Consider the following 60,948-nt stretch of genomic DNA (forward strand, 5'->3'; position numbering starts at 1 on the left):
GCAGTGGCCAATTAACAATAAAAAGGCCTGGTCTTTAGGGGGGGTTTAACACTGCAGTCCTCAAGTGGTTAAAATAAATGGCTGAAATTTGATTGGCTGTTTTATGCGCCGCCCACTTTTCCTGAATTTGTAACCTCTGTCACCAAGTGACCAACTGTGCTAAGTTTGGGGACTCTGTCTCTGGCTTGATTGCTGTGGGAATATGTGAAACTGTGAAATTAGGATTCCTGATTTTGGTTAAACATGAAATTAATTACAATCTTGTGAGAGAACGCGGAAAAGCCACCGCGTGTACTGACAGCAAGGTGGCTGATTCCGCGTCCAACAGGGCAGTCTGCACGCTGAAGCGTGCGTCTGGTAACTTGGCAGAACGCGGCTGGTTCCGCGTCCAGCGCGGCGGTTTGCATGCGGCAGCGTGCATCTGGTCTGGCTGAGTCTGTTAGTTCACATAGGCTTAGAAATACGCGCGTGCGCGCTGATAGGCAGAACTTTTATGATGGCCAAGGAAGGGTCAGCTGACCAGGCTGATCAGCTGACCTCAGAGCTGGTAACCATTGGTTGATCACTTCAGGGTGGCACCAGAGAGCACTGCTCTATATATGGTTACTGCTGGCCACTCTCAAACTGTCTGCCGTTGCGAACACTACGTGGAAGCGCTCAGACCTTAGTCAGATCCAACAGTGTGTTTGAACCAGGAGGACCTGGGAATTCACACTGAGCCAGAACTTGTGTTATCATTCTGGTATACTTCAGACTAGTTCCAGGGTGTAGAGACCACGGACCTCACACCCAAGACTAGGGAACTTGTGTTATCATTCTGTTATACTTCAGACTAGTTCCAGGGTGTAGAGACCACGGACCTCACACCCAAGACTAGGGACCTTGTGTTATCACTCTGTTATACTTTAGACTAGTTCCAGGGTGTAGAGACCACGGACCTCACACCCAAGACTAGGGAACTTGTGTTATTATTCTGTTATACGTCAGACTAGGTCCAGGGTGTAGAGACCACGGACCTCACACCCAAGACTAGGCATTGTTTGATATTTGTTATGACCTGTTGCTTTCCTGACTATCCCTCAGCTCTCTGATTCGGTACCACGCATATCTGATACTCTGTTGCCAAACCCTGCCTGCTTTGGATACCGAATCAGCCTTCTGTCTTTGTACCTTGTCTGTCCGTGTGTTGCCGACCTGACTTGCCCGACCTCGAGAGCTATCTCTCTCCACTTAAGAGATAGTCTCCAGATCAGTCAGTGACATCCACCTTCAAGCGTCACTCACTCTCTGGCCCTTCCTACCTTCAGCCTGACTCCACCCCTTGGAGAGTCTCAGGCTGCTGGAGGGTGTCTGTACTCTCTATAGCAGTACCTCCTGTACTGCTAAAGGCCACCTGCTCATCAGGTGGATTACTCAAAGTCATACTGTTACACCAAACACTCAATACATATACTCAGAGGTGTCCAGAGGTTAGTACTATATCTGTATTATTGGTGATTCTGCAGATCACCAATAATCAGATTCTCTCTGTGTGCTGACACCGATCGTTACAAATCTTATCCAAAATTTTGCATTAAAATTTTGCATTGTAATTGTGAATTTCAATGCAAAATTACAATTATGCAAAATTTTCTTCCTTTACTAATATGATTTTGTGTAGACGTTTTCTCCAGTGTTTTGCAGAGTATGTACAACAATTCATGCCACTTAGTGTGCCTTTAGAGGGGCTCCCAATCAAATATCTTTACAACCCCCATAAATCCCATTTATACCAGATGGCCAATTATTTTTTACTAGCTGATGGCTCGGCATTGCCCGGGTATGTATTTGGCTGGTGTTGGCTCTGCCCACTTTTCTAACCCTAACACACAATTACTCAATCACTCAATGACCTAGTTTGACAGTGCAAGAATGACAGCAATGAAATGTTCCCCTTGAAAAGCAATAGGTGAATTTTAACAATTTAAGCCCACAGGGATTTTTCCCCTTATGCATCAGAGCAATTTTCACCTCCCATTCATTCGCTAATAACTTTATCGCTACTTATCACAATTTATTGATCTATATCTTGTTTTTTCCGCCACTAATTAGGCTTTCTTTGGGTGGTACATTTTGCTAAGAATTATTTGTTTTATAAATGCATTTTAACAGGAATATTAAGAAAAAATTGAAAAAAAAAAACATTTATTTCTCAGTTTTTGGCCATCATAGCTTTAAAATAATACATGATATCATAATTAAAACCTATGTATTTTATTGGCGCCAATATTTTATTAAAATTTTTTTCGTAGTATACCCCCTTCACATGCATATTTAAAAAGTTCAGACCCTTAGGTAACTATTTATGTTTTTTTTTTTTCCATTATAATTTTTTTTTTCATTAAAACATTTATTTGGGTAATTTTTTTGGTGTTGGGAAATAAACAGTTAATTTTTAATGTTATAATATGTGTAAATTGGCATGAAAAACGTATGTAGATGTAGTTTTACTATTTAGCCACAAAATGGCCACCTTGAGTTTTTCCTTTCTCCTTGTGCTTCTCGCTTACCGGAAGCACATGGAGGACGGGGGTATTTTTTTTTTAGAAAAACTGTGTTCTCTCATAAGAAACCATGTTTTTTTCTGCTGGCAACTTAGATCGGTGAGGGAACTATGTTCCCGTTCACTGATCCCAGGGCTACCGGGGGACAGCACGGGGACACGAAGCGCGGCTCTGCAGCAGAGCAATTGCCTGGACGTGAGAATCACATCCGGACGGCTGAAATGGTTAATTAGCTTTTGTAGGTGTGATAATGTAGCAGCCAATTTTGAACGTGTATATCGTGGAAGCAATATTTTCACATTTTATGTTTGCTGTGCACTATCGCATATGTTTATGTCTATTAAAAGCCAATCTGGCTTTGGAAATAATTGGCACCTGGACACTGGGTAAATTAGGAAGCAATCTTGAAAGGGGAAATCTGCATTGAATAGACCAGTTAAGTTGAATAGCCCACCTGGGCATTGTGTGATATTTAGTAAGTCTCTAGCAAGGAAATGCTTAATTAGACAATTACCCAATCAGTTGGGCTAGAGGTGTTTGCATTGCATTGAAGTCTATACATGGAAACAGCCACCTGTTGTTCAAATATACAATTGGACTGTCTAGTCTAGGATATTACAAGAGATCTGTGCAAACCTTCTGAGGAAATTTAATTATATCTGGACTTGTACCCCTGGGATACGCTGCTTGCTACAAACAATCAGCTTGGAAGATTCAGAGTTGTACTTCTCAGGAGCGAGCAACACGCTAGAGGTGCCCCGGCTACTGGTCAGAACGGCTCCCGCAAACGCTCTGATCTGTATGCTGGTAACGTTTGATTCCCGTTTTTATTTTGTTTATGAGCAAACTGTCTTGTTGTGTGTCTTTGTAATTTTTACTTTGTTTTTGTAAATCTTTTGTATATATTTCTTTCTGCATTGTTCCACTTTTTGGAATATTTAATCTTTATTTAATAAGCCTGACTTTTGATGTACTAGCAGAGCTCGCATTCCTAGAGAGAGACTGCAGTGTAAGTGTGTTACAAGTTCAGTGCCTGATTGTACTGCTGGGACTGTGCCTTACTACCATGTGATTGCATTGTGTGTGTTGCATTCCCGTAATTTGGCCTAAGCACAAAGCTGACCCAAATATGAAAATGCTGGACTCAGCACAGGCCACGCAACAGCAGAGTGGGAATTGTTGAAGTGTCTAGCAGCAGCTAGTGGTGGCAGAGGGAAGTGTTGTTGAGAGAGACAGCCTTGTGTTAGCTTGAATAAGGCTGCTTTCCCTCTCGATCTGGTCAAACCCCAGTCAGGAACAGTCTCTGCAGGCTTGCTGTGGGGCCGGTTTCTGACAGTAGGCTCCACCCATTTTTATGAATATTAATCCCAGTCACCCAGTGGCCAATTGTGCAAAGTTTGAGAACCCTAGCGTTAACAGTGTAAGAATGACTGCAGTTTACATTTTCCCAGTGAAATTTGTATTTGTCTCTTTTTGGTTATGGGGATAAAAAGTATCCTATATGTTTTTCCAGTTAATGTACTATGTGTGTGCCACATTTCATGCAAATCCATTCAGAATTAGCCATTGTTGCGTGATCGAGTAACAAAAATCCAAACGTTAACATTTATAATATTAGTAAGATAAGATTTTTTGGAGGGGAACATTAACACAAGTTGAACCCTAAACGTTAAAAAGAAGAGCAAGAATCAGTATCCATGCCATCAGATGCCATTCTGTGATTTCACGTGGCCTTAGGCAGGCGCATCATTACGGCTAACCCTGATTCTCCTTGCACTGTGCCCCAGTTGTCAGGGCACTGAAGTGGAAAGGAGCCTAAACCCCTTCGCTGGACAGAGGGAGCGATCTTGACAATAATGTGCAAGTCTGTGCAGTTGTCGTCAGATGGTGCTGCTCTCTTGGGTGCCACTCTAGGTGGTATACAATCTGCAGTAGACAGTTTGATGCGGGGATGGGTGAAAAATCAAGGGGTGGGGGGAGAGCACACTCAGGTTTCATCCATTAAAAATGTCCAGCCGGCCGAGGAATATTCTCATCTGTCCCATACGGGTTGGCCGTCAGAAAGGCTTTGTCCCACTTGCACCAGAGACCAAGTCTTGGCAGAAGTCCTCCTCCACAAGGCGTGCAGACGATAGCCTCCTTCAGAGCTGTACTGGCAGGTTGCTACTCTGGTATATTTTCCACCTAGTCGGAGTGCTGTGATGCCGCTATAGGCGGCTGCACTGCCAGGCAATTGTGGGTGGGAAAAGTGTGTGTAATGGCTGACGCTGCTATTGGCTCCACAACGCTCTGCCGAGGTGTGATAATCAGATCGCAGGCGGCTGGAACAGGAGCTAAGATGCTCCTTGGTGATATAACTATCAGAGGAGGCTGTGCACTAGTCTGTGGAACCTAAACAAGTGGGTCACATCATGATGCCCTGAATCTCCAGCAGCGCTGGTGTACATCATTACTATGGAACTGGTGCCCCTCTCTCCTGACCCTTGTTTCCCTGTGCTCTTTTTTAAGCACAGAAGGGTGCAGACATTAATGTCAGAATCTCACCTTCGACAGGCTCCACCCATGTGTCCTTCTATTCTTAGCAGCAGCCAAAAGCTCACTACTTCCTGGTTGTTCTGCACCTCACATGTTTACACTTGAGGTGCAGGAGATTGAGTGGGCAGGGAGCAGCTGGATGCTTCAGAGGATGAAAGGACTTATTGGTGGAGCCTGTTCCAGGTGAGACTCTGAAGCATGTGGATGGGGGCCATTAGACTACCAGGGAAGTATTATGGGGATGGGAGACCACTAGACTACCAGGGAAGCTAAATGGGGGTGGATGGACTACTAGAGAACCAAGGAACCTGTATAAAAATAAAAGGGGGCCAGTAGACTACTGGGGAAGCTAAATGGGTATGAAGCACCACTAGGCCACCAGGGAAACTATATGGGAATTGGGTGACCATTATACTACAAGGGAAGAAATATGGGGATGTGGGGACCCCTAGACCACCAGGTAATACTTTAAAGGGTACTGGGATCACTAGTTCCCCAGGGTATAATGTAAAGGAGAGGTGGTCCACTAGACCAAAAGAGAATACTGTGAGGGATATGGGGGTCAAGGATCACTAGACCATCAGGGAATACTTTAAAGGGGTCAAGGGCAACTGGACCACCAGGTAAAACTAGAAGAGAGGGACTGCTAGAAAACTAGAACATACTATAATGAGGAGCATGGCCAGTAGACCACTAGGGAATACTAGAAGTGGAGGGGGACCACTAGAGCACCATTGAAAACTTCTAGAGCACCAGGACCTCAATGCCTCGGAAGAAGCGCCACCAGTGTAAAACACTGTCAGGCTACACTCCTCCCCTGCACCCACCACCCATCGTTGACTCACCCATGTCGGTATGTGCCTATCTGCATGAAATGCATATACAGCAAGAGCATTTTTTCCATGATAAGAAGGACTTAGCAGTTGATTCTACTTTGTTATGCTACCACTAACAGTTGAATGTTGAATATACAGTACCAACCAATGACATTTCACAAAGGGAATTTATTACCTTCAATTATCTCAAGTAACACCATTATTGTAATAACTTTATGTGGAGTGATAGTAAATTACTGGTATATTACAGTGGGAAAAGGCTTTTACATATTAGGGGTTAAGATATTTTTAGGGATGGTCAGAATTAGTTCCCAATCAAACAAACAAAATGTATTAATCATTTCTAATTATGTGTATTTCTTGTTCACATTAGAAATAAATGTATAGTTTTATTCAACCAAATGTATTTAATATAAAACCATAGTGGGTTATATACAGTATAATACTAGTGCAATAGGAAAAAAAAAAATCAAAATTCACACTATAAGGCAAAAAAAATCTACAATGGAGGAATTACACAGATTTCCACAGAAATCCAGCAAATATATATGTATTTATATACACACAGTGTTAGACCAAGCCCTCCAATGGAGATAGGAGTGTGCTAAAGCTGATATGACCCTGAGCCGATTGAAGAAACCAAGATCAGCAGCACCACTCTTGAAGAGATAGCTCTTTATTCAGAAACGTAATCAAAATCAACAACAACAAAAGTTTGCTTTCTTAATACAGAAAGAATTTGCGATAATTCAGGTTGGAGTGAGCTTAAAATGTCTCCCAGTGCATCACTGTTGAATATACACAATTTAACCATTGTTACCCTTAAAAGCTAAACACACCTCCAAAACTGCTGGAATGAAATGATGTGTCAGTTTGTTAATTTGTACAGAGCCATAATAATCCAACATGCATACAGACTGTTTTGGATTGTTTGATCCTAATCAGTGCATGGCATGGATTAATTTGGCTCTATGCAGTAGGGCTGTAACACCGAGAGGTACAGACTAACCAGCAAGCTCATGGTGACCCAGAACTCATTGGAGTGTGTAAGGGACTACAATGGTCCTAAAAGCCCCCTTACTAAGATGTTAAGAAAAACAAAAGTTTGCTTTCTTAAAACAGAAAGAATTTGCGATAATTCAGGTTGGAGTGAGCTTGAGATGTCTCCCAGTGCATCACTGCTGAATATATGCAAATTAACCATTGTACCCCTAGAAGCTAAACACATCTCCAGAACCGCTGGAATGCAATAATGTGTCATCTTGTTAATTTGTACAGAGCCATAATAATCCAACATACATACATGCATATATTCAGCAGTGATGCACTGGGAGACATCTCAAGCTCACTCCAACCTGAATTATCGGAAATTCTTTCTGTTTTAAGAAAGCAAACTTTTGTTTTTCTTAGCATTTTAGTAAGGGGGCTTTTAGGACCATTGTAGTCCCTTACACACTCCAATGAGTTCTGGGTCGCCATGAGCTTGCTGGTTAGTCTGTACCTCTCGGTGTTACAAGCCCTACTCCCTAGAGCCAAATTAATCCATGCCATGCACTGATGAGGATCAAACAATCTGAAACAGTCTGTATGCATGTTGGATTATTATGGTTCTGTACAAATTAAAAAGCTGACACATCATTGCATTCCAGCGGATCTGGAGGTGTCTTTAGCTTCTAAGGGTAACAATGGTTAATTTGCATATATTCAGCAGTGATGCACTGGGAGACATCTCAATTCTCTTTTTTTTGCAGTTTATATATTCACATCTCAAGCTCACTCATCGCAAATTCTTTCTGTTTTAAGAAAGCAAACTTTTGTTTTCCATAGCATTTTAGTAAGGGGGCTTTTAGGACCATTGTAGCCCCTCACACACTTTAATGAGTTCTGGTTCACCATGAGCTTTCTGGTTAGTCTGTAATAAAATCACATGCCCAAAAAATGGGCTTAGACGCAGCTACAGCCCGCTGTTTTGAATGCCTCTTTGTCAAGCTGCAAGCTCATTATGAGCTTGCAGCTTGACAAAGAAGCATTCAAAAACAGCGGGCTGTAGCTGCGTCTAAGCCCATTTTTTGGGCATGTGATTTTAATTACGTGTCTGAATAAAGAGCTATTTCTTCTAGAGTGGTGCTGCTGATCTTGGTTTCTTTATATGTATTTATATAGTCATTAACAAAATTGTTGGCACCCCAGAAATGTTTCCAGAAAATCAAGTATTTCTGATGGGAAAGTATTGCAGTAACACAAGTTTTGCTATACATGTGTGTATTCCCTTTGTGTGTATTGGAGAAAAACAAAAAGAGGAAGGAAAAAAAGCTAATTGGACAAGTGATTCTCCTTTAAACTCATCTAGGGCAAGTAATAGGTGTGAGCAATTTAAAGAGGAACTGTCGCAAAAATCTTAAAACTTAACACACATACAAATAAGAAGTACATTTCTCCCAGAGTAAAATGAGCCATAAATAACTTTTCTCCTATGTTCCTGTCACTTACAATAAGAAGTAGAAATCTGTTATTACTGACAGATTTTGGACTAGCCCATCTTCTCATAGGGGGGTTCTCAGAGTTTTCTTTATTTTTAAAAGCAATGGGTGAATGGCAGTTGCGCTGTCCAACTGCCAAAATAGTGTGCAGTGAGCAGGGAGACTGGCCAGCATCTTTGTATAAATCTTTTTCATGGAATCCTACTAATATAATAAATGGGAAAGTTCGGATGTTTGGATGTTTGGATGTTTGGATGTTTGTTACTCAATCACGCAAAAACGGCTGAACGGATTTGAATGAAATTTGGCACACACATAGAACATTACCTGGAATAAAGTATAGGATACTTTTTATTCCCATAACCAAAAAGAGACAAATACAAATTTAACTGGAAAATGTATACTGCAGCCACTCTTACACTGTTACACTGGAGGTGTGTTTAGCTTCTAAGGGTAGAATGGTTAATTTGCATATATTCAGCAGTGATGCACTGGGAGACATCTCAAGCTCACTCCAACCTGAATTATCGCAAATTCTTTCTGTTTTAAGAAAGCAAACTTTTGTTTTTCTTAACATCTTAGTAAGGGGGCTTTTAGGATCATTGTAGTCCCTTACACACTCCAATGAGTTCTGGGTCACCATGAGTTTGCTGGTTAGTCTGTACCTCTCGGTGTTACAAGCCCTACTACGTAGAGCCAAATTAATCCATGCCATGCACTGATGAGGTTCAAATAATCCAAAACAGTCTGTATGCATGTTGGATTATTATGGCTCTGTACAAATTAACAAACTGACACATCATTTCATTCCAGCAGTTCTGGAGGTGTGTTTAGCTTTTAAGGGTAACAATGGTTAATTTGCATATATTCAACAGTGATGCACTGGGAGACATTTTAAGCTCACTCCAACCTGAATTATTGCAAATTCTTTCTGTGTTAAGAAAGCAAACTTTTGTTTTTCTAACTCTGTCAATGGCAGGTTTCTTAAACTTTGCATAATTGGTCACTGGGTGACTGGGATTAATATTCAGAAAAGTGGGTGGAGCCTACAAAAGCTAATCAAAATTCACCTATTGATTTTCAAAGGAGTGGAGCCACAGCCAATTAGATTTATTTCATTTCAATGCCAATTATTGATGCCAAAGACCGCAAAGCTCACAAACTAGGTCATCCTTGAATAATTGTGTGTTAGGATTAGAAAAAGTGGGCAGAGGTAACACTAGCCAATTACATACCCGGGCAACGCCGGGCAACCAGCTAGTATCTTTATAAAGAATAAAGGCCTTGCTGAGAATCCCCTATGGAGAGATGGACTAGCCCAAAACCTGTCAGTAATGTTAGATTTCTACTACCTACTGTAAGTGACAGCAACATAGGAGAAAGTAATTTATGACTCATTTTACTCTGAGAGAAATGTACTTCTTATTTGTATGTGTTTTAAATCTTAAGATTTTCATAACCATTTCTCTTTAAAAATCACACCTAAAAACAGATAAAAAGGAGAAAGTTCACTTAGGCCCCATTGCCACTTGTGATTGGGAGCCGATGCGCTACGCATCACTTCCGCTCCCATTTGCATCACTTCCACATCTCCCGATATTGAAGTGTATTGCGGGAGTGTATTTCTGCAGATTCTCAGATTGCTTCGCAAAATCAGCACGCAACTGTTCCATTGCCATGCATTGATTAAAGTACACCCGCGGTGCGATGCATCTATGTAGCAGCATCGCACCGCATGTAATGAAAACGAACCCTGAGTCTTTGGCGTGTCTGTGTGTGCCACACTAATTTGAATGGCAAGAAGATCAGCACATTTAATGGTATAATGCAAAACTTCAAGCTCTTTTATTACAAAATGTTTCCATAAATACACTTCGTGATTAACCAAGAACCAGCAACTCGCAGTGGATAGGCGCCAAAGACACTGGAAGTCCATCAAATGCCTGCTGGCCAACTTGTGTAAAAAGTCTGTGAGGGAATGTGTCCAAGATCCACACTTCCCAGAAAAAATGTGTCTCAAATCCTGGCTAAGTGTGCTGATCTTTTCGCCATACAAATTGTTGATTGCCACCCGGTGCTCTGGATCGTTGCACCGTAAGTACGATTAGGGGAGTGTGGCCGTGTACTACTTCTTTGCTGTGTGTGCCACACTAAGCATAGGCAACAGGAGAGGACAACAATCTCACGGTTAAAAGTCCATCTCCAGAGATCTAGATTTGGGTTAATCCACAGTGCGCATCATTAACCACTTGAGGACCTAGGGCTTTACCCCCCTTAAGGACCGGCCACTTTTTTTCCATTCAGACCACTGCAGCTTTCACGGTTTATTGCTCGCTCATACAACCTACCACCTAAATGAATTTTGGCTCCTTTTCTTGGCACTAATAAAGCTTTCTTTTGATGCTATTTGATTGCTCCTGCGATTTTTACTTTTTATTATATTCATCAAAAAAGACATGAATTTTGGCAAAAAAATGATTTTTTTAACTTTCTGTGCTGACAGTTTTCAAATAAAGTAAAATTTCTGTATACATGCAGCGCGAAAAATGTGGACAAACATGTTTTTGATAAAAAAAAAACCATTCAGTGTATATTTATTGGTTTGGGTAAAAGTTATAGCGTTTACAAACTATGGTGCCAAAAGTGAATTTTCCCATTTTCAAGCATCTCTGACTTTTCTGACCCCCTGTCATGTTTCATGAGGGGCTAGAATTCCAGGATAGTATAAATACCCCCCAAATGACCCCATTTTGGAAAGAAGACATCCCAAAGTATTCACTGAGAGGCATAGTGAGTTCATAGAAGATATTATTTTTTGTCACAAGTAAGCGGAAAATGACACTTTGTGAGGAAAAAAAAAAAAAAAAAAAGTTTCCATTTCTTCTAACTTGCGACAAAAAAAAAATGAAATCTGCCACGGACTCACCATGCCCCTCTCTGAATACCTTGAAGGGTCTACTTTCCAAAATGGGATCATTTGTGGGGTGTGTTTACTGTCCTGACATTTTGGGGGGTGCTAAATTGTAAGCACCCCTGTAAAGCCTAAAGGTGCTCATTGGACTTTGGACCCCTTAGCGCAGTTAGGCTGCAAAAAAGTGCCACACATGTGGTATTGCCGTACTCAGGAGAAGTAGTATAATGTGTTTTGGGGTGTATTTTTACACATACCCATGCTGGGTGGGAGAAATATCTCTGTAAATGACAATTTGTTAATTTTTTTTACACACAATTGTCCATTTACAGAGATATTTCTCCCACTCAGCATGGGTATGTGTAAAAATACACCACAAAACACATTATACTACTTCTCCTGAGTACGGCGATACCACATGTGTGGCACTTTTTTGCACCCTAACTGCGCTAAAGGGCCCAAAGTCCAATGAGTACCTTTAGGATTTCACAGGTCATTTTGAGAAATTTCGTTTCAAGACTACTCCTCACGGTTTAGGGCCCCTAAAATGCCAGGGCAGTATAGGAACCCCACAAATGACCCCATTTTAGAAAGAAGACACCCCAAGGTATTCCGTTAGTAGTATGGCGAGTTCATAGAAGATTTTATTTTTTGTCACAAGTTAGCGGAAAATGACACTTTGTGAAAAAACACAATTAAAATCAATTTCCGCTAACTTTTGACAAAAAATAAAATCTTCTATGAACTCACCATACTCCTAACGGAATACCTTGGGGTGTCTTCTTTCTAAAATGGGGTCATTTGTGGGGTTCCTATACTGCCCTGGCATTTTAGGGGCCCTAAACCGTGAGGAGTAGTCTTGAAACCAAATGTCGCAAAATGACCTGTGAAATCCTAAAGGTACTCATTGGACTTTGGGCCCTTTAGCGCAGTTAGGGTGCAAAAAAGTGCCACACATGTGGTATCGCCATACTCGGGAGAAGTAGTACAATGTGTTTTGGGGTGTATTTTTACACATACCCATGCTGGGTGGGAGAAATACCTCTGTAAATGGACAATTGTGTGTAAAAAAAATCAAAAGATTGTCATTTACAGAGGTATTTCTCCCACCCAGCATGGGTATGTGTAAAAATACACCCCAAAACACATTGTACTACTTCTCCCGAGTACGGCGATACCACATGTGTGGCACTTTTTTGCACCCTAACTGCACTAAGGGGCCCAAAGTCCAATGAGTACCTTTAGGATTTCACAGGTCATTTTTGTTTCAAGACTACTCCTCACGGTTTAGGGCCCCTAAAATGCCAGGGCAGTATAGGAACCCCACTAATGACCCCATTTTAGAAAGAAGACACCCCAAGGTATTCCGTTAGGAGTATGGTGAGTTCATAGAAGTTTTTATTTTTTTGTCACAAGTTAGCGGAAATTGATTTTAATAGTTTTTTTTCACAAAGTGTCATTTTCCGCTAACTTGTGACAAAAAATAAAATCTTCTATGAACTCACCATACTCCGTACGGAATACCTTTGGGTGTCTTCTTTCTAGAATGGGGTCATTTGTGGGGTTCCTATACTGCCCTGGCATTTTAGGGGCCCTAAACCGTGAGGAGTAGTCTTGAAACCAAATGTCGCAAAATGACCTGTGAAATCCTAAAGGTACTCATTGGACTTTGGGCCCCTTAGCGTACTTAGGGTGTAAAAAAGTGCCACACATGTGGTACCGCTGTACTCAGGAGAAGTAGTATAATGCGTTTTGGGGTGTATTTTTACACATACCCATGCTAAGTGGGAGAAATATCTCTGTAAATGACAATTGTTTGATTTTTTTACACACAATTGTCCATTTACATAGAAATTTCTCCCACCCAGCATGGGTATGTGTAAAAATACACCCCAAAACACATTATACTACTTTTCCTGAGTACGGCGGTACCACATGTGTGACACTTTTTTGCAGCCTAGGTGCGCTAAGGGGCCCAACGTCCTATTCACAGGTCATTTTGAAGCATTTGTTTTCTAGACTACTCCTCGCGGTTTAGGGCCCCTAAAATGCCAGGGCAGTATAGGAACCCCACAAGTGACCCCATTTTAGAAAGAAGACACCCCAAGGTATTCCGTTAGGTGTATGGCGAGTTCATAGAAGATTTTATTTTTTGTCACAAGTTAGTGAAAAATGACACTTTGTGAAAAAAAACCAATAAAAATTAATTTCCGCTAACTTTTGACAAAAAATTAAATCTTCTATGAACTCGTCATACACCTAACATAATACCTTGGGGTGTCTTTTTTTTCTAAAATGGGGTCACTTGTGGGGTTCCTATACCGCCCTGGCATTTTACAGGCCCAAAACCGTGAGTAGTCTGGAAACCAAATGTCTCAAAATGACTGTTCAGGGGTATAAGCATCTGCAAATTTTGATGACAGGTGGTCTATGAGGGGGCGAATTTTGTGGAACCGGTCATAAGCAGGGTGGCCTTTTAGATGACAGGTTGTATTAGGCCTGATCTGATGGATAGGAGTGCTAGGGGGGTGACAGGAGGTGATTGATGGGTGTCTCAGGGGGTGGTTAGAGGGGAAAATAGATGCAATCCATGCACTGGGGAGGTGATCGGAAGGGGGTCTGAGGGTTTGGCCGAGTGATCAGGAGCCCACACGGGGCAAATTGGGGCCTGATCTGATGGGTAGGTGTGCTAGGGGGTGACAGGAGGTGATTGATGGGTGTCTCAAGGTGTGATTAGAGGGGGGAATGGATGCAAGCAATGCACTGGCGAGGTGATCAGGGCTGGGGTCTGAGGGCATTCTGAGGGTGTGGGCGGGTGATTGAGTGCCCTAGGGGCAGATAGGGGTCTAATCTGATAGGTAGCAGTGACAGGGGGTGATTGATGGGTAATTAGTGGGTGTTTAGGGTAGAGAATAGATGGAAACACTGCGCTTGGGTGGTGATCTGATGTCGGATCTGCGGGCGATCTATTGGTGTGGGTGGGTGATCAGTTTGCCCGCAAGGGGCAGGTTAGGGGCTGATTGATGGGTGGCAGTGACAGGGGGTGATTGATGGGTGGCAGTGACAGGGGGTGATTGATGGGTGGCAGTGACAGGGGGTGATTGATGGGTGATTGATAGGTGATTGACAGGTAATCAGTGGGTTATTACAGGGGAGAACAGATGTAAATATTGCACTGGCGAATTGATAAGGGGGGGTCTGAGGGCAATCTGAGCGTGTAGGCGGGCGATTGGGTGCCCGCAAGGGGCAGATTAGGGTCTGATCTGATAGGTAACAGTGACAGGTGGTGATAGGGAGTGATTGATGGGTAATTAGTGGGTGTTTAGAGGAGAGAATAGATGGAAACACTGCGCTTGGGTGGTGATCTGATGTCGGATCTGCGGGCGATCTATTGGTGTGGGTGGGTGATCAGATTGCCCGCAAGGGGCAGGTTAGGGGCTGATTGTTGGGTGGCAGTGACAGGGGGTGATTGATGGGTGATAGGTGATTGGCAGGTGATTGACAGGTGATCAGTGGGTTATTACAGGGAAGGACAGATGTAATTAATGCACTGGCGAATTGATAAGTGGGGGGGGGGTCTGAGGGCAATCTGAGCGTGTGGGCGGGTGATTGGGTGCCCGCAAGGGGCAGATTAGGGTCTGATCTGATAGGTAACAGTGACAGGTGGTGATAGGGGGTGATTGATGGGTAATTAGTGGGTGTTTAGAGAAGATAACAGATGTAAACGATACATTTGGGAGGTAATCTGACGGCGGGTTTGCGGGCGATCTAATGGTGTGGGTGGGTGATCAGATTGCCCGCAAGGGGCAGGTTAGGGGCTGATTGATGGGTGGCAGTGACAGGGGGTGATTGATGGGTGATAGGTGATTGGCAGGTGATTGACAGGTGATCAGTGGGTTATTACAGGGAAGAACAGATGTAATTAATGCACTGGTGAATTGATAAGGGGGGGTCAGAGGGCAATCTGAGCGTGTGGGCGGGTGATTGGGTGCCCGCAAGGGGCAGATTAGGGTCTGATCTGATAGGTAAAAGTGACAAGTGGTGATAGGGGGTGATTGATGGGTGATTGATGGGTAATTAGTGGGTGTTTAGAGGAGAGAATAGATGTAAACAATGGATTTGGGAGGTGATCTGATGTCGGATCTGTGGGCGATCTATTGGTGTGGGGGGGTGATCAGATTGCCCGCAAGGGGCAGGTTAGGGGCTGATTGATGGGTGGCAGTGACAGGGGGTGATTGATGGGTGATTGATGGGTGATTGACGGGTGATTGACAGGTGATTGACAGGTGATTGACAGGTGATCAGGGGGATAGATGCATACAGTAAACAGGGGGGGGTGGTCTGGGGGGGGGGGTCTGGGGAGAATCTGAGGGGTGGGGGGTGATCAGGAGGGGGCAGGGAGCAGGGGGGGGGGATAAAAAAAAAATAGCGTTGACAGATAGTGACAGGGAGTGATTGATGGGTGATTAGGGGGGTGATTGGGTGCAAACAGGGGTCTGGGGGGTGGGCAGGGGGGGGGTCTGATGGGTGCTGTGGGCGATCTGGGGCAGGGGGGGGAGAAATCAGTGTGCTTGGGTGCAGACTAGGGTGGCTGCAGCCTGCCCTGGTGGTCCCTCGGACACTGGGACCACCAGGGCAGGAGGCAGCATGTATAATACACTTTGTAAACATTACAAAGTGTATTATACACTTTGTATGCGGCGATCGCGGGGTTAACATCCCGCCGGCGCTTCCGTATAGCCGGCGGGATGTTGCGGCGAGCGAACGGTGACAGGCGCCGGCGGAGGATCGCGTCACGGATGACGCGATCGCTCCGCCCATGCCCTTAAATGGACCGCCGCCTCTGTGGGTGAGGCCGTCCTGCAGGGCTCCACTTCCCCGCCGCCCCTGTGTAGTGGGCGGTCGGGAAGTGGTTAACAAGACATTTGCAACCCATGGAACTGTAGCTAATCTCCCTGGGAGTGAAGAGAAAAATTAAAAATCATTAAAATGAAATGAAACGCTATAACAGGATACCCAGGAGGACCCCACTGCTGACACAGAGACATAAAAATGCAAGACTACAGTTTGCCAAAATGTACATGAGTGAACCAAAATCAAAACCAAAAAACCAAAAGCATCTTGTGGACAGATGAGACCAAGATAGAGCTTTTTGGTAAAGCACATAATTCTACTGTTTACCAAAAACAAAATGAGGCCTACAAAGAAAAGAACACAGGACCTACAGTGAAATACGGTGCAGGTTCAATTATGTTTTAGGGTTGTTTTACTGCCACTGGCGCTGGGTGCCATGAATCTGTGTTCGGCATCATGTAAACTGTGATTTATCAAAGGATTTTAGGTCACTGTAGAGCCCAGTGTCAGAAAGCTAGGTTTGCGTCCGAGATCTTGGGTCTTCCAGCAGGACTATAACCCCAAACATACATCCAAAAGTGCCCAGAAATGGAAGGTAACAAAGCACTTTTGAAGAGGCCAGCAGTGAGTCCAGATCTATATCCCATTGAACACCTGTGGATAGATTAAATTAAAAATTGCTGTTGGGAAAAGGCGCCCTTTCAATAAGAGAGACCTAGAGCAGTTTGCAAATGAAGAGTGGTCCACATTTCTAGGTGAGAAGTCTAAGAAGCTTATTGATGGTTATAGGAAGTGACTGTTTTCAGTATTTTTTTCCAAAGGGTCTGCAACCAAATTTTAAGTTAAGGGTGCCAATAATTTTGTCCAGCCCATTTGTGGAGTTTTGTGTGACATTATGTCCGAATTCTTAACAAGTGTTATTGCAATACTTTTCTGTGAAAAATACTTGATTTTGTGGAAACATTTCTGGGGTGCCGACAATTTCGGCCATGATTGTATAAAATATGGACAATTTAGTTCACAAGTAAGTATTAACTGCTGAATTCTGCAACTACGAGGTGGAATTCGGAATTCTGTCAGATTTGGAATTTGGCAATTCTGGCTATGCCTTAATGCCAGCCCTTTGGCGGTGTCCCCGGGCAGTGAGAGTTCCTGGGGCACCGCCCACGCCACACCCCTTCCTCTTTATATGGCCTGCTGCTCCCAAGTTAACGTTGCTAGCATGTTCCCATAATGTTGGGTGATTTTAAACTTAGATAGGGTGGGGACCCCGAGAGAAGGCTGCACGAGCCGTCCCTGCTAACATGCTCTGCAGCGTGGAACAGATGTCTCTTTCAATAAGAGAAGGGTAAGGTCCCTGGATAATGTGTAACGCATGGATTTGCTTCCATTGTTTGTATTGTGAGATGCATTAGTTCTTAATGCACCTGTTTCACTGCAATGAATGCAGTGTGCTACGTGTGCCTTTGAGAGGCTTTTTAGCCCTATGCAGTGAGTATCTATCTGGTGCATCTTGGTTAGATGCGCGACCATTTCATTTTCTCCCCATTGCACCAGCCCTAGTGCCAACCCTAGCAGCATCCTCACCATGTGCACCCGCAATATCCCAGCATTTTTTCTAGCATTTTCCAAGGATCCATCCAAAGTACTTTCCCTAGCACCAGAAACATAGTCATCCCCATTGCAGTACATGCCCCAGAATGTGCTGAAGTACCAGGTCCAGTACTTGCACCAACCCCAGCATCAAGCCCACTACCTGGTCCAGCACCAGTTACAGTATCTGTTACAGAACCAGCCCTAGAACTTGACCAAGCCCCAGAATAATCCTGAGCATTTGACCCAGCATCAATTCTAGCACCATCCACAGTAATTGCCCCAGCCTCCAGACCATCCATAGTGATTGGCCCATCACCAGTTCCAGCACTGTTCCTAATAGTTTCCCCAGCCCCAGTACAACCTCCAGGACAGACCTTAGAGTTTGGCTCAGCATTAGTTCTAACACTATCCTCAGTACTTGCCCCAGCCCCAATACCAACCTTTGCAGTGTGCCCAGCACCATCCCCAGTACTTGCCACAGGATTATTCTTAGTGCTTTGCCCACCACCATTCCCAGTATTTGCCCTAACCCCAGTAACATTCTTAGAGTTTGGTCTAGTATTTTCCACATCATTAGTGCCAGCTTGTACAACACAAACAGGTATCTTTCTAAGTAGGTTCTTTTTGGTTTTCTGCAGTTTTCTCTTTGAAGTTTATTATGTTGTTAGAAAAATATTTCTTCTGCTTGGAGTCCACCAAGATGTTTTCCAGCTCTTCACAACTTTGGGCAATATCATCAATATTTCCTTCTGTCACTTTTCTAGGACAAGTTGGTAAAAGAAAAAGAAAAAAAAGTCACCAGAAACCTCAGGTATCTGTAGAAAGTAAAAACGACACTTAAAGAGCTACGTTTGAGCACAGATTTGCACCAGAAATGTATTTGCATTCATAATTTCCTTGTTGCAGTCTAGGGAAAATGCCTTTGACAGTCTCGCAAAAAATCAGGTGACATCACACATTTTTGTGTGTTCAATTAAAGTCAATGTGTCGACTTTAAAGGTTAATAGCAAAGCCCCTGTTAGAACCACCAAATAAGCTGGAAGACTGAGAGGCAGGAAGGGGGAGGCTGTGGACCCTGAGATGGAGTGTTGACTGCATTGGTAACTGGCATGAGAGCTTGGTGTAGTGCATCATCAATGCTACCCAGAAGTGTACAGATAAATATTAATATTAGCGTAAAAGTAGGAAGGACATACTAAGATGGTGTGTGCTAGCACTGCCACTGTGATCTGTGCTCCAGGAAGTGGTGGGAAGATAGACGACATTGCCAGTTTGTATCATGAACTGGATGATATGGGTGCCACCCATTCATCTTACAAAACCCAGTGTACAAATTAGGCAAAGGCAATGGTACCTATCAGTGATGCTGGGAGTTTTCATCTGCAGTTGACCAGCCTCCCAGAAGTAGCAGAGATAAAGTAGATTGCTAGCTGGCAGCATGGCAAGCCTGACATTGGGGGTGAATGCCACCCCTCTACATTGCGATAAGTAGCTGAAAAATTCAAGGCAGGCACAGCTGACAGGGTTTTTGGTGGTAGCCACAGACTCAGCACAGGAGCAGTGTGGGTTTACAGAGGCATCTTAGTTGACCAGTGAGTTCTCATATCGGTTTTCTATCAGTACTTCATTAGGACCAGCAGTGAAGGTTCTTTTGTACAAAACACTGAATGGCGGGCAGAAAAGAAGCTTGATGGCATACTGTGCATACACCGCATGATACAACGATCTCTAGTGTTAGTTAAATCGCTCTGTGCATCTGCACAGCCCTTCGGACACCAAACACAACCAATGGTCTCTCGCCCTTTCCCTTGCGGTCCAAATCAAGGCCCATACACACGACATATATTTGTCTGTAGTTGTGAGGCAATGACAAAAAGACAAGAGACAACAGCATATTTATGGCATCGACAATTCGAATTCGTGACAGTTGTGCACACGTTACAACAGAAAGAGTGAAGAAACGATGGAAGCTGTCTGTCACAGACTATGTATAATAGTAGTACTATGGTAGCAACTCTGCTGTCTGTAGAAGACTTTCGTACAAACGACAAGACACCAACAGACTAAGCGACGGTTTGTGAAATAAAAGTCACAAGAGATTCACCAGTTGAATCGCTCAAACATGGCTGTGTCTGCAGACAGTCTGTTGACACTGTTTGTCTTTTGCAGCGTACAAACGAACAAACTATCCCACCAGTGGCGTACCTAGGGCATTTGGCACCCGGTGCTGGGTATTAAAAGACCACCCCCCCAAAAAAAACGGGCGTGGTCACAAAATGGGCGTGGTCGTGACCAGATGAGGGCGGAGCTAACTAATTTAAAGTATTAGCTCGTATAGTTGCCCCAGTATAGCTAGTATAGTTGCCCCCAGTATAGCTAGTACAGTTGCCCCCAGTGAAACTAGTTGCCCCCAATGAAGTTAGTATAGTTGCCCCCAGTATAGCTAGTATAGTTGCCCCCAGTATAGCTAGCTAGTTTAGTTGCCCCCAGTATAGCTAGTATAGTTGCCCCCAGTATAGTTGCCCCCAGTATAGCTAGTATAGTTGCCCCCAGTATAGCTAGTATAGTTGCCCCCAGCCAGTATAGCTAGTATAGTTGCCCCCAGTATAGCTAGTATAGTTGCCCCTAGTATAGCTAGTTTAGTTGCCCCCAGTATAGTTGCCCCCAGCATAGCTGGTATAGTTGCCCCCAGTATAGCTGGTTTAGTTGCCCCCAGTATAGCTAGTTTAGTTGCCCCCAGTATAGCTAGTTTAGTTGCCCCCAGTTGTTATAGAAAAAGAGTGATTATTATATTATTGTTATAATTCTATTTTGTAATTCGACAGAATTTTGTAATTATTTTGTAAATTGTAATTTTGTAATGTATTTTGTAATTCTTCAGAAGCAAGAGATTCAAGTTTGGATGTTGTATCGCTTGGAGAAAAAAGTTTGGTCCGGTTCGCTTGCTTTGCCATGGGAAATAAAAGTTCCTCAATGAGTTCCCGAATTCAAGGGGAGTGAGTGGCAGGGAGCCATTTTGCTCGCACATTGTACATTTTGTGTCCCAAACCTGGGGTGCTTTGTCTGGTAACAGTAAAAAAGGGCGCAGGAGGCTAGTGGACAAATCGGGCGACGCCATTCACTCCCATAATAAATATCGTTTAATGGACGCCCGATAGGAAAAAAGGGCGCCGGAGAAAAATAACGTTTTAAAAGCGGCGCCCGGAGACTTAATGTTTTATTACTGCTTCTCATGATTACACATTATTTAATGATTTATAATTTTTTTAATATTATTTTTAAACGAAAAACAGTACAATATTTTTTTTAAACATTATTTTTAAACCAAAAACAGTACACATTTTTTTTTTTACATTATTTTTAAACGAAAAAAACGCACAATATGTTTTTGAAACGTTATTAATGATTATCACAGGGGGGTCTTAGGTTTAGGCACCACCAGGGGGGTCTTAGGTTTAGGCACCAACAGGGGGGTCTTAGGTTTAGGCACCAACAGGGGGGTCTTAGGTTTAGGCACCAACAGGGGGTCTTAGGTTTAGGCACCAACAGGGGGGTCTTAGGTTTAGGCACCAACAGGGGGTCTTAGGTTTAGGCACCAACAGGGGGGTCTTAGGTTTAGGCATCAACAGGGGGGTCTAGGGGTTAGGGGTAGGTACAGGGAGGGTTACATAGTAATTTTTTTTTTAAACGTTATTATACGTTTCACTATTTAAACGAAAGATTAACGTTTTTACAATTGCCGATTTAATGCACATTATTTAATGATTTATAACTTTATAAAACATTAATTTTAAACGAAATACAGTACAATACATTTTTAAACGTTATCCATGCTTATCGTTTAAAACCCCGCGCCCTTTTTTCCCAGCGCCCCTTTTTAAAGTGAACCAGAGACGAAGCACCCTCATGTATTTTACCATAGAAATCAGTGGGAACATTAGAGAAAACACCTACCCTGCCCTCTGTTTCATCCTCACTGCTAAAAGTGTCTGTTATCTAGCTGAGATAAGAATCCCGGACTGTGCATTGAGTCTGGCTTTGCTATAATGACTCAGCTATAATGATTTCTGAGCAAAGCCAGCAGGGGGCAGGCTTGGACTTGAAAAGACACAAAAGAACACAGTCTAAGCTATAATCTTTCTGTAGCAAAGCCAGCCGACTGCTTAGTCGGGATTCTTATCTTAGAGGTGATAACAGGCAAATTAAACAGAGAACAATGTAACAAAGAGCAGATTAGGTGTTTACTGTCATGTTCCCACTGATTTATAAGGTACAATACATGAGGGTGCTTCATCTCTGGTTCTCTTTAACGTACACGCTTTGTCTAGCTAAAAGTCTGCATTTACCTTCTGGCTCATGGGCCCATATGCAATTAACTTTTTTTGCCTGAGTTTGCTCCTAGGTGATATTTTTACACTTGTCAATAAAATGCCTTTTAACCACTTGAGGACCACAGTCTTTCTACCCCTTAAGGACCGGCCACTTTTTTTCCATTCAGACCACTGCAGCTTTCACGGTTTATTGCTCGCTCATACAACCTACCACCTAAATGAATTTTGGCTCCTTTTCTTGTCACTAATAAAGCTTTCTTTTGGTGCTATTTGATTGCTCCTGCGATTTTTACTTTTTATTATATTCATCAAAAAAGACATGAATTTTGGCAAAAAAATGATTTTTTTAACTTTCTGTGCTGACAATTTTCAAATAAAGTAAAATTTCTGTATACATGCAGCGCGAAAAATGTGGACAAACATGTTTTTGATAAAAAAAAAACCATTCAGTGTATATTTATTGGTTTGGGTAAAAGTTATAGCGTTTACAAACTATGGTGCAAAAAGTGAATTTTGCCATTTTCAAGCATCTATGACTTTTCTGACCCCCTGTCATGTTTCATGAGGGGCTAGAATTCCAGGATAGTATAAATACCCCCCAAATGACCCCATTTTGGAAAGAAGACATCCCAAAGTATTCACTGAGAGGCATAGTGAGTTCATAGAAGATATTATTTTTTGTCACAAGTAAGCGGAAAATGACACTTTGTGACAAAAAAAAAGAAAAAAAAAAGAATCCATTTCTTCTAACTTGCGACAAAAAAAAATGAAATCTGCCACGGACTCACCATGCCCCTCTCTGAATACCTTGAAGTGTCTACTTTCCAAAATGGGGTCATTTGTGGGGTGTGTTTACTGTCCTCGCATTTTGGGGGGTGCTAATTTGTAAGCACCCCTGTAAAGCCTAAAGGTGCTCATTGGACTTTGGGCCCCTTAGCGCAGTTAGGCTGCAAAAAAGTGCCACACATGTGGTATTGCCGTACTCAAGAGAAGTAGTATAATGTGTTTTGGGGTGTATTTTTACACATACCCATGCTGGGTGGGAGAAATATCTCTGTAAATGACAATTTTTTCATTTGTTTTACACACAATTGTCCATTTACAGAGTTATTTCTCCCACCCAGCATGGGTATGTGTAAAAATACACCCCAAAACACATTGTACTACTTCTCCCGAGTACGGCGATACCACATGTGTGGCACTTTTTTGCACCCTAACTGCGCTAAAGGGCCCAAAGTCCAATGAGTACCTTTAGGATTTCACAAGTCATTTTGCGGAATTTGATTTCCAGACTACTCCTCACGGTTTAGGGCCCCTAAAATGCCAGGGCAGTATAGGAACCCCACAAATGACCCCATTTTAGAAAGAAGACACCCCAAGGTATTCCGTTAGGAGTATGGTGAGTGTCATTTTCCACTAACTTGTGACAAAAAATAAAATCTTCTATGAACTCACCATACTCCTAACGGAATACCTTGAGGTGTCTTCTTTCTAAAATGGGGTCATTTGTGGGGTTCCTATACTGCCCTGGCATTTTAGGGGCCCTAAACCGTGAGGAGTAGTCTGGAAATCAAATTCCGCAAAATGACCTGTGAAATCCTAAAGGTACTCATTGGACTTTGGGCCCTTTAGCGCAGTTAGGGTGCAAAAAAGTGCCACACATGTGGTATCGCCGTACTCGGGAGAAGTAGTACAATGTGTTTTGGGGTGTATTTTTACACATACCCATGCTGGGTGGGAGAAATAACTCTGTAAATGGACAATTGTGTGTAAAAAAAATCAAAAGATTGTCATTTACAGAGGTATTTCTCCCACCCAGCATGGGTATGTGTAAAAATACACCCCAAAACACATTGTACTACTTCTCCCGAGTATGGCAATACCACATGTGTGGCACTTTTTTGCACCCTAACTGCGCTAAAGGGCCCAAAGTCCAATGAGTACCTTTAGGATTTCACAGGTCATTTTGCGAAATTTGATTTCCAGACTACTCCTCACGGTTTAGGGCCCCTAAAATGCCAGTTCAGTATAGGAACCCCACAAATGACCCCATTTTAGAAAGAAGACACCCCAAGGTATTCCGTTAGGAGTATGGTGAGTTCATAGAGGATTTTATTTTTTGTCACAAGTTAGTGGAAAATGACACTTTGTGAAAAAAACAATAAAAATCAATTTTCCGCTAACTTTTGACAAAAAATAAAATCTTCTATGAACTCACCATACTCCTAACGGAATACCTTTGGGTGTCTTCTTTCTAGAATGGGGTCATTTGTGAGGTTACTATACTGCCCTGGCATTTTAGGGGCCCTAAACCGTGAGGAGTAGTCTTGAAACCAAATGTCGCAAAATGACCTGTGAAATCCTAAAGGTACTCATTGGACTTTGGGCCCCTTAGCGTACTTAGGGTGTAAAAAAGTGCCACACATGTGGTACCGCCGTACTCAGGAGAAGTAGTATAATGTGTTTTGGGGTGTATTTTTACACATACCCATGCTAAGTGGGAGAAATATCTCTGTAAATGACAATTGTTTGATTTGTTTTACACACAATTGACCATTTACATAGAAATTTCTCCCACCCAGCATGGGTATGTGTAAAAATACACCCCAAAACACATTATACTACTTTTCCTGAGTACGGCGGTACCACATGTGTGACACTTTTTTGCAGCCTAGGTGCGCTAAGGGGCCCAACGTCCTATTCACGGGTCATTTTGAGGCATTTGTTTTCTAGACTACTCCTCGCGGTTTAGGGCCCCTAAAATGCCAGGGCAGTATAGGAACCCCACAAGTGACCCCATTTTAGAAAGAAGACACCCCAAGGTATTCCGTTAGGTGTATGGCGAGTTCATAGAAGATTTTATTTTTTGTCACAAGTTAGTGAAAAATGACACTTTGTGAAAAAAAACCCAATAAAAATCAATTTCCGCTAACTTTTGACAAAAAATAAAATCTTCTATGAACTCGTCATACACCTAACAGAATACCTTGGGGTGTCTTTTTTTCTAAAATGGGGTCACTTGTGGGGTTCCTATACCGCCCTGGCATTTTACGGGCCCAAAACCGTGAGTAGTCTGGAAACCAAATGTCTCAAAATGACTGTTCAGGGGTATAAGCTTCTGCAAATTTTGATGACAGGTGGTCTATGAGGGGGCGAAATTTGTGGAACCGGTCATAAGCAGGGTGGCCTTTTAGATGACAGGTTGTATTGGGCCTGATCTGATGGATAGGAGTGCTAGGGGGGTGACAGGAGGTGATTGATGGGTGTCTCAGGGGGTGGTTAGAGGGGAAAATAGATGCAATCAATGCACTGGGGAGTGATCGGAAAGGGGTCTGAGGGGGATCTGAGGGTTTGGCCGAGTGATCAAGAGCCCACACGGGGCAAATTAGGGCCTGATCTGATGGGTAGGTGTGCTAGGGGGTGACAGGAGGTGATTGATGGGTGTCTCAAGGTGTGATTAGAGGGGGGAATAGATGCAAGCAATGCACTGGCGAGGTGATCAGGGCTGGGGTCTGAGGGCATTCTGAGGGTGTGGGCGGGTGATTGAGTGCCCTAGGGGCAGATAGGGGTCTAATCTGATAGGTAGCAGTGACAGGGGGTGATTGATGGGTAATTAGTGGGTGTTTAGGGTAGAGAACAGATGTGAACACTGCACTTGGGAGGTGATCGGACGTCGGATCTGCGGGCGATCTATTGGTGTGGGTGGGTGATCAGATTGCCCGCAAGGGGCAGGTTAGGGGCTGATTGATGGGTGGCAGTGACAGCGGGTGATTGATGGGTGGCAGTGACAGGGGGTGATTGATAGGTGATTGACAGGTGATCAGTGGGTTATTACAGGGAAGGACAGATGTAAATAATGCCCTGGCGAATTGATAAGGGGGGGTCTGAGGGCAATCTGAGCGTGTAGGCGGGTGATTGGGTGCCCGCAAGGGGCAGATTAGGGTCTGATCTGATGGGTAACAGTGACAGGTGGTGATAGGGGGTGATTGATGGGTAATTAGTGGGTGTTTAGAGGAGAGAATAGTTGGAAACACTGCGCTTGGGTGGTGATCTGATGTCGGATCTGCGGGCGATCTATTGGTGTGGGTGGGTGATCAGTTTGCCCGCAAGGGGCAGGTTAGGGGCTGATTGATGGGTGGCAGTGACAGGGGTGATTGTTGGGTGGCAGTGACAGGGGGTGATTGATGGGTGATTGACAGGTGATTGACAGGTGATCAGTGGGTTATTACAGGGAAGGACAGATGTAAATAATGCCCTGGCGAATTGATAAGGGGGGGTCTGAGGGCAATCTGAGCGTGTAGGCGGGTGATTGGGTGCCCGCAAGGGGCAGATTAGGGTCTGATCTGATGGGTAACAGTGACAGGTGGTGATAGGGGGTGATTGATGGGTAATTAGTGAGTGTTTAGAGGAGAGAATAGATGGAAACACTGCGCTTGGGTGGTGATCTGATGTTGGATCTGCGGGCGATCTATTGGTGTGGGTGGGTGATCAGTTTGCCCGCAAGGGGCAGGTTAGGGGCTGATTGTTGGGTGGCAGTGACAGGGGGTGATTGATGGGTGATAGGTGATTGGCAGGTGATTGACAGGTGATCAGTGGGTTATTACAGGGAAGGACAGATGTAATTAATGCACTGGTGAATTGATAAGGGGGGGGGGGGTCTGAGGGCAATCTGAGCGTGTGGGCGGGTGATTGGGTGCCCGCAAGGGGCAGCTTAGGGTCTGATCTGATAGGTAACAGTGACAGGTGGTGATAGGGGGTGATTGATGGGTGATTGATGGGTAATTAGTGGGTGTTTAGAGAAGATAACAGATGTAAACAATACATTTGGGAGGTAATCTGACGGCGGGTTTGCGGGCGATCTAATGGTGTGGGTGGGTGATCAGATTGCCCGCAAGGGGCAGGTTAGGGGCTGATTGATGGGTGGCAGTGACAGGGGGTGACAGGGGGTGATTGATGGGTGATAGGTGATTGGCAGGTGATTGACAGGTGATCAGTGGGTTATTACAGGGAAGAACAGATGTAATTAATGCACTGGCGAATTGATAAGGGGGGGTCAGAGGGCAATCTGAGCGTGTTGGCGGGTGATTGGGTGCCCGCAAGGGGCAGATTAGGGTCTGATCTGATAGGTAAAAGTGACAGGTGGTGATAGGGGGTGATTGATGGGTGATTGATGGGTAATTAGTGGGTGTTTAGAGGAGAGAATAGATGTAAACAATGGATTTGGGAGGTGATCTGATGTCGGATCTGCGGGCGATCTATTGGTGTGGGTGGGTGATCAGATTGCCCGCAAGGGGCAGGTTAAGGGCTGATTGTTGGGTGGCAGTGACAGGGGGTGATTGATGGGTGATTGATGGGTGATTGATGGGTGATTGACGGGTGATTGACAGGTTATCAGGGAAGATAGATGCATACAGTACACAGGGGGGGGGGTCTGGGGAGAATCTGAGGGGTGGGGGGGTGATCAGGAGGGGGCAGGGGGCAGGGGGGGGGGTAAAAAAAAAATAGCGTTGACAGATAGTGACAGGGAGTGATTGATGGGTTATTAGGGGGGTGATTGGGTGCAAACAGGGGTCTGGGGGGTGGGCAGGGGGGGGTCTGAGGGGTGCTGTGGGCGATCAGTGGGCGGGGGGGGGCAGATCAGTGTGTTTGGGTGCAGACTAGGGTGGCTGCAGCCTGCCCTGGTGGTCCCTCGGACACTGGGACCACCAGGGCAGGAGGCAGCCTGTATAATACACTTTGTATACATTACAAAGTGTATTATACACTTTGTAGCGGCGATCGCGGGGTTAACATCCCGCCGGCGCTTCCGTATGGCCGGCGGGATGTTACGGCGGGTGGGCGGAGCCAGTTGCCGGGGGAAGCGCGCGTCATCAATGACGCGATCGCTCCCCCGGCATGCCTGAAGGCGTATTGCGGTCCTTTAGGCGTCCACTTTGCCGCCGCCCATGGGCTGTGGGCGGTCGGCAAGTGGTTAAGCCAGCAGAAAACAAATAAATACTCAAGATAATCTTGATAGTATTTCTTTAATTGCTGAGTGCTAAAAAGTTATTTAAGGCTTCTTGCACACAGGGACGTTACAGGCGCACGTTAGTGCAGCCTGTAACGCTCCCCCAACGCACAGCAATGTAACACAAGTGGGCTGTTCACACTGCCCATGTTGCGTTACATTGTAACGCAGCAAAGTGCTGCATGCTGTGCGTTCTACCCGGCTAAGCCGCGTTAGACTGTTTGCACATGTTCAGTCATGTTGGGGAGGAGGGGAGAGCGGCCGGGCACATGGCTAATTAATATTCACTGCACTCAGTGACGTGCAGTGTTTACTTCATGGAGCGGCCACTCTGTGCGGCGATTGGCCGGGCGGGACCACGTGATGCCGCATGCGTCCAAGAGTATGCATCACGGCATCATGGATGCCAGAGTGAGCTGCACAACGCGGCTCACTCCGACGTCCACACCAGAGAGCACCAGGCGTTGCGTTAGGGCCTATAACGTCCCCTAAACACAACGTCCTGGTGTATAACTAGCCTAAAACAGAAGATGAAAAATCATCTCCTAGTTCCAGGAGAAAACTTAAGACAAAAAGTGAATTGCATATGGCCCATAGACTCATAGTATAGCTTCCTGATCTTGTCCCTAATAGGAAGGTACTTTTCATCAATTAAAGATTCACATCATACAGTACAAGCAGGGTCTGATTTGTCAATTTAGTTTAAGAGAGCTTTTGAGGGGTTTTATTTAAAAGACTTGGGATTTAAACTGTTAGTTATTTTTCTAAATGAGATCCATGCTTAATGGATATGTCCCAAAGCAGAAATATGAGGGCTTCCATTGGCTTGGTGGAAGAGTAGGGTCATCTATGTCAGTGATTCCCAACCGCTGTGCCGTGGCACACTAGTGTGCCGCGGCATGGTGACAGGTGTGCCGTCCAGTACGCTGGAGGGGGGAAGCAGCGCTAGAAGGAGGGGCAGTGGAGGCAGCGGTGGGGAGGGGGGAAATATCCCCCCCTCCCTCACCTGGGACCCCTCCTTCTGCCTCTCTCCACCTCCATTTAGCGGTGGCAAGTGCAGGGCGGCTCGGCGGCGGGGAGACATGCGCAGACTTACCACTTCTGCGTTCCAAGCGCCGGCAGCGTCATGTCGTCAGATCTCCGCCTTCAATGCCGCCCACTGTGCTTCCTGATTAGCGGAAGAGCAGTGGGCGGCATTGAAGGCGGAGATCTGACGACATGATGCTGCCGGCGCTTGGAACGCAGAAGTGGTAAGTCTGCGCATGTCTCCCCGCCGCCGAGCCGCCCTGCACTTGCCACCGCTAAATGGAGGGGGAGAGAGGCAGAAGGAGGGGTCCCAGGTGAGGGAGGGGGGGGATATTTCCCCCCTCCCCACCGCTGCCTCCACTGCCCCTCCTTCTAGCGCTGCTTCCCCCCCTCCTGGGCATCTATACTGGGGGGGAACTGTACTAGCTATACTGGGGGCAACTAAACTAGCTGTACTGGGGGCAACTAAACTAGCTTTACTGGGGGCAACTAAACTAGCTTTACTGGGGGCAACTAAACTAGCTATACTGGGGGCAACTAAACTAGCTACACTGGGGGCAACTATACTAGCTATACTGGGCACTACCTACCTATGCTAGCTATGCTGGGCACTATGCTAGGTATGCTGGGCACTATACTAGCTATACTGGGTACCATACTAGCTATCTGGGCACTATACTAGCTATACTGGGCACTTTACTGGCTATACTGGGGCACTACCTACCTATACTGGGGCACTACCTATCCATACTGGGACTATACTAGCTATACTGGGGCACTATACTAGCTATACTGGGGCACTATACTGGGGTAACTATACTAACCATACTGGGGCAACTAAACTCCCTATACTGGGGCAACTATGCTAGCTATGCAGCCGCACCCCAGCCCCCCCCCCCCCCCCCCATAGCCTGCTACACACGGCACTGTCCACTAGGTCGCGCAAACACCCGCGCGCCCCCCGCCGTTCCCCGGAGAAAAATATGGTCAGAAAGTGTTTCCCGGGCCGGAAAAGGTTGGGAATCACTGATCTATGTGATCAGTGAAAAAGTCCATCATAGTTTAGCTTATTTCCTTTTCACAAGTGATGTATTTTAGGTGGTTATCATTTAAACACCAACTCCAAGTGTAAGTACCATAGTCAAAGATGGACAATTAAATAAAAATAGGAGAGTAATTCAAAGACAGGATAGAATCATTGGCCCATATGCAATTCATTTATCATCAAGTGAGAGTTTTCTCCTAGGAGATAATTTTCATCTTCTCTTTAAACTAAATTTTCAGCATTTTACAATTAAAAAAAAAAAAAAAAAAGTACCCAAAAGTTGATGAAAAAGTACTATCAAATATATTTTGAGTATTTCCTTGCAGGCTGGTGACTTAAAAAAGCATTTAATGACAAGCTGTGAAAATATCACCTAAGTGAAATTCGGGAGAAAAAATGAATTGCATATGGGCCTGTGCCATAAAATTATTTTTAAATCACCAGCAAGCAAGACAATACTCAAAATAGTTTTGATAGTACTGTTTTTTTTTTTTTTTTACCAACTTTTGGGTCATTTTTCAAATCTAAAATTTAAGCATTTTACATTTGAAAAATGACCCAAAAGTTGGTAAAAAAACAAAAAACAAAGATTATTTTAAAGAGAATATGAAAATTATCTCCCAGGATCAATTGCATAGAGGCCTATGTCAGCTGTTGGGGAGCAAACTGGCAGATTTAGGGAAATAAAAATGTAGTCAATTCTAGAATGTGTTTTCCTACGGTGTGGACAATAAGTTTAATTTCTGATACCAGGATTCAATAGTTGCCAAACATCTAAAAGCCACAGTTTAACCTTGGGAATACTGCTGAGGAGGTAAGCCTCTTACCTGAAGAAGTGTCCAGGATTGGGTCAAGACTCAAGAGTGAGGTTCAGGTCACCACCTTGGATCCAGATCAAATCTCTTCAATCAATTCAAAGCAGTTCTTGTGAAAGAGACTTGGCCCTGGTTTGGGAAGTTAAAGTGAATGTATACATTTTGCCAACTACAGCAGTTTTGACAAATAAAAATCTACCTTCAGGGTCACTCGTGTGGTGTAAAACTGAAAGATAGTGATTTATGAAAAGCTACTGAGACCCCTTTAGTTTTGACCAGGGAGTTTTACAGCTATGTATCCAGGCCCTATAATGATCCTTGTGGGAAGGAGGGATTTAAAGGATACCCGAAGTGGCATGTGACATGATGAGATAGATATGTGTATGTACAGTGCCTAGCACACACATAACTATGCTGTGTTCCTTTTTCTTTCTTTCTCTGTCTGAAAGAGTTAAATATCAGGTATGTAAGTGGCTGGCTCAGTCCTGACTCAGACAGTAAGTGACTAGAATGTGACCCTCACTGATAGGAAATTCTAAATATAAAACACTTTCCTAGCAGGAAATGGCTTCTGAGAGCAAGAAAGAGATAAAAATGGGAATTTGTTATTAGTGAGGGTCACACTGTAGTCACTTCCTGTCTGAGTCAGGACTGAGCCAGCTACTTACATACCTGATATTTAACTCTTTCAGACAGAGAAAGAAAAAAAAGGAACACAGCATAGTTATTTGTGTGCTAGGCCTTGTATGTACACGTCTATCTCATCATGTCACATGTCACTTCTGGTATCCTTTAAAGTGGGTCTTTAGCAAAAATATCATTTGGATTTCCATTTTATGGAGGAAATGCAGAATTTTGGAATGTTTGCATGGGAAATTATATCCCTGAACATTGAAGGAGCAGAAAGTATTTGAAGGAAAACTGAAGCGAGAGGGATATGGAGGCTGCCATATTTATTAACCTTTTAAGGCATACCAGTTGCCTGGCTATCCTGCTGATCCTCTGCCTCTTTTAGCCATAGACCCTGAACAAGCATTTAGCAGATCAGGTGTTGCTGACATTATTGTCAGTTCTGACTAGAGATGGCAAACTTTCGCGAACCTCAATAGACTTTAACGGGGATGCGAACTTTGAAAACTAGAAACACTTATGCTGGCCACAAAAGTGATGGAAAAGATGTTTCAAGGGGTCTAACACCTGGAGGGGGGCATGGCGGAGTGGGACACATGCCAAAAGTCTCCGGGAAAAATCCAGATTGGAGGCAAAGCAGCGTTTTAAGGGCAGAAATCACATTGAATGCTAAATTGCAGGCCTAAAGTGCTTTAAAACATCTTGCATGTGTATAGATCAATCAGGGGGTGTAATTAGAGTACTGCTTCACACTGACACACCAAACTCACTGTGTAACGCACCGCAAACAGCTGTTTGCGCAGTGACGGCCGTGCTGGACTGGCGCACACCATGGCCAGAGTGCAGGCCGTGGCGGTTTTCAAGCCCATATGGTCGCTGGGCTGTGGTAGCTCAATGATAGAACAACAGTGACTGTCCAACTGATCAAATTTGGTCTGTCCACAATGAAGCAATGACCTTATTATCTTTGGTGTGCCCCCCCCCCCCGAGACACTCATATAGCCGGCGGTCATTGCTTCATTGTGATGCGCAAGCCCAGGGCTGCCACCAGAAATTTTGGGGCCCCTCACACATCATCAGGCATATGCCCCCCTCCCTGGGCCCACCCACTGGTTGCTGGGCCCGCCCACTAGCCACCCCACCCCCGTGTCCATGCACAAAGTGGGCAGCAGCGAAAAATGTGCATGGCTCTGACACTGAAGAAAGCAGCATGCACATCGTGATGCGGCAAAAAGTGGGCGTGATCATGGCATGTTGTGGGTGGAGCCAAATACTAGCAAAATACAGGCAGTCCCCAGTTAACAAATGAGATAGGGACTTGTAGATCCGTTCTTATTCTTTATACGTTCTCTTTTGACCCCCTCTTTTCTTCCTGTGCCTCTTTTGTCCCCCTCTGCCTCACCTCAGTTTGTGTCTCTTTTGTGTCCCTCTGTGTGACCTCACGTTCCCGTCTCATCTCTTTTCTCCCTGTGCCTCTTTTGTCTGCCTCTGTTCCCCCTGTGCCTCTTTTATCCCCCTGTGTTACCTCTTGTCCCCTTCTGTCTTGGCTCATCCCCCTGCCCTCGCCAGGTATAGGTGCCCCCAGTATAGGTGTCCAGGCATAGGTGCACCCAGTATAGGTAGCCAGGTATAGGTTCCCCCAGTATAAGTAGCCAGCTATAGGTGGTGCTCCAGTATAGGTAGCCTGGTGTATATACCCTCAGTATAGGTAGCCTGGTATAGCTGGTGCCTCAGTATAGGCCAGCAAGATACAGGTGCCCCAGTATAGATATTCAACTATAGGTGGTGCCCCAGTATAGGTAGCCTGGTATAGTTGCCCCAGTATAGGTAGCCTGGTATGGGTGGTGCACCAGTATAGTTTAGCCAGGTACAGGTGCCCCCAGTATAGGTAGCAAGATATAGACGCTCCAGTATAAGTAGCCAAGTATAGGTGGTGCCCCAGTATAGGTAGCCAGGTATAGGTGGTGGCCCAGTATAGGTAGCCTGTAGCCAGATATAGGTGGTGCCCCGGTATAGAAGGTCCACTGTAGCAGGTTCACTCATCTGCTCCTCACGTTCAAGCGCTGATGTCACTTTTCTCTCAGTGCTGGAATACGGTGTGCTGGTTAGTGAGCCACAGGCCCGCAGCCAGCACATGCAGCCCTTCCAGCGCTTTGGGGGCCCAGGGCCCCCAGAAGCCCTGGGCCCCTCACTGCAGTGTTAGTTGTCCCCCCCTGATGGCTGCCCTGCGTAAGCCCCTTCACCGCAGCAAGGTAATGATCACGAAGGGGAATGGGCACATGTACATGCCTTTTGTTTTGTTGTTGCAGCCGCAGTGCAGCCAGAAAAAATTAGGCAGGCATTTCCACACACCAGAAAAATTATTATAGCGGCTGCTGCTAGTAGTGGCCTTAAAAATTCAGGAATCCGCCTAGAGTCCTGGACCCTGTTGGTGGTGGCGGAGAAGGCAATGAAGTGGCCTGCAGGCAGAGATGCTGTGTCGGGAGTGACTTAGTCTTGGGGCAGGCAGCCAGTCACACAGCGTGCAGGCAGAGATGTTGTGTGTGGGGACTGACTTAGTCTTCAGGGTGGGCAGTAGCCCTCCTGGATCAATTCCTCATTCATTTTGATAAAGGTTTTGGGGACTTAGGTGACTTCTCTTCTCAGTGACAATGGCTCCAGCTGCGCTGAAGGTCCTTTCATACAGGACGCTTGAGGCAGGGCAAGACAGAAGTTGGATGGCAAATTGGGACAGCTCTGGCTGCAGGTCAAGCCTGCACACCCAGTAGTCCAAGGGTTCATCGCTGCTCACAGTGTCTACATCCACACTTACGGCCAGGTAGATGGCTGCCTGCCGGTCCAGGCGTTGGTGGAGGGTGGATCCAGAAGCGCTAAGGCGAGGCGTTGGACTAAAGAATGTCTGCATGTCTGACATCACCATGAGATCGTCCTGTCCTTGCCTGCGTGGACATGGGAGAAGGATTACTGGAAGTGGTACCTTTATTGACTTGTGCTGTGACATCACCCTTAAACGCATTGTAAAGCATAGTTGCCAACTTGTTCTGCATGTGCTGCATCCTTTCTGCATTCTGGTGAGTTGGTAACATGTCCGCCACTTTGTGCCTATACCGAGGGTCTAGTAGCGTGGCCACCCAGTACAGCTCATTCCCCTTGAGTTTTTTTTTATACAGGGGTCCTTCAACAGGCTGGACAGCATGGATGAAAGATACCATCTGCACAAAGTTGGATGCAGACGTACTATCCATCTCCTCTTGCTCTTCCTTAGTGACTTCAGGTAAGTCCTCCTCCTCCCCCCAGCCACGAACAATACCACGGGAATGTCGAGCAGCACAAGCCACCTGCAACACCTGCTGCGGTTGTTCTTCTGCCGCCTCCTCCTCCTTCAAAGAAACACCTTCCTCATCATCCAAGTCTGATTCCTTTTCCCCACACAACTCTTCCTCCTGCTCCCCCCTCTGTGCTGCCGCATGTGTTGAGGAAACATCTGATTCTGATGAAAATTGCTCCCACGACTGCTCTCCTCAGCTTGATCCACCACTCTACGCATGGCATGCTCCAGGAAGTAAGCGTACGGGATCAAGTCGCTGATGGTGCCTTCACTGCGACTCACCAGGTTGGTAACCTCCTCAAACGGCCGCACGAGCCTGCATTCATTTCGCATCAGTGTCCAGTTGTTGGGCAAGAACATCCCCATCTCCCCAGATTGTGTTCTTCTACTGTAATTGTACATGTACTGGGTGACAGCTTTCTCTTGTTCTAGCAGGCGAGAGAACATGAACAGGGTCAAATTCTAGCAAGTTGGACTATCACATATCAAGCGTCTCACAGGCAAGTTGTTTCTCCGCTGAATGCCCGCAAAGCATGCCATGGCCATGTAAGACCGCCTGAAATGCCCACAGAACTTCCTGGCCTGCTTCAGGACATCCTCTAAGCCTGGGTACTTTGACACAAATCTTTGAATGACTAGATTCAGCACATGTGCCATGCAGGGTACATGTGTCAGCTTTCCCAAATTCAAAGTGGAAATGAGATTGCTGCCGTTGTCACACACCTCTTTGCCGATCTCCAGCTGGTGCGGGATCAAACACTGATCCACCTGTTTGTTAATAGCAGCCAGGAGAGCTGGTCCAGTGTGACTCTCCGCTTTTAAGCAAGACATGTCTAAGATGGCGTGACACTGTCGTTCCTGGCATGCAGCATAGGCCCTGGGGAGATGGGGCTGTGTAGCTGGAGAGGAGATGGCAGCACCAGTAGAGTTGAACTGCCACTCAGCAAAGGAGGAAGAGGAGGACGACAGCGAAGAGGATGTAGCAGGAGGAGAGGAGGTGGCAGGAGGCCTGCCTGCAAGCCGTGGAGATGTCACAAGTTGGTCCGCTGCACAGCCATGTACTCCCTGCTTGCCATCGGTCACCAGGTTGACCCAATGGGCTGTGTAAGTAATGTACCTGCCCTGACCATGCTTGGCAGACCAGGCATCCGTGGTCAGGTGGACCCTTGACCCAACCCTGTGTGCCAGAGATGACACCACTTGCCTCTCCACTTCACAGTACAGTTTGGGTATCGCCTTTTTAGAGAAATAATTGCGGCCTGGTATCTTCCACTGTGGTGTCCCAATGGCCACAAATTTGCTAAAGGCCACCAGCTTGTATGGTAACAGCTGGCGAGCTAACAGTTCCGCCATGCCAGCTGTCAGACGCCGGGCAAAGGGGTTACTGGCAGAAATTGTCTTCTTCCGCTCAAAGATTTCCTTTACGGACACCTGGCTGCTGTGGGCAGAGGAGCACGAACCGTTCAAGGGCAGAGGCGGAGTGGAGGAGAGTGGCTGTGAAGGTGCAAGGGAGAAAGCGGCTGAAGATGCTGCACCTGAAGGAGGAAGAGGAGAAGGAGGATGGCTTTACTTTTGTGTGCTGCTTTTGCTCAGGTTCTCTTCCCATTGCAGTTTGTGCCTTTTCTCATGTGTCTTTGTAAGGCACTTGTCCCTACGTGAGTGTTGGCCTTTCCACAGCTCAAATTTTGGAGGCAGAGAGAACAGATGGCATTGCTCCGATCTGAGGCAGACACATTAAAAAATTTCCAAACCGCTGAGCCCCCCTGGAGTGATGGCACTATGGTGGCATCAGCAGCTGACGTTGAAGGGAATGTTGGCTGGCTGTACATAGGTGGCGATACATGGCGCCGGACACTGCCCCCAGCTTTTTCTGATGACGAGCATCCCCTGCTTCTTTCAGAAACTCGTCTCCTCCTAATCCTCTCTGACTCCCCCTCTGAACTATCCCCTTGGTCATCTTGTCTCTTAGGAACCCATGTGGGATCCGTATCATCATAATCATCCTACCCAGCTTCGCTTGCCTCAGACACCTCCAAAACTGCACCAAAAGAAGGTACTTCATCATTCTCCTCCTCACATGTTACATCCATAGTCTCGCCGCCTAACTCAGACATATGAGGTGGTGTAACTTGCTTAGCGCCTTCATCTGGTTGTAACAATAATGGCTGCAAATCAGTTAATTCCCCACCAATTAACTCCTGCAAAGTGTCAAATGCAATGGATGTGGTGCTTGTAGTAGCACTGGTGGCTGCGGAAGATGAGGTGTTCTGTGTGTAAATAGTCAAGCACGTCCCGACAATCTTGGAAGTTGATGGGACGTGCCTTCTTCTGAGCACTGGGCCGCACAAAATCACATCAACACGACCTCGCACAGACCTGCCGGTTTGCCTTCCTCTGGGTCTGCCTCTACCTCTACCTGTTTTGTCCATATCGGGGGGGATGAAGTGAAAGGTAAGCACTGACTTGACTAATACAATGTGCAGTCACACAGGTGCAGTTAACAGGTATGCACGGAGTGGTATATCACACTGCGTGCACTCAGGTAGGTAGGTGGGTGCACTGAACACAACAGGTAGGTATATGCAGTGATGGGTATTACAATGTGCACCTGTCACACACAGACAGGTAGCGGACAGGCACAGTGACACTGCGTGCGCTCAACTCACGTAGGTAGGTGGGTGCACTGTGAACAACAGGTAGGTAGGTATATGCAGTAGTGGGTATTACAATGTGCACCTGTCACACACAGACAGGTAGCGGACAGGCACAGTGGCACTGCGTGTTCTCAACTCACGTAGGTAGGTGGGTGCACTGTGAATAACCGGTAGGTAGGTATATGCAGTAATGGGTATTACAATGTGCACCTGTCACACACAGACTGGTAGCGGACAGGCACAGTGACACTGCAGGCGCTCAGCTCATGCAGGTAGGTGGGTGCACTGTGAACAACAGGTAGGTAGGTATATGCAGTACTGGGTATTACAATGTGCACCTGTCACACACACAGGTAGTCAATGAATGTGCTGCGCCTGGCAGTGGCACACACACAGTATGAATTATCAAGGCTGTCTATGCAACACAAGTGTCAGTGGGACACACAGAAAAAAAAATAGATCACAAGAACAAGATTAGCTCTCAAAAGAGCTGTTGAGGGGTGCTATTTTAGCAATAAGAAGCAGCATGGAGCAAGCTAAGAAGCCTACAAGAGCCTAACTAAGCTTTCCCTACGAGAGTCTGCAGCAGCAGCAGCTGTCCCTTCTCTATTTACTGCAGGCACACGAGTGAGTAAAATGGCCGGCGCTCCTGCCTTTTATAAGGGGGGAGTGGCTCCAGGAGGGAGCGTAGCCTGATTGGCTACAATGTGCCTGCTGACTGTGATGTAGAGGGTCAAAGTTGACCCTAATGGTGCATTATGAGGGCGAACTGAACTTCCCGTAAAGTTCGCGGTTCTCAGCGATCACGAACCCTTGGAAGTTTGCCGGGAACCGTTCGCCAGCGAACCGTTCAGGCCATCTTTAGTTCTGACAAGATTAGCTGCATGCTTGTTTCTGGTGTTATTCAGACACTACTGCAGCCAAACAGATCAGCAGGGCTGCCAGGCAACTGGTATTACTTAAAAGGAAAGCAATATGGTAGCCTCCATATCCCTCTCAATTCAGTTGTTTAAAAGCTGCCTGCAGTAAATAATACACAGGCTGCACTTTCTGTGGACTGTGTGGAGTTACAGCAGCACATAACAAACCCTCCAAGGAATATGTAGTGCATAGTTACCAAGTGTCCCCTTTCGGAAGGACAGTCCCTCTTTGGGAACCCTGTCGCTCTGTCCCTCTTTCTACCTCATTTGTTCCTCTTTCAGGATGGATGTACAGATTTATGTAAATACTAGGCGACCTAAGCCCTTTTAAAAACGGGTTCTAGGTCTTTTACTGCCGCATGTCAGGCAGCGAGCATGCGCTCGCCGCCTGTGCACACACGCCAGCCGCACACGTGCACACGCCTGTCCGCCCCTCCTGGCCCCGTCCTCCTCTGCAAACCGCGCTTCATTCCCCCTCAGTGTCTCTGCGTCCTTGCACATGCGCACTATGAAAAAAAAGCACACACACGCAGGGACATGGGACACGGGATTTATTAGGTAGGATAGGTAGTTTTCTACTGAAAAATGTGTTTGACTAAACTTAATTCCCATCCTTTAAATTGATACATTTATTAATTTAAAATGTTAATATGAAAAAAGCTAGTGATAACAGAAAAAACCAGTGTGGCTTGATATATTATATTATATATTTTGGCTAAGTATTTTTAGTGATATGAGTGGCTAGGCTGTGGTGGGGGTGTGGTTAGAGTTGTGGAAGGAGCGTGTCTGAAAGTGTCCCCAATGGTGCCCATACACAGTACAATGAAACGTTTGATTCTCTTGTTTATTCGACCAAAACGATCGAATTCAGTGAAAGTCAAAAAGAAACTTTTATTTTTTTCGATCAAGCAAAACAAACGATTATACCATTTTTTCAAGATAAATCCGATTGGGCACGTTGGAAAAATCCTTATATGCGATCTAACGGAATAATTGAACAAAATTTTCTAATCGAAAAAATGTACCATGTATGGGCACCATCATTTTCATCTCAAAAAGTTAACAAGGGTGCATGAAAAAAGAGCGCCAGTTAAAAAGAGCCCGGCTGGTTAACAAATTGGCGCCGGTGGATAACAAAATTTCACTAACGATAGACATCGATAACGAAATTGGTTAATGATAAATACCATTCTAAAACAGACGGAAGTTGATAACGAAAATATATTAAAAATCGTTAAGTAATGCAACAATACAGCTTAACCCAACCCTACTCTCACACAGATCCCTCCCCTGGTGGTTCCTAAAACTAACCACTACGGGAGCAGGAAAAAAGGGCGCCGGCTGAGGGTGGACGAAAAGGGCGCCGCCATTGACTTTAATGCAATTATCGAATTATCGTTAATATGGCAAAAAAAAAGAGCAAAAAAAAACACAACATTATAGTTTCTGGGGCAGTTGTCGACCAGGGGGGTGGTTAGGGTTAGGCACCACTGTGAGGGGGGGGGGGTGGTTGGGGTTAGGCATCACCGCAGGTTAGGGTTAGGTGCCACTAAAGGAGTGGTTAGTTGTAGGCACCACCAGGGGAGGGTTATGTGTGAGGGTAGGGTTGGGTTAAGCAGTATTGACGAAAAACGTAATGACATTTAACGTTAATATGTATTCGTTATTATTTCTCCTTTGTTTTTGCAACAGTAATTATCGTTAATAAAGCTTGATAACGATGGTTCTCGTTATCAAATTTAGTTAATATCTGGTGCCAAATTCATTAAGTTGGGCCCTTTTTTTACGGTGCCATTTTTTCATGCACGCATCACTCCTCTGGTGGTTCCTAACCCTAACCACCCCCCAGTGGTGCCTACCCCTACCCCCCCAGTGGTGCCTAACCCTAACTAATCCCCTGGTGGTGCCTAACCCTAACCAATCCCGTGGTGGTGCCTAACCCTAACTGCCTCCCGGGTGGTGCCTAACCCTAACCACCCCCAGTGGTGCCTAACCCTAACCACCCCCCAGTGGGGCCTAACCACAACCCACCCCCACCACCACCACCACAGAAACACCCTTTTACACATAGAAAACGTAAAATTTGTACTTACAAACAAAATATGACAAAAACTATAACATTGCCAGTTTCTAAAACAATAACATACTCTATAAACTTGAATGTTTTAATGTAATTAACGATATTTATCAGGCATCATTTTTTTTCCCTGCTTTTTCTGACGTATTAACAGCAATTGCATTAGAGTCTATGGCAGCGCCCTTTTCATGCACCCTCAGCCAGTGCCTTTTTCATAGGCAAATGCAGGGGGGGAAATACAGCTGTCCAGAATCCCCCTCAGACCAGGGCCGGTGCAGTATCTGGGGACAGGCACAAGTTGAGACACCAGAATATCTGCAGGCATCCTGCTACAGTTGAGTTTGGATGGAGCAGCAGCATGTGTACAGAGCATTGATCAGCAGTGTGTGTACATCAGCAGTGTGTGTACATAGCATGGAACAGCAGTGTGTGTACAGAGCATGGAGCAGCAGCGTGTGTACAGAGCATGGAGCAGCAGCGTGTGTACAGAGCATGGAGCAGCAGCGTGTGTACAGAGCATTGATCAGCAGTGTGTGTACAGAGCATGGATCAGCAGTGTGTGTACAGAGCATGGAGCAGCAGCGTGTGTACAGAGCATGGAGCAGAAGCATGTGTACAGAGCATGGAGCAGCAGCGTGTGTACAGAGCATGGAGCAGCAGCGTGTGTACAGAGCATGGAGCAGCAGCGTGTGTACAGAGCATGGAGCAGCAGTGTGTGTACAGAGCATGGAGCAGCAGCGTGTGTACAGAGCATGGAGCAGCAGCGTGTGTACAGAGCATGGAGCAGCAGCGTGTGTACAGAGCATGGAGCAGCAGCGTGTGTACAGAGCATTGATCAGCAGTGTGTGTACAGAGCATGGATCAGCAGTGTGTGTACAGAGCATGGAGCAGCAGCGTGTGTACAGAGCATGGAGCAGCAGCGTGTGTACAGAGCATGGAGCAGCAGCGTGTGTACAGAGCATGGAGCAGCAGCGTGTGTACAGAGCATGGAGCAGCAGCGTGTGTACAGAGCATGGAGCAGCAGCGTGTGTACAGAGCATGGAGCAGCAGTGTGTGTACAGGACATGGAGCAGCAGCGTGTGTACAGAGCATGGAGCAGCAGCGTGTGTACAGAGCATGGAGCAGCAGCGTGTGTACAGAGCATGGAGCAGCAGCGTGTGTACAGAGCATGGAGCAGCAGTGTGTGTACAGAGCATGGAGCAGCAGCGTGTGTACAGAGCATGGAGCAGCAGTGTGTGTACAGAGCATGGAGCATCAGTGTGTGTACAGAGCATAGAGCAGCAGCGTGTGTACAGAGCATAGATCAGCAGTGTGTGTACAGAGCATAGAGCAGCAGCGTGTGTACAGAGCATAGAGCAGCAGCGTGTGTACAGAGCATGGATCAGCAGTGTGTGTACAGAGCATAGAGCAGCAGCGTGTGTACAGAACATGGAGCAGCAGCATGTATTTAGAGCATGGAGCAGCAACATGTGTACAGAGCATGGAGCAGTAGCGTGTGTACAAAGCATGGAGCAGCAGCGTGTGTACAGAGCATAGAGCAGCAGTATGTTTACAGAGCATGGAGCAGCAGCATGTGTACAGAGCATGGAGCAGCAGCGTGTGTACAGAGCATGGAGCAGCAGCGTGTGTACAGAGCATGGAGCAGCAGCGTGTGTACAGAGCATGGAGCAGCAGCGTGTGTACAGAGCATGGAGCAGCAGTGTGTGTACAGAGCATTGATCAGCAGTGTGTGTACAGAGCATGGATCAGCAGTGTGTGTACAGAGCATGGAGCAGCAGCGTGTGTACAGAGCATGGAGCAGCAGCGTGTGTACAGAGCATGGAGCAGCAGCGTGTGTACAGAGCATGGAGCAGCAGTGTGTGTACAGAGCATGGAGCAGCAGCGTGTGTACAGAGCATGGAGCAGCAGCGTGTGTACAGAGCATGGAGCAGCAGTGTGTGTACAGGACATGGAGCAGCAGCGTGTGTACAGAGCATGGAGCAGCAGCGTGTGTACAGAGCATGGAGCAGCAGCGTGTGTACAGAGCATGGAGCAGCAGCGTGTGTACAGAGCATGGAGCAGCAGTGTGTGTACAGAGCATGGAGCAGCAGCGTGTGTACAGAGCATGGAGCAGCAGTGTGTGTACAGAGCATGGAGCATCAGTGTGTGTACAGAGCATAGAGCAGCAGCGTGTGTACAGAGCATAGATCAGCAGTGTGTGTACAGAGCATAGAGCAGCAGCGTGTGTACAGAGCATAGAGCAGCAGCGTGTGTACAGAGCATGGATCAGCAGTGTGTGTACAGAGCATAGAGCAGCAGCGTGTGTACAGAACATGGAGCAGCAGCATGTATTTAGAGCATGGAGCAGCAACATGTGTACAGAGCATGGAGCAGTAGCGTGTGTACAAAGCATGGAGCAGCAGCGTGTGTACAGAGCATAGAGCAGCAGTATGTTTACAGAGCATGGAGCAGCAGCGTGTGTACAGAGCATGGAGCAGCTGTGTGTGTACAAAGCATGGAGCAGCAGCATGTGTACAGAGCATGGAGCAGCAGCGTGTGTACAGAGCATGGAGCAGCAGTGTGTACAGGAGCATGGAGCAGCAGTGTGTGTACAAAACATGGAGCAGCAGCATGTGTTTAGAGCATGGAGCAGCAGCATGTGTACAGAGCATGGAGCAGTAGCGTGTGTACAAAGCATGGAGCAGCAGCGTGTGTACAGAGCATGGAGCAGCAGCGTGTGTACAGAGCCTAGAGCAGCAGCGTGTGTACAGAGCATGGAGCAGCAGCGTGTGTACAGAGCATGGAGCAGCTGTGTGTGTACAAAGCATGGAGCAGCAGCATGTTTACAGAGCATGGAGCAGCAGCGTGCATACAGAGCATGGAGCAGCAGCGTATGTACAGAGCATGGAGCAGCTCTGGGGAACATAACAGAGCCAGGTATGACGGGAAATTGCATTATGTGTACCCAGTATGATGTCCTACCAAATTATTATACTGTATTGTGCATGGCTGAGGGAGACCTTTCAGGTTTGGTTTGCCCCTGCTGTTTTCCTGTTACCCTTGTATGTTAGTGACTGTCTCAAGAACTTTCCTGACAGTGATGAGCAGTTATATACAATAGTGTTGTTGTTCAAATTCTTACCAGGAACCCGGATAATGTCGCACACAGCAGTTCAGCACCATTCCAATCGTAAGAGTCACAGAGTTGCGCTCCACATCATGTGACTCCAATGCTTCCTCCTTTCAAGCCAGCTGTCAGCAGAAGTGCTGAGTTTGTGGATAGGATGCAGTGGGAGGAGGGCAACCCGGCAATCGAGAATGTAGAAGAGAGCAGAATAGAGGATCAGAAAACTGGAAGAAAAATATTTTAAAGGAGAAGATAGATGTTTGCAGAAGAAAATGACACCACACAATAGAAGTATACAGAAAATGATGTGCTGTAGGGTTGGTCAATAAAAAGATGTATATTATTTTGTTGTAAATTTACATAACTGCAATATGGACAAATCTAATGCAGCTGCTGTATTGATTGGTGCAATCCCAACCTATATAAATGTGCAACAACAATGTATTTCTCCTTGGAAACGTTCATAAACAATAACAACCCCTTCTAACTTGTTCCGGGCCGAAGCAGTACAAAAGCACGTCCTGTAGATGGAGCTGCAGATCTGAGAGGACGTGGATTTTACTGCTCCGGTTTGGCCCTGCAACAATCACACACAGCTGAGGCCGGAGATGAAGCTGTCAACTGACAGCTTTATCTCCTGGCATTGATCAGGAGCTGCGTCGACTGGCTCCTGATAACATGATCACTATGTTTGCCGGTGATCATGGAGGTGAATAAGCGCCTCACCTGTCCATGTTTCCCCAGCGATCGTTGCGCATGTCCGTCCTTATCAGCAAGCAACCCCTACTGAAGCATGTACTGGCCTGGCTTAATGATGAAGCAAGGACCCCTTTACATACTTCGGTAGGGGGCTGGCTGCTGTGATGCCTGTTCCTCGCTTAAGAGGGAGAAAAACGAGAACAACAACATCAGAAATCCCATCACACTTTGCACAGCATCAGGGAAAAATGCCCGGGCAGATTTCTTTGATGGGGCGGAGCTTAGCTTCTGTGCAGCTAAAAATGAGGCTTGGATAAGAAAAACAAAGTTTTGATGCTGTGAAACTGTTAACTACTATACGTCTGGGTAATGCTTATGGGCGTGACCGCGGCGGCAGCCCCAGGACCGCCTAATGCCAATTGGCGTCAAATCCTGGGGCTGCAGTTTGCAGGAGATCGTACGCAGGCTCCTGCTCGGGGGGCGGAGCTCTGCCCCGCCTTCAGTCTCCGAGCAGCTATCGCCACTCGTGAGACTGTTAGACGGCGAAACCACCGTCTCTACACACAGTACAGCACTGCGATCAGCCAGGATTGGCCGGCTGGGGGGAGGGAGCAGATTAAAAAAAATAATAATAAAAGAAATCGTCAAAAATAATGGACATAAAGTAAAAAATATTTATTTACGAAAAATAAACACGGGGGGGGGGGGGGTCATGGAGGGCGATCAGACCACACCAACAGAGAGCTCTGTTGGTGGGGAGGAAGGGGGGGGGGGATTACTTGTGCGCTGTGTTGTGTGGCCCTGCATAGCAAGGCCTTAAAGCTGCAATGGCTAATTCTGATAAAAATAGCCTGGTCTTTAGGGGGGTTTACCACTGCTGTCCTCAAGTGGTTAACACCAAGCCTTTTCAGTGCTGCTCAGTAGAGTTTTAGTCTGGACTCTCCGGAGGTTCATTTTAATGGGAGGAAACATATCAGTCCTGAAAGGGTTAATTTCCCTTCATCCTTGTAGCACGTCTGAGACTTCAATATTGCTATGAAGAATTGCTGCTTATTTTTTGTACTAGGAAAGAGCCAGCAGAACAATAAATACTGTGTAGTCAAATGAAAATAATAAGCCGCGTAGGCAAAGAGAGGAGTGTTATAACCTACAGTTGTCATCCTAATAACCAAACAGACCAATGGGGCATATTTACTAAATATCAATACAATGAACATTCGCACATAGTGCACACCAATTATATCAGTATTTGCACAATGGAAGCAGCACACACATATACAGGGAGCAATGTACACACAAACAACTGTAACAAATATACTTTACTGGATTAAAAAAGACAGCAAAACATAACATATCTAAAATCCATAAAGAACAGCACCAATGCAAAAATATCAGGAGCACCACTAACCTTTCATCAAACAAGCAATATAATATATTATCATATATTTCATCAAACAGCATACAAGAACAGAACCTAAAACATACCTGGTCATATATCAAGAGATAATAATAGTAATAATAACGTAGCAAAATAACATGTTTGCACAAAGCTACCAAAAATACTACAAATCCTCAGTGCAATCTCATTGTGATGTGGGTCATATGACCGCAAAATACTGTATGTACAGGTAAGATCCTTGACAATATAATATAATTGCCCAGGAAATAACTCATTACTGCAAGTAGCACCAGCACTAAAGGTGGCCATACACTTACAGATTTGCAGCAGATTTGAGCATCAGATTTCTATCAGATGCCTGCAAGTCAAATCTGACAGGAATCTATCTGATGTGTGCCACACACTAGGAACAGATTTCCAATAGATTTCAGAATGAAATCGATTGGAAATCGATCTAAATGCATTATTGGACCATTAGATTCAATGCAACTCTATGGGCCATCGATCTGCTGCTAGCAGCAGATCGACCTAGATTTTCCATCATGTCAGATAGAATCGATCAAAATCGATTGCACATTGATCGATTGGCTGATTTGAAAGAATCGATTTCCAATTCTATATACTATAGAATCGATTGATGGCTGAAATCGACCAGTGTATGGGCCCATTAAGTGAGGGGTAGAGTAGCTGCAATATAACAGCTAGCATTCCAAAGACATAGTAGATAACTGCAGTAGAAAGCTATAATACAGTTTCATCTGCGTTATGGAGTGATTCCTTATTGTAGCAATAGCCAATACCTGCGCGAAGTAAATGAAGTCCGTAGGTCAAACTTACCATGAGAAATGTTTACTTCTACAGAGACATAAATAATATGTTTTTCTGTTACTTTCACCTTTGGCTGGATGAGAACAATAGGCTGGATTCTCTCTCCTCCCATCGCAGTACTGCAGAGAGAACTATGTGACCTCAGGCTTCCCGGAAAGGTTATGTTTTACAAAAAATATACTGTATAAAAACAAATAGACATGATTGCTAGAGATGTCGCAAACATCTAATTTTGAGTTTGCAAACGGCGAACGCGAAGTCCTGCAAATGTTCGGGAACATGCGGATCTAGCAAACCGTCATAGACTTTAATGGGCAGTCGAATTTTAAAACCTACAATGACTGTTTCTAGCCAAAAGTGATGGAAAAGTTGTTTCAAGGGGTCTAACACCTGGACTGTGGCATGCAGAGGGGGATCAGTGCCAAAAGTGTCACCAAAAATTACAGAGTTGACACAAAGTCGGGTTTTAATCCCTAAAGGGCAGAAATCACATTATGCACAGCTCTGGGTGTCAGTGGGCTGTGGAGTGTCTCACACAGAGAAATGCAATAGTACTATCAGAATACAGTGAAATAATAATGCACTGGAGTGGTTCTGTGCCTGTAACTTAATGAGGCAACAGCAGAAGTGTGCACACAGCTCTGGGTGTCAGTGGGCTTTGGACTGTCACACATAAAAAAAAAAAAAACAGGAGTCGATGTGCTAGCCTTCAAAAGGGCTGTTTGGGGTGCTTTCACATCTAGTAAGGAACAAGAACACAGGCCTAGCTAATGCTTTCCCTACCTATCTGCAGCAAGTCTGACCCTGCTCTCACTAACAGTCACAGTCAGCAGCCAGCAGAGAATTAATCCAATATGGCTACTGCAACTGCTTTTTGATAGAGGGGTAGGAGGTCCAGGAAGGGGTGCTAGCTCATTGGCTGCCATGTGTCAGCTGACTGTGAGGTAAAGGGTCAAAGTTTAGCTCAATGATACTGTATAGGGGACAGGTCTAACACACCATGGGCTTGATTTACTAAGAGGTGCTAACCTACTTAGCACGTCTAAAGTCTTAAGGCGCGCTAACCAGGGTGCTAAGTAGGTTAGCACCGGATTTCTCAATCAGATCGCGTGCAAAGTTTTGCGCGCAAAGTTTTACGCGCGCAAAGTTTTATGCGCGTGCTAAGTCCCATAGGCTTTAATGGGCACTTCGCGCGGAGCGCCCTGCGCTCTGTGCAGTGCACGCGCAAAACTTTGCGTGCGGTACTTTGCGCACGATCACTACTTTTCACATTTCAACTGAGTTTAGACATGCTAAGGGCCAGTGCTAAAGTTAGCACCGTTTTGTAAATCAAGCCCCAAATGTTCACTGCGATTGCGAACAGTGGAAGTTTGCGTGAAAACTGCTCTCCGGCGAACTTTTCGGGCCATCTCTAGGGATTGCCTATGTATTTATGTAGATATCTCTGCAGTGACTTACAGGTTATATACAACAATCCATGTCACGTAGGCTCAACACACACCATACAATCTAGGTTGTTCAATCTTACCACTTTCATGTAGTATAAGAGCTTATCCAATCAATCATCCAAGGTATTTTCAATCTGTTGGCCCTTATACTCTATAGATTTGGTAAATCTGTACAACCAAGATTGTATGGTGTGTGTTGAGCCTCAGTGTCCCTCAGAGGGGCTCCAAATCTCATGTCTTTACCACACTCATAGATCCCGCCCAGTGGCATAGCAATAAGGGATGCAGAGGTAGCAAAGTAGCGACCACACTGGGGCCCTTGGACCAGACGATGGGCCCTTCTTTATCCATTTTATTAGCATTTCATAGCTGTGATGCTGATAATGAACACCTCTATATGTGCACAGCATAGTGGTAATCCTTAACAAACTGTTTCTTTACTCATATATATATTGCAGTTGTTCTAGGTAGGTTTTTGAGCTACATATCAATAGTGTGGGTGTGAGTGCTTGGGGCCCCAAGTAAAACTTGCACCGGTCCCACACCAGCTCTTCAAATACGCCACTGATCCCTCTTGTAGTCCAAGACCAATTTTGGGGGGATAAAACAATTACATAAGTTACCAATAATGTTATTGGGTATTTATAACGCACAGACACAAGACAAATAACATTTATTTCACCCTTTTCTCCTGGCGGACTCAAAGCTGCAGCCACTAGGGTGCGCTCAGTAGGCAGTAGCAGTGTTAGGGAGTCTAGCCCAAGGACTCCTTGCTGAATTGGTGCACACACCTCCCAACATTTTAAGATAACAGAGAGAGACATCTTTAAGACACGCCCCTGCCACACCCCTAATCCCGTCCCCACTATACCCCTAGTGAGGCATACTATACAAAATTCATGAGCAAAAGATGTAATTTTGTAATCCAAACCACAGTGGTCCTTTTTATCATCACTACTATTCCTTTTTGTTTACATTTTGAAAAAAAGAAATACATCAATTTAAAAGGTCAGAATAAAGTTTAGAGTCAATTAAATACATTTTCAGTAGAAAAATACATATATTTATATCAATCTTTACATCAGTCCTGAAAGAGGGACAAATGAGGAAGAGAGGTACAGAGGGACCGGGTTCCAAAAAAGGGACAGTTGGGAGCTCTGCAGACACCTTCCACAGCACTATACAGAGGACATATTCAAGTCCCTGACTGTCCCTCAGAGGAGCTCTTAATTGAATCCCTACCATAATCATATGACCATTGTTGTCTGGGGGCAATTGTTAGGGGAAGCCAATAAACGTATCCATATGTTTTTTGGGGGGGGGGATGTGGGAGGAAACATAAGTGCCAGAGTAACCCTACAAAGACACAGGGAGAACATACTGACTTGAAGATAGTTGCCTGACTGGGATTTGATCTGGGGATCCAGCGCTGCAAGCTGAAAGTGCTAATCGCTACACCACCATGCTGCCCAATATGTTTTCTGGGATATGGGAGAAAACCCACACAAACAATGGGAGAATGGATATACTCCATGCAGAAACGTCTGAGACTGAAACCTGGACCAGTTAAAGAAATTGATATCCTCTCTTTTTATATATTAAACTAGCTGATTGCCCGGCATTGCCCGGGTATGTATTTGGCTGGTGTTGGCTCAGCCTACTTTTTCTAACCCTGACACACAATTACTCACTGACCAAGTTTGTGAGCTTTGCGGTCTTTGGTATCAATAATCTGCATTGAAATGAAACAAATCTGATTGAGTGTGTGTGGCTCCACCCCCTTTTCTGAATTTGAACCCCAGTCACCCAATGACCAACTGTAGCCTGTGCCATTAACAGTTCAAGAATGGTAGCAATTAAATATTCCCCTTGAAAAGCAACAGGTGAAGTTTGATACACTTTTGTAGGCTCCACCCACTTTTCTGAATATTAATCCCAGTCACCCAGTGACCAACTGTGCAAAGTTTAAAAACCCTGCCATTAACAGAATGGCTTCAGTGTACATTTTCCCAGTGAAATTTGTATTCGTCTCCACCCACTGATGACCCGGCGTTGCCCGGGTATGTATTTGACTGGTGTTGGCTCCGCCCATTTTCTAACCCTAACACACAAACACTCAATGACCAAGTTTGTGAGCTTTGGAGTCCTTGGCATCAATAATTTGTATATTCCCATAGAAATTAAACAAATCAGATAGGCTGTTTGTGGCTCCACCCCTCTCCAGCATTTGAACCCCAGTCACCCAATGACCAACTGTAGCAGGTTTAAGGCATCTGCTATTAACAGTGTAAAATGGCAGCAATTTAAATATTCCACTTGAAAATAAACAGGTGAATTTTGATTGGCTATTATAGGCTCCACCCACTTCCCTGAATATCTCAGTCACTCAGTGACCATCTGGGCAAAGATTGGGAACCCTGAAATAAACAGTGTAAGAAGGGCTGCAGTTTACACTTTCCCAGTGAAATTTGTTTTTGGCTCCGTCCACTTTTTGTAACCTGGACACACAGTCACTACTCAATGCCCAAGTTTGTGAGTTTTGGGGCCCTTGGCATCAATAATTTGTATTTTCCCATGAAATGAAACAAATCTGATTCACTGTTTGTGGCTCTGTCCCCTTTTCTGAATTTGAACTTCAGTGACCCAATGACCAACTGTACCAGGTTTGAGGCTTGTGCCATTAACAGTGCAAGAATGGCAGCAATTTTAATATTCTCCTTGAAAAGCGACATGTGATTTTTGATTGGCATTTTTAGGCTCCACCCACTTTTCTGATTGTTAATCCCAGTCACCCAGAAAAATCTGTTTTTAACTCCACCCACTTTTTGTAACCTTGACACACAGTCACTACTCAATGACCAAGTTTGTGAGCTTTTGGGTTCCTGGCATCAAAATTGTGCTAATGGAAGCAGTTTATCCAGCAAAGAAATCTGGCGGTTTTTGGCTCCGCCCCTTTACTGAATTTGAACCCCAGGCACTTAACGACTGACTGTAGCAGCTTTGAGGCCTCTGCTATTAACAGTGTGAGAATGGCTGCAGTTTCAATATTCCCCTTGAAAATCAATAGGTGAATTTTGATTGGCTCTTGTAGGCTCCACCTACTTTTCTGAATATTAATCCTAGTCACCCAGTGACCAACTGTGTGAAGTTTGAGAACCCTGCCATTAACAGTGTAAGAAAAGCTGCAGTTTACATTTCCGCATGTAAAAAGTTAGTTGTTTTTGGCTCTGCTCACTATTTGTAATTTTGACATACAGTCACTTAATGACCAAGTTTATGAGCTTTGCGGTCTTTGGCATCAATAAGTTGCATTTTACCATTGAAATTAAACAAATCTGATTGGCTGTTTTTGGCCCGCTCCCTTCAGAATTTAAATTTCAGTCTCCCAGTGACTGACTGTAGCAGATGTTAGGCCTCTGCCATTAAGAGTGCATGAATGGCAGCAAAGTAAATATTCCACTTGAAAATCAAAAGGTGAATTTTGATTGGCTGCTGTAGGCTCCACCCACTTTTCTGAATATTAGTCACAGTCACCCAGTGGCCAACTGTGTCATGTTTGAGAACCCTGGCAATAACAGAATGGCTGAAATCAATCTAACAAATCTGATTGGCTGTTTGTGGCTCCACCCCTTTAGTGAATTTGGATCCCAGTCACCCAATGACTGACTGTATCAGGTTTGAGGCCTCTGCCACTAACAGTGTAAGAATGGTAGCAATGTGAATATTCCCCCTTGAAAATTAATAGGTACATTTTGATTGGCTGTTGTAGGCTCCACCCACATTTCTGAATAGTCACCCAGTGGCCAATTGTGTAAAGTTTGGGAACCCTGCAATGTAAAAAATGAAGTTGTTGGCACCGGCCACTTTTTCTAACCTTGACATACAGTCACTCAATTATCAAGTTTATCAGCTTTGGGGTCCTTGGTATCAATACTTTGTATATTCCCATTGAAAAATAAACAAATCTGGCTGTTTGTGGCTCCGCCCCCTTCCTGAATTTGGACCCTAGTCACCCAGTGACCAACTGTACCAGGTTTGAGGCATCTGCTTTTACCAGTATAAGAGAATGGTAGCAGATGAAATATTCCCTTTGAAAATCAAAAGGGGAATTTTTATTGGCTGTTGTAGGCTCCACCCACCTTCCAAAATCTGCCAGCTTACCGATTCCGCTTTCCGCTACCAATTTCCGCATTCCAATGCGGAATTTCTGCCTGAAATCGCGGAAATTCCGCCCGACTTTAACATCGATTTTCTCAAAAACTATAATGTCTTTTTGAAAACTTTTTTTGCATCTTGTTCACAAGATTCTGTTTAATAAACCCTGAAAATTTGGTGTTTCTAGGACTTACGGGCGCTTTGCTATTAGCTGCTACAGTCGCCGGATTTTACTGTAATATAAAATGTAGAAAATAGGCAAATGCAGATTTTCTGCATTTTACATTACAGTAAAAATCTGCCGACTTTAGCGGTTAATAGCAAAGCTCGCTTAAGTCCTAGAAACACCACATTTTCAAGATTTATTAAACTGAATCTTGTGAACAAGATGGAAAAAAACATTTTCAAAAAGACCTTATAGTTTTTGAGAAAATCGATGTTAAAGTCGGCAGAAATTTCCGCGATTTCCGGCGGAAATCCACCTACCGCACTTGCATTACCGATTTCCGCATTCCGATGCGGAAATGCAATTTCCGATCGGAATTTCGGAAATTGCATTTCCGCGGAATCCGAATGAGCATCCCTACTTGACACACAGTCACTCAATGACCAAGTTTGTGAGCTGTCAGGTTCTAGGCATCAAAAATGTGTGAATGGAAGCAGTTTATCCCCAAGGAAATCTGATTGGCTGTATGTGGCCCCGCCCCTTTAGTGAACTTTGACCCCAGTCACCCAATGACCGACTGTAGCAAGTTTGAAGCCTCTGCCATTAAAAGTGTAAGAATAGCAGCAGTGTAAATATTCCCCTTGAAAATCAATAGGTGAATTTTGATTTGCTGTTGTAGGCTCCACCCACTTTCTTGAATCTTAATCGCATTCACCCAGTGACCAACTGTGGCAAGTTTGAGAACCCTGCGATTAACAGTCTAAGAATGGCTGCAGTTTACATTTTCCCATTTAAAATGAACGGCTGAAATTTGATTGGCTGTTTTATGCTCCGTCCACTTTTCCTGGATTTGTAACTTCGGTCACCAAGTGACCAACTGTGCCAAGTGTGGGGACTCTGGCTTGATTACTGTGAGAATGGCAGCCTTTTACATTTTTTCCATTGACTTGAATGGGTGGAATCTGATTTGCTGTTTGTAGCTCTGCCCAGGTGTGCAGGGGGGCCGTGAGACCCCCAGAACATATCATCCCAGGTAGTAAGGGATCTGTGTACCAAGTTTCGTTCAAATCGGTCAAGCCGTTTTCGCGTGATCGCGGCACACACACACACACACACACACACACACACACACACACACACACACACACACACACACACACACACACACACACACACACACACACACACACACACACACACACACACACACACACACACACACACACACGATTTTATATATATAGATAACCATTTTGTGTTTCTATGTCCTCCATTTTATATGCTTCAGCTAAAAGAGCACACAAAGTGATCACCACATTGCGAGGGGACTCGGGGAGGACAGATTCTGGCTGCACTGAATATCTGGAGTGGGTGGGAACGGGACAGACATTGGCCACACTGATTACAGGGGGAAGCAGGAGGGCAGATACTACCCGCACTTATTTACTGAAGGGGGGGAGGGGACAGGCACTGACCTTACTGGTTACTTCAGGAAGGGGGTGGGGACAGATTGGAGGGTTAATAGCTGCTTGTGGGGGCCTGGAGAAGTTACTGGCTGCATTTGGGGGCCAGGAGGGGTTAATTGTGACAATACTTTATATAGATCCAAGCGAAGCAGGCACCACCTTCAGTAAATTATTAGCTCTTTATTGAAAAAGTCATAAAAAATGACAAGTCATCGATAAAAATGGCTTTATATCGTGCAGCCACTAGCTCCCACTGATCCCCAAGTAGTAGTTAAGTTATGAAAAAACTCCAGCTTAAGATGGTCACATTTTGAAGTCATCTTATATACAATGTTTCCACAAGATTCAAACAGACTCCGGCACTCCAACAAATCTTCTCTTTATTCACGCCACATGTTACAGGTACAAAAAGCGCCCCTCAGTCTACAGCTGTTTCACGTGTATCACACGCCTCTTCAGGACACGTGGGGCGTGTCTTATATACAAGGTAGGCTTATATTTGTGGATATACGATATATATAGATGGTCCTGATTACTTTAATTTTAATCACGCATCAGTTGCTCTAAAAACAAGTTGAGAAACAAGTTATGTAACCTTGACATTCCAGAAATACAGGCTGGTCCACTGTCATCTCGCACGTAACTGCACACATAATCCCTATAAAGAGGTATCACTCTTCACCCGCCCAGAGCTGGAGCTAGAAATACCAACATTAGGTATGTCCGACTCAGAGCTTCTATTTCTACGATATATAAACTCCCTGCTGTCTACTAGAAAATCAAAACCTACACTGTATGGTAGTGAAGCCTACACTACTTCACTTCGTTATACCTTTTAAAATAATTAAACTACAGCAAACTCCCCAGTATCCGGTACCAGCGGGGATCACCTATTGCCAGATACAAACAAGAAGGTTCATGCAACACTGAGGAAAATAAGTGTGTGCTGAGTCACTATGAAATAGATTATTTCGTTAAAAATAATGTTTTATAAAGTTTTAAATCATTAAATAATGTGTATGAAATCGGCAATTGTGAAAACGTTAATCTTCCCTGTTTCAAAAGTTAAACGTATAATAACGTTTTGTAAAAAATTAGTAAGTATTACTAAAATTTTACTAAAACTATACCTAACCTTACTCTCACACAGAACCCTCCCTGTACCTACCCCTAACCCCTAGACCCTCCTGGTGGTGCCTAAACCTAAGACCCTCCTGGTGGTGCCTAAACCTAAGACCCTCGTGGTGGTGCCTAACCCTAAGACCCTCCTGGTGGTGCCTAACCCTAAGACCCTCCTGGTGGTGCCTAAACCTAAGACCCTCCTGGTGGTGCCTAAACCTAAGACCCTCGTGGTGGTGCCTAAAACTAAGACCCCTTGGTGGTGCCTAAACCTAAGACCCCCCTGGTGGTGCCTAAACCTAAGACCCTTGTGGTGGTGCCTAACCCCTAGACCCCCCTGGTGGTGCCTAAACCTAAGACCTCCCTGGTGGTGCCTAAACCTAAGACCCTCCTGGTGGTGCCTAAACCTAAGACCCTCGTGGTGGTGCCTAAAACTAAGACCCCTTGGTGGTGCCTAACCCTAAGACCCCCCTGGTGGTGCCTAAACCTAAGACCCCCCTTAGTGATCGCTTTATTGTGTGTAGAATAATGTTTTACAAACAGTAAGGGATAAAATATATTACAAATTACATTACGTAGAGATCGTTTTATTTTATGAATAATAATGTTTTACAAGCAGTAAGGGATAACATTTTAAATAATGTTTTATTTAAATAGAATAAATATGTTTAGTACTTTTATAAACGTTATTCGTCACGGGTGTTTTTTCTAAACGTAAATAATCACAAGCAGTTATAAAATATTAAATATCTTCGGGCGCCGCTTGTAAAACGTTATTATTATCCGGCGCCCTTTTTTCCTGTTCGGCGCCCATTAAAGATATTTATAATGGGAGTGAATGGCGGCGCCCAATTTGTCCACTAGCTGCCTGCGCCCTTTTTTCCTGTTTCCATAGATTATTACCAAGAGTTATGACTACAAATAGCACCACACCATTATATTTCAAGAAAATATCACAAATGTATTTATAAACTTCACAAACCACTATAGAAAGTAGATTCAAAACATTTAAAAACCAAGAAGACACCACAATTCATTGGTCATGATATAATATAATATAACATATTATAACAGCATTTATCTAAAAATCCGATTAACTCAACGGGATCTGGATGATGGTAAAACCTTGACTTCAGTGGCTGCCCATTTTTTACAATTTCATGCTAGCTCATATTCAGGCTTGCAGGTAATAGGTTTGGAACATATCAGATCCAATATTAGGGGTGGTGACAGAGTTTCTAGACTACTACAGAAGGAGGCTAGGTGAATATATACAGTGGCGTTCCTACCATAGGGCACAGGGGGCGTGGCGCACCGTGTGCTTGACAGCCAGGTGGTGTCGCCACGACCCCCCTGGTAGGAAGAGCAGAACCATGGGAGCAGCACTAGAAGGAGGGGTGATGGGCAGTGGCAGGGAGGGGGGAAATATCCCCCCCCCTCCCTCACTTGGGTCCCCTCCTTCAGCGCTCGTTACCTCCAAAATGCGGCAAACAGGCAGGGCAGGCGGGCGGGAAGGAGGAGAACAACTCACCTCACTTCTGCATTCCAATCGCTGGAACGTTGCGTTGCCGTCACGTACTACATCTCCACCTTCAATGACGTCACTGTGCTTTCGCTCATAAGGAAGCACAGTGGGCGGCATTGAATTCAATTGAATTCAACCACTTTATTGTCATTGTGTAACACAACAAAATTATGGTACTTTTCATGACAACCCCACGGTGCATATAGGGAACATAGTGATAGTAACAAGGGTAGGAAGAGAAGAAATTATACAAGTATGCCAGGTATTACAGATATTTTAACAATTTTTACACAGTGTTAATTATTTCAGAGAGGATTCAGATTTCATCAAGTTTATGGCGGATGGGAAAAAGCTGTTTTTCAGTCTGTTTGTGTGTGTGTGGATTGATCTAAAACGTTTACCTGATGGAAGGAGCTCAAACAAGGCATTTCCAGGGTGAGTGTTGTCCTTGATAATGTTTTTGGCCCTTCTTACGCTGCGAGTATTACACAAAAGTTCCAGTGATGGTAGCTCAGTGCCGGTAATGGCCTCTGCTGTTTTAACAACTCGCTGCAGGGCTTCTCTAGTAGCCTTGGTGCAGCTGTTGTACCAGGCTGTCATGCAATTGGTCAGAACGCTTTCTATAGTGCATCTGTAGAAATTAACCAGCAGCTTCTGTGGGAGGTTAGCACTCCCTAGTTTCCTCAAAAAGTAGAGACGTTGTGCTTTGCCAGTTAGAGCTAAAGCATTGTCAGCCCAGGACAGGTTCTCAGCGATGGTGACTCCCAAAAATTTGAAGCTGGAAACTCTCTCCACAGCCTCTGCATTGATCATTAGTGGTAGATGAGTGGTCTTTTTGGTGGTCCTAAAGTCCAGAATAATTTATTTGGTCTTCTTTGTATTTAATAAAAGGTTGTTAATGTCGCACCATGCAGTCAGGTTCCTAACTTCTTCTGTGTATGCAGCTTCCTCATTGTCTGATATAAGCCCAATGACAGTCGCATCATCTGCAAACTTAACAATTATGTTTGAGGTATTGATAGGCTGGCAGTCATGGGTGAAAAGTGCATAGAGGAGAGGGCTTAATACACAGCCCTGTGGCACGCCAGTGCTCAGGGTAAGGGTGGAGGATGTCTGATTTCCTAGTCTGACAGTTTGAGGGCGATTAGTAAGGAAGTCCAATAACCATGTACATATGGAGGGAGCAAGACCTAGTGCATGGAGTTTGTTGGTCAGCTGGCTAGGTACGATGGTGTTAAATGCTGAGCTGTAGTCAACAAAGAGCATCCTAACATAGGAGTTGGGTTTTTCTAGGTGTGAGAGGGCAGCATGGAGAGCTACACAGATGGCATTCTCAGTCGATCTATTTGTTCGGTAAGCAAACTGGTGTTGATCTAAATTTGCTGGAATGGAGGCTTTGATGTGTGTGGCTACCAGTCGTTCAAACCACTTGGCGATGACAGGGGTTAGAGCAACTGGTCTGTAATCATTAAGACAGGTTATCCTAGGATTTTTTGGGACTGGCACAATGGTTGTAGATTTAAGGCATGATAAGACTACACCCAAGAACAGAGAGAGGTTGAATATTTGTGTAAAAACTTTCGCTAGTTGACCAGCACAGGCCTGGAGCACACGTCCTTGCACACCATCAGGACCTGCAGCTTTCCTGGTGTTGATATTTGTGAGTGCTTGCTGCACTTCATGTATGTGAAGGATTAAGGGCTGTGAGTCTGTAGTGGGCACAAAGTTGACTGGAGGCCAATTGTTGTCTTTTTCAAATCTAGTAAAGAAGTTATTACGTTCCTATGCTAGACTGGGGATGTTATTGTCTAGTGTATATTGAGTTCCATTCTTCTTTTTGTAATCTGTGAGTAGTTGAATGCTTTGCCACATCCTCTTTGGGTTTGAGTCATTTTCAAAGTTTTCCTCCACCCTTTGTTTGTACTTACGTTTTGCATTTCGTATGCCTTTTTTCAGACTTGCTCTGGCTGAAGAATAAGACGAAGAAGTGGCACATGACGGTGACGCAGCGTTCCAGCGATTGGAACGTAGAAGTAAGGTGCATTGTTCTCCTTCTGCCCGCCCGTCTTGCCTGTTTGCCGCATTTTGGAGGTAACGAGAGCTGAAGGAGGGGGCCCAGGTGAGGGAGGGGGGGATATTCTCCCCCTCCCCGCAGCTGCCCCTCCTTATTGCGCTGCCCACCCCTCCTGGGCCACATTTCTGGGGACCACTATACTACCTACACTGAGGGCAGAAATACTGGGGGCCACTATACTGGGGGCCACTTTACTAGCTATATTGGGGACCACTATACTACCTACACTGGGGGCAACTATACTGACACTACCTAAACTTGGGGTCCCTGTCACTACCTAACTTTGGGGGCTCCTGTCTATCTAAATTGGGGTTCCCTGTCACTACCTAAACTGGGGGTCCCTGTCACTACCCAAAATGGGGGTCCCTGTCACTACCTAACCTGGGGGGCTCCTGTCACTACATACACAGGGGGGTCCCTGTCACTACATACACTGGGGGTCACCTGTCACTAAATGAACTGGGGGCTCCTGTAACTACCTAAATTGGGGAGCTCCTGGTTTCTACCTAAACTAGGGGGCACTTGTCAGGATGGATGTAGTTACCTCTGCAGCGGGGAGCGGTGCGGCCGCCGCTCCCACGTCTGACGTCACCGCGGATCTCGCCGCATCATCTCAGGCATTCCCTACCAGTAGAACAGGTCTCTCCAGGATGCATCAAAGCAGGGCAGCGCACGCGCGCACCAGGAGACAGGACCTTTATGCTTTGAGGAGGCGGGTCAGCTGACCGGTCGGTCAGCTGACAGCAATGGGTTGGCTCTCGCCGCCGATTGGCTGAGGTCCGCAGGGCGGAACTTTTGGAATATGCTGTTGTATTTAAGGCCTGAGCGATCAGTGCCTCATTGCCTGCTGTTGCTGAAACTTTGCGGTTAAGCTCTCAGACCTTAGTCAGTTCCCAGTGTGTTTGAACCGGCAGGACCCCGGGGATTCACACTTAGCTAGGAATTCTATTGATAGCTGTAATAATAATATTCATTATTGTATTGATTATCTGTGTATGACAATTTGCCTGAAACTCTTGACTCCGCTCTCTGCCTCTTGATACTGTACTCTGCCTATCTGATTGGCGCCGACCTCGGCCCGACCTCGACTCTGATATTGCCTCCTGATTTTGTACCTTCGCTCATCTGACCTGTTACCGACCTTTTGCCTGTTTCTCACTATGCCTTTGCCTGACGACTCTGTACTGCTTCCTGACCGACCTGTTACCGCCATTGCCTGTACGACCACTCTACCTAGTGATAGTCCCTACAGCCAAGGGCTATCACATAGGAGTACTACTGTGTTATTATGCACTAAAACACGTGTGATCACACTCTGAATAAAGTACTTACTATCGTGCTGTTAAGAGCTGTTACAGATCATTACATAACAGCAGACCAAAAATTATCATGGAGGCGCAGGTTCAGGCGTTAACTGTAGCTGTTGATCAGTTAACAGCCACTGTGGCATCCCAGCAGGCTCAGTTAAATCTCCTGACTGAGGCTGTAAACAACCCACGGAAAATTGTATCATCATCGCCTCCCTCTCTTGTCCGTGATCCTAAGATGGCACTCCCTGAGAGATTTTCAGGTCATAAGTCAGATTTTAGAAATTTCAGGAACAGGTGTATGTCATACTTTGAAATGAGGCCCATTTCGTCAGGTTCTGAATTACAGCGGGTAACCCAGATTAAAACTCTTGCATAGTGGTCATGAGGCCTTAGGGTCTGTTTCGGCTTTCTTTGATGCCATGACGGTCATATATGATGACCCAGATATTGCCGCCACAGCAGAAAGAAATTTAAAGAGACTCCGCCAGGGCCATGGCACGGTGAAAGATTATGCCTCGGAGTTCAGAAAGTGGGCAATTTCTTCCAGGTGGGAACATTATGCTTTACTTGATTGTTTTCTCTCAGGGTTATCTGAGTCAGTTTCTGACATCATGCTCAGTCACCCTGAACCCAAAACCCTCGATGAAGACATTGCATTGGCAGTTAAGATAGATCGCAGGGTACAATATCATAGACAGGGCAAGCTGCGTACTGTTCCCAGAACTGTCTATTCCTCTCCTTTGGCCACGACTACTTCGGATGAGCCAATGCAGGTCGGGCATTCAAAGCTGTCGGAGTCTGAAAGAAACAGAAGGAGGAAAGAAGGCCTCTGTTTATACTGTGGTGAGAAAGGTCATTTGATTCAGAATTGCAGTAGGAAGGCGGAAAACTTATCCGCCTAGGTGTAGTTGGAGGTACTACTCTATGCGAACCTGTTTTACCTCCCAAGATGTCGAAGTTACTGTTACCATGTTCTATTACGTGGGAGAATCAAGTTTTCTGCACACAAGCTTTCATAGATTCAGGCTCTGCAGCAAACTTTATTGACTCAGATCTAGTCTCAAA

The 60,948-nt window shown here is 45.3% G+C and overlaps 1 long non-coding RNA gene across 2 annotated transcripts; it reads right to left on the bottom strand.

Annotated features, from left to right (window-relative positions):
- Nucleotides 1-18,395: 18,395 nt before the first annotated feature.
- Nucleotides 18,396-59,991, bottom strand: LOC137525508 (uncharacterized). Of its 2 annotated transcripts, XR_011022927.1 has the most exons (4): nt 59,906-59,991; nt 43,710-43,834; nt 30,992-31,108; nt 18,396-18,515 (listed from the first exon to the last, which is right to left on the bottom strand). It is a non-coding gene; the product is annotated as an uncharacterized lncRNA (long non-coding RNA). The 2 variants fall into 2 exon arrangements; XR_011022926.1 differs by lacking the exons at nt 18,396-18,515; nt 30,992-31,108; nt 43,710-43,834 and adding an exon at nt 54,219-54,418.
- Between the last annotated feature and the right edge of the window lie 957 nt (nt 59,992-60,948).

Source organism: Hyperolius riggenbachi, chromosome 7 (assembly GCF_040937935.1).
Source record: "Hyperolius riggenbachi isolate aHypRig1 chromosome 7, aHypRig1.pri, whole genome shotgun sequence".
In the NCBI taxonomy this organism is placed as follows: domain Eukaryota; kingdom Metazoa; phylum Chordata; class Amphibia; order Anura; family Hyperoliidae; genus Hyperolius; species Hyperolius riggenbachi.